Source organism: Eretmochelys imbricata, chromosome 4 (genome assembly GCF_965152235.1).
Source record: "Eretmochelys imbricata isolate rEreImb1 chromosome 4, rEreImb1.hap1, whole genome shotgun sequence".
Classification (NCBI taxonomy): Eukaryota; Metazoa; Chordata; order Testudines; family Cheloniidae; genus Eretmochelys; species Eretmochelys imbricata.
The window spans coordinates 77,611,882-77,683,970 of NC_135575.1; the positions used below are offsets into that span (position 1 = coordinate 77,611,882).

At 42.6% G+C, this 72,089-nt stretch overlaps 1 protein-coding gene across 2 annotated transcripts; it reads right to left on the reverse strand.

Moving 5' to 3' along the window:
• Nucleotides 1–213: 213 nt before the first annotated feature.
• ASB5 (ankyrin repeat and SOCS box containing 5) lies at nt 214–49,758 on the reverse strand. 2 transcript variants are annotated; one of them, XM_077814518.1, is made up of 7 exons: nt 49,563–49,758; nt 8,081–8,160; nt 6,118–6,225; nt 4,650–4,800; nt 4,381–4,515; nt 2,458–2,649; nt 214–341 (listed from the first exon to the last, which is right to left on the reverse strand). In XM_077814518.1, exons 1-7 carry the CDS (start codon nt 49,756–49,758, stop codon nt 214–216), a joined length of 990 nt encoding a protein of 329 aa, XP_077670644.1. The 2 variants fall into 2 exon arrangements, with proteins under 2 accessions (XP_077670644.1, XP_077670645.1); XM_077814519.1 differs by lacking the exon at nt 49,563–49,758 and adding an exon at nt 15,180–15,237.
• Between the last annotated feature and the right edge of the window lie 22,331 nt (nt 49,759–72,089).

The window sequence follows — 72,089 nt, forward strand, 5'->3', positions numbered from 1 at the left end:
AATCATTTCCCAGAGTATTATCACACTTCATTTTACTCAGTTGTATTAGCATGTTGGCACCGAGTCGTTCAAGGGCTCCCAAATATTGTTACATCATGACTCCTGGTGTCAAAGACTTAGTATGGTAATATGTAAAAGACTATTTCCCCAGAAGTTCTTCCTGTGGAACATTCGGTATACAGACAAAACAGTACTTGTTCAAGTTTCTAAATTTTATCTATACTGTAAAAAATCCTTCAATATTGTTGGCAACTGAAGTTGGGGGATAAGATGCAGTCTTGCTCTTCCGATGCAATTTCGGATACATAGTCGGCAGAGCTGGCAAAGAGAGCATGGAGTAGCTACAAACAGATAAGAGATTTAATTAAGTAAATGTTGAGTATCCTTAGGAGTTTACAACATGGGATATATTTAATATTATTATGGAGTACCTAAATAAACGTTAATTTTAAAAATTCTATATATCAGTTGATCTTATACAGTATAGTCTCTCAAAGATATATAACAATAAAAATTATGCTACTCAAATTTTATTAATGATCAAAGAAACAGAAAGGGCAAGGAAACTTATATTTAAACTAAATATCCAGAAGAATACATAGTAATTAACTCATGTTGTTGTGTTTATATAGCTAATAATTTTTAATTTTAAAAAATTGTGTTCATGAAAGATCCTCTGCTGACAACTCCAGAGATTGAAGTTCTTTTTATTTATAGTATAGCTACAATATATGCTACACAAATGCAAGTTTCACCATCAATATATTTCAGTCCTTCCCTGTAGGGACCACTTTCAGGAGTTAAAGGGAAGTTCACCTTTCATGCCCATTCAGTTTTGGCCTCTTTGCTGAGGTTTCCGGAAATGCTGCTGGCTGTGATTAGTGTGTGTTAAGGACATCTGACTACTAAAAACTAGACCAACAGCCTTCAGATGGTGATACTGGATTGAATTAGTGCCAGGGACGCACAGCTCCCTCAATGGTCACCATTAAAAATGTATCAGTTTTCGCTTATAGAGCTAGCTACTCCTTTAGGGTACTGTGTTATGAAAAAAAGGTTGCGGGGTTGATTTGCTCACAGTCTAAGTACCTGCATGGGGAACAAATAGTTGGTAATGGGCTCTTCAGTCCAGCAGAGAAAGAAATAACAAGATCCAATGGCTGGAAGTTGAAGCTAAACAAATCCAGACTGGAAGAAAGGCTTTTTTGTTTCGTTTTGTTTTGTTTTACAGTGAGGGTAATTAACCAATGGCACAATTTACTAAGGGTTACGGTGGATTCCTCATCACTAATAAATTTTTAAATCAAGATTAGATTTTTTTTAAAATAAGATATGCTCCAGTTCAAAAGAATTATTTTGGGGAAGTTCTATTGCCTGTCAGACTAGATGATCAATGGTTCCTTCTGGAGTTGGAATCTATGTATCTATGACAGAGCATAAGGGGAGCAACCCTATGTGCAAGGATAGGAATTCTACCTGGCCATCACACAGGCTACGTGGGGAGGAAAGGTGAGGCTACTTCTACCCTCTTTTCCACTGTTCTCCACATATAAAGGCCAGGTAGAATCTGGCTCTGAGACATTATTATTATTATGATGTGTCAGAGCTGGAGGCTCATGTTAGATTATCACTGATGTCTTCCCTCAGTTTTGTGGTTCCAAAGCAGACCTTTAACATCTATTTAAAGTAGTATTTTTGGCGATTATGTTTTACTTAACAGATTAAATAAAGACAAGGTTGTATATATCAACTCTTCTTTCTCAGGCAGTTAAATTCAACTATAAATATTTATTCCATAAAGAAAGTTAGAGTACAAGACTTTAATCTAAAAAATATTTCCCACAGGACAGTTTTGAAGAAAAAAATATAGGGCCTGATTCCAGAAAGTCTCTCTCAGATGCATAATCTTTAAGAGTAATAATTTGGTGGTTTTAAAGCTACATAACAATTTATTAAAGTAATATATTTGTGCCTGTATGACTCAAAAATTATTCTGATTTTAAAAAAAAATCTAACTCAGTACTGCTTACTCAGTAATAGAGTTGTTCCTCCCCCATTCTCTAAACAATTAAATGCGACACATCTTTCCATTTCCATGAACTATTTTTTAAAAAGGAAATTTAAAAAATCCAAGTTTTTCTTTAAAATAAGCTGCATGTTAGCCATACGTTGAAGCTACTAGTTTTTGTTGGTTTGTGTTATCACCTGTTAAACCGAGGAGGCCACATCTTCAGCTGATATAAATTCAATAGTGCTCTGTCCACCTATGTCACCATCTGAAAAACTGTCCTATTTAAAAATCTTTTCGATACTTTACAAAGCTGCAGGTAGAATTTTTAACTGAGTGTAAACAATCATTTTTAAACCCATTATCAGACAGCTTTTACTGATTCAAGTTTGTCCAAAAACAAAAACTATGTATAAAATGATGAACAAAAGTATATTTGTCCCACTTACCTTCATGCAGAAGCAACATTCTCTCCACCAAACTGCTTGGGGCAGCTAAATCTATGGGCCGTTCAAAATCTGTATTCTTGGCATTAATGTCTGCCCCAAATTCAAGAAGCAAATTTACTATCTCTGTACTGGGTTGCTGAGCCGCTGCATGTAGTGGAGTGTCCAAATACTTTCCTTTCTGTACATTAGCTCCTATATACATATATTGGAGAGACAGAGACAAATAGATGAATTAATGTTGTCAGTGATAAAAGGTAATGCTTTAAAATCTGGAACAAGGTTTTTAAAAATAAGCGTCTGAAGTTACATTCCTAAATTTATAAATATATATCTAAACAAATGGTCAGAATTTCAAAAGTTCTAAGCACTCAGTGGTCAACGTGAGCTGCTGGGTTGGGTCCAGCCTGGGTCACACAACCCCTTATATTTAACTGGTTTAAAAAACATTCTATGGCTTTTAGAATCAAATTCCTTTTAACTCTCCTCTTCCCTCTCGAGCTCAGCCTCTGTGCTTTGTAAGCAGATATACTGGTATAGAGAAGGGGCTTTAAGGATAAAAAGAGAGGCAGACAAACTGCTGAAAAACATTGCTGAAAGGGCAATGGCATCTTATGGCTCTATACCCACTTTAAACTCTCACTTTCATAGAATCATAAGACATGTAGAGCCCAAAGGGACATTGAGAGATCATCTAGTCCAGCTCCCTAATCTGAGGCAGGACTTAGACTTAGACTATCCCTGATAGGTGTTTGTCTAACCTGTTCTTTGAAACCTCCAGTGGCGGGGATTACTTTTATCCAAGCTAATTTGGGAGCTATTTAACTTTACTAACTTTATTTTTACTATTGAGTGAAAAGAAGAAAGTGGCTAGTGGTGCTGAAAATGCTTGATATCAGACCACTCAAGGTGGATGTTTTCTTTCTTCCACCCCACATACTGTAAATCAACAACCAAAAGGTTTCCCCTAACAAAAAATATGTCTGAGCATAAAGTTGAAATTAGAGTCCTGTAACAAGAAGCTGTAATAAATGAAGGGGGAAGAGGGTAGTTCCCTTTTAAGGACACCCAGCCAGCCAGTTAGCTATAAAATCCCTCTTAATAGCTGCTCTTTACTTGCTTTACCTGTAAAGGGTTAAAAAGTCTCACTGCTATGAGACAGAAAGGGAGCAGTTACGCTGTGAAAACCTTGGGCCAGGTATGAAAATTTATCAGTATCATACCTAGAAACTGTCCTCATCTAAAACTCCAGATATTAAGTAGATCAGGAAATGTCTAGGAAGACGCAATTAGGTTTATTCCTTTTATTTCTTTATGGCTTGTGGACTCCTTTGTGCTAACCCCAGGTGTTTTTGTTTTGCTCGTAACCTTTAAGCTGGACCTCAAGAAGACTATTTTTGATGCTTGTAGTTGTTGTTTTTTAAATCTAGCAAAAGTCTAAGTCCCAGATGTATTTTCTTCTTTTTTTATTAAAAAAATTGATCTTTTTTAAGAACAGAATTGGATTTTTGTGTCCTAAGAGGTTTATGCACATGTTATTTATTTAGCTGGTGGCAACAGCTGATTTCCTTTGTTTTTCTTCTGAGCTCTTCCCCAGAGGGCAGGGTAAAAGGGCTTGAGGGTACCCTATAGGAAGGAATACCCAAGCGTGCCTTCCTGGGTTCTCAAAGGGGTTTTGCACTTGGGTGGTGACAGCATCTAACAATCCAAGGTCAGAGAAAAGCTGTAACCTTGGAAGTTTAATACAAGCCTGGAGTGGCCAGTATTAACTTTTAGAATCCTTGCAGGTCCTCACCTTCTGCACTCGAAGTGCCACGGTTGGGAATTAGCCTTGACAAAAGCCTAGTTTTGTTTAGCTGAGTACATCTTATTGTAAAAGTGGGTAGTATAAGAATATATTAATATTTTAAGTAAATAAACTTGTACCTGCATAAAGGAGTTTTCGAATGCAATGGATCTGCTGTGAAACACAAGCTACATATAGAGATGTTCCCAGATGAGGAATGTCTTGGTCAACATCTATGCCCCAGGAGATCAGCACTTCCAGACATTCGCTGTGACCTGCCAATGGAGTATGAAATAGTTTGCTTGCCTCTTCAGTTAGACGTTCCATTTACGAAACCTGATACATTTCTTAACACTATGTAATGTAATTTGTCAACTGTTCTATGTATGCTCAGAAGCTAGTTTTTTACCTCTACTGGCTGCTTCGTGAGTCGGTGAAGGGAGACATGACTCCCACTGAGCTTTGGCACCATACTCCAACAAAAGCTCTGCACAAGACGCACTACCTCTTGAACATGCATTAAATAACGGGGTCACTCCATCAATTGTTGTAGCATTTACCTAGAATAGAAAAGATATGTCTAAGATGTCAATGAAGTAAGGGATGCATTCTTAACTGATGGTGTTTTAGAATAAGGTATAGTTGAAATATGCTTGATGCATCAACAAATTTACACTATTTACCATAACATTGCTTTATTGCACTCAACTTCTGTACAGGTCTTATCTTCCAGCCCCACCCCTTGTTATTTGTTGAAATAAGCGTACCATTATACATGCTAAACTATATCCTAGAAAACATAACTGACCATAATACTAAATCTAAATAAGTGGCCTGATTTTCAAAAGTGCTGAGTACTCAGCAGTTCTCATTGACTTCTAAGTTCTAAAGTTTTCTTTTCATTATGGAAATTTCCATTAGCACTCCCCAATCTCTATGATCATATGATTCTTTCTTGGCGCTCCACAAGCTCTAAAATTAGCCTATAACCATGAAGAACTATCGTTCTACTCCACTCCCAAAAAACTCAATTTAAAAAAATTAAATTGATAAGTATTTTTTAAAATGTTTAGGTATAGTGGACTCTCTTTAAAATGTTCCTCATGTGCTAGTCCCCATTTTAAGGAGAGGGAATTTCTCTGGAAGCTTTACTACTGTATAGTTGTGTGTGTGTGTAGAGATAGCATGGTACTGTTGAGAAATGCAGAAGCATACCTAAATACTGTAATTGCATATGCTTTTATTTGTAAATCTTGTGCTCCCTTTTCCCTGTTCCCCTCACTGTTTGTTTGTTTGTTGCTCTCCCTTGTGTCTTGTCTCATAATTAGAATATAAGATCTCTGGCACTGGAAACATGTCTTTTTCTCAATTTTTGGAGAAACATGTATGGGTTCTGTAGAAACAATAAATTTGAGGGTTCTATAGAAATAATAAATATACATTCAATTTATAATGCTTACGTTGGCCACAGTTCCTCAATTTTATGTCCAATTTCACTCTTGCTTTCTCCCCTGTTTTTCTCCTTTTTCTCATCTATTTTCTGTTCTCTCTTCTGCCCATCTTCTGTGTGGTGTCTAATCCTACCCACACATTTTATGTGATCTTTTCTCTCTTCCCTCTACTTCTGCTGTCTTCTCTCTCCTCTATTATGCAACGATCCCATCAGTCTCCTTTGCTGTCAGTCAGCAAAGACTTTTAAAATAATCAACTGTTACTTAAAAAAAACATAAAAGGCAAACCTACTGTTGTTAACAAAGGAAACCAACATAGTGCAGAGCAGGGAGAATGTGGAGAGCTTTGGATGAAAAATCAAGGAATAAATCCCTTTCAATTAGACAAGGTTACTGCAGTACTTTACATATGAAAAAGATACTTACATTTGCCCCTGCTTCAAGAAGGATTCTTGCACACCCTACATGATCTCCCAGGCAGGCTTCATGCAGTGGAGTGACTTGGTCAATTGTCAGAGTATCCACATTGTAACCCTAAACAGGATAGGAACAACACACAAAGGTAAGACAAAAGCTATTCAAAGATGTTAAGTCTTCATCATTGTTAGTTGTAAGCACCACAGTTTATTCGAGCTGGGTGAATAATGGATTTTTTCAGTTCACTGGCAATTTTAAAAAAAATGTTTAGCTTCAGGTTGAACCAAAAATGACATTTTTAAAATTTTTCAGTGAATCAAAAAGTAATTTAGTTTTGACTCAAAAATGTTTCATTTCAGTAATGTTGAAACAAAATGTTTTGTTTTGTTTCACCCTGAAAATTTTTGTTTCAATTTTCAGGCATTTTGATAAAAGCAAAAGAAAGGAGAACTATTTACAAAACGGGGAGAGGAGAAGGTGCTAGTGTCCTTTAGCTTAAATTATTCGCCCGCCTGATACGTTTATAGAAAGCAATTATATTGCCTCATAGCCTTCTTTTTGCTAGGCTTAGCAAACCAAGCTCTTCCAGTCTCCTGACATAAAATAGGCCCCCTAGTCCCTTGATCATCCTAGTAGTTCTTCTCTGCACCTGTTACAGTGTGAATTTATCTTTCTTGAATATGGGTGACCAGAATTGCACTGTAAGATCTCATTGTACCTTGTACAATAGCATTAAAACTTCTCTGTTTCTACTAGAAATGCCTCATCTGATACATCCGAGGATTGCATTTGTCTTTTTCATAGCTGCATCACTTTGGTGGCTCATAGTCATCCTGTGGTCGACTCCCACACCCAGGTCTCTCTCCTGCATTACTTCCAAATCATAAGCCCCCAAATTAGAGGCAGAAATTCTTATGATTAGATCTTAGGTGCATGATCTTGCACTTTGTACTATTGAATTGCATCCCATTTCTTTTACTCCAGTCTTCAAAGTCATTCGGATCTTCCTGTATAATATTCCGATCCACTCTTGTGTTGACAATGCTACACTGAGGCCAGCTTTGCATCATCAGCAAATTATTACATTGGCTTACACAATATACTTTCTGTAATACCGTTTACCAGTGTTCCAGAAAGGGCTCTTATTTGATACCATATTATAGTACTTAACTGCCAAATAGCAGGTTTGCTGTTACACTAACAGTAAAACTCCTGATTTTACTTTATCCCTCTGCTGTTACAAAATAATATTCAGTGTGTCTTTTTTTTTTTTTTTTTTTTTTAAATTGCTGCTGTGCACTGGGCTGTTTTCAATAAATTTTTCTGAAGAACTCCCAAGTCCTTCTCCTGATCAGTAGACAGGATGATTTCTTTGTTTAGAATATACTAATCCTTTCTCCCACAGAAGGGCTAGATATTCAGCTGGTGTAAATTGGCACAGCTGTATTGAAGTCAATGGATCAACATCAGTTTATATGAGCTGAGGAGGGAAGTCAGTGCAACTATGCTGATTTACACGAGCTGAGGATAAGGGTTACGTGCCTGTAGGCACAGCAGAGAGTAAAGGCTGGTGTATAAATTGTGCCACATAAGGAGTAACCCCAGGATGCAATGTGCCTCTAAGGCACTATTCTTCCTTAATTCTCCGAAACAAGTGCTTTACTGCTTTTTTTTACAAAAACAAATAAATAGCAACCATAAACAAGCAACATTTGCAAGGAAACAGTTTTCATAGGTTTAATCTACCAAGGCTTCACAACAAATATATTTTAGAAAATGCTTTTAAAACCAGTGGGAAAATATCTTGAAATGTCTTTAAATTTTACAGCATCAAAAGCTCCCAAATGAAAATACTTCTGCATTATTCACATGGAGAGGGTAACAGAATAATCATGTTAAATTTACCTTTTCTTGGGTTGTCATTAAATAAGATAAAAAAGGAAAATTGTTTTAAGAACCACTTGGGTATTACCTGTGACAGTAAAGTTTTTAGAGAAAGGAGACGTCCTTGACTAGCTGCCTCATGCAGTGGTGAACGATCTGCCCAAGAACCTACAGAATAATAATATTTATTGAAAAAATTACAGGAATTAGACTGATCTTAGAATGCACAGAACAAAGCAGAAGTGGTTATGCTGAAAATAAAGTCAAAGGTTCTATGAAATGAATTATTCTCTTTTTGGATGAAGTGTCTTAAATACATGTATTCTTTCCTGGACACTAAAAAGAGCAAACATGCTACATTGCTAATTGTAAACATCTAGGCTGAGTAATTCTGCAGTATGAAAGAGAAAGCGTTCTACGTGGTATTTTTTATTAATGCATTTTAACAATTTCAGCAATATTCATGGTATTTGTCTACCAGAGCCTTTTATATTTTCTACAAAATGTTGTATAGGCATATCAAAATCTACCAGCTTCAACAGGAAACATAGACATATTGGATTGAATATTTGAAGTTAAAATGGGGACCACACACACCTTCTGAAACATTCCTAAAAAGAAGGAAACGCTGTTTTAAAACAAAAATTAACATTAAAATGTCTATGGTTGATAAGACCAATCTGAAGCATCTAACCCCCACTTCCCACGTGAAATCTACATGTAAGTCCCTTACAGAGAATTCCCATGGTAGAAATAGATTTTTAGGGCTAAATCCTTCCCCATGGAACAAATCCAAGCAGATGTGCTTCTTGATGCAAGGATATTTTACGGGGCTTGGAAAGAAAATCCTAGCTTCCGCTCCAGGACACAGAACCGCTTTGTTTCTTCTACTGAAGCCCAGAGTGTGCCCAGTGCTGCTGTGACCCTGTTCTACAGGGTTCAACTCTACTGCATGGGCTCTCCAGTATACAGGCAATGAGAATCCCTTCTCAAAACTACTCATTTTCCTCATCCAGCACAAGTAAACCAGTTCCACTGTATCTTATGCCTTTTGTGGCTGAAGAGAAAGAGGTGGCATTTGCCTCTTGGTTTCTAAATGGGAAGGAGTAATTGAGAACTCACTTTACCTTTTTTATGTATAACTTGGAGATGATGCACAGTTTGAGGGTTCTGTGAAAATGGTGCTCATATTCTTATTGAAGAAAGGCAGACCACTGATTTAGGGGTAAATCCAGCCCTCACTTCCACAGCCACAGAGGGCCCTAGCAGCAGAACTGGTTCACTTCTGTTTCTTTGTGTAGGGCAGGGGTGGCCAACCTGTGGCTCCGGAGCCACATGCAGCTCTTCAGAAGTTAATATGCGGCTCCTTGTATAGTGTTGGATCATATTAAAGAAGTTCTGTATTAAAATCACAAATGAATTTGATTCCCCATAGTTTAAATTCCAGGGTATTACTAATTAAGAGATCTCTTGGTTTTTGGTACTGTTTCTCTCCCTCTATGTGTGAAACTTGCAAGCTGCTAATTGTGTTAGTACATTCTAAGACAGAGTCTGTTCTCAAAGCAACAACTACTCACACAGAGAGAGACTCAAAGCAATACTCTGTAACAACAGAAAAAGCACCCAGAGACTCCCTGCCCTTTTGTTGTGTTCATCTCGCTTTGTTAACAATTGTGATTAAAATAGAGATAGAGGATGTATGTGGATGGATGCTTGGTGTGGATAATAACTGAATGATCAGGGAGGTGCCAGCCTAAGAATCCCGTGTCCATCGGCTGAAGAAGGCGTCAAGTGGAAACAACCAGAGGACCCCCCCTCCCCCCGGAGGGCAGACTGGAATCCACCCAACAGTCTCAAGGATGGGAGAACCAAAGAACAAGATAACATCTGGCAGCACGGAGCTGTCAGGAATGTGCCATCTGCTGATTGATTCAGCAACAGCATGATGAAGCAATTCCCATAGACTGGCATAGGAAGAAATTCCAAATAAAAGTGGACTCTAGAAAGTGAGAACTTTGGGGTCTGATTCTGCAAACCAACTTCCAGGAGCATCAGATGAGGATCTGACAAGGCCCTGCTCCCTCCTCATGTCCAGGCCACCTGGCCAGTGGCTTGGCATGAGCAACTCTAAGGCTGGTAACTATGATAACAACCTTGCAGAACCTGTGTGTGTGTGTGTGTATATATGAATGAATGTGTGAATAAATATGAGATTGAATGGAATGTTATAGCTATAACTAACTGCTTACTAGGATTCTTTCCGTATTCACAATAAATGTGGCATTTTGCCTTTTCCCCTTTAATGAGATCCTGCTGGTTTTTATTTTATTGGTACAACAATAGACACCGACTCCGGGGCTGGAGCTACAGGCGCAACTTTCCAATGTGCCGGGGGGTGCTCACTGCTCAACCCCCGGCTCTGCCACAGGCCCTGCCCCCACTCCACCCCTTCCCGCCCCCTCCCCTGAGCCTGCCGTGCCCTCGCTCCTCCTCTTCTCCCCTCTCCCCCTCGCCTCCTGCATGCCATGAAACAGCTGATCGGAGGTGCGGGGAGGGAGGGGGAGGTGCTGATAGGTGGGGCTGCCGGTGGGCGGGAGGCACTGGGAGCGGGGAGGGGGAGCTGATGGGGGGCTACTGACATATTACTGTGGCTCTTTGGCAATGTACATTAGTAAATTCTGGCTCCTCCTCAGGCTTAGGTTGGCCACCCCAATGTAGGGAGTCAAGATTTGAGGGGCTCTGTAGAAATCCTCCTACGCCTTTTTGTGGATCCTCTGCAGCTCACTTCTGTGAGAGTTTCAGAATAGCAGCCATGTTAGTCTGTATCCGCAAAAAGGACAGGAGTACTTGTGGCACCTTAGAGACTAACAAATTTATTTTGAGCTAAAAACTTATGGTCAAATAAATTTGTTAGTCTCTAAGGTGCCACAAGTACTCCTGTTCTTTCTATGAGAGTGCCTCAGCTTAGGAGAGCCGCAGAATGCTCATGGTCCTACTGGCCTGCAGCAACACTGCAGACACTTACAACATGGGGAGTTGTAAGTGTCTGCCTAATTGTCTGGGGTGGGTGCAGGATTTAGGATTTGGTCATAATTTGCAACATTTTGCAGGAAATTTAGGTTTGATTCTCAGTCCCATTTTCTTACTGCCTAGACTCACTGATGCAGGAATACCACAAAAGCAGTATGTTCAGCACATGGGGTCAGATAGACCACCATGTCTTTGTCATTTAATAACAATCCCTTGATTGATTGATTTTTATTGAGTAGATGCTGTGACTACCCAGAGAGTATTGCAATCTGTGAATTGCAATGGAACTTCAGTTCAACCTGTTGAACTATGCTATTGATTTGTTTGGTGGTTGTTGTTATACTGTGTTGAAACCATAGAAAGTTTACAGCCTGTAGAAAAAGTTTACAGCCTCTCCCCCAAAACACTTTTTTTCCTCTTTTATTCTCCCTTTGATCATCTTGTTTCTGAGTGGCAAACTTGTTATTGGAATTAATTGTATGAGAAAGGAGAACAAGAAGTTCTAGACACAAGGTTTTGTAATATTATTGTACAGCATCAGATATATTCCAGACATACTTTTCATCAAGCTGAATAGTTAATGTTGTCTGTCTTAAAATGGGAAGCTTCTACAAATTATCTGCCCATTTTTACTTTTTATGTAACTACTTAACAGTTGCAAAGGAATATGTTCCCTTACCAGTCTGTTAGGATTCTTTGAATGTGTCAATAACGTAGTGGATAAAAGTGAAGCTGTTGACATAATGTATTTAGGCTTTCAAATGACCTTTGACAAGGTCCCTCAAAGGAGGTTATTAAGAAACAGTGTAGTCATGGGGTAAGAGGAAATGCATTACTGTGGATCAAGAACTGGCTAAGAGAGAGGAAAAAAAAAAGTAGAAATAAATTGTCAACTTTCAACATGGCAAAAGGTTAACAGCAGGGGTGTCTCAAGATTCTGTTCTAGGATTGGTGTTTAATATATACATTAATGATCTGTAAAAAGGCATGAGCAGAGATCTGGAAAAATTTCCATTAACAAAATTACTTTGGGCTTGTCTACACTTAAAATGCTACAGTAGCACAGCTGTGCCACTGTACCGCTTCAGTGTAGACACTACCTATGCTAACACAAGGGATTCTTCTGTCAGCATAGGTAATCCACCTCCCTGAGAGGCAATAGCTAGGTCAACAAACAAATTCTTCTGTTAACCTATCACTGTCTACACAGGGACTTAACTACACCGCTCAGAGGTGTGGATTTTTCAGACTTCTGATGGATGTAGTTAAACTGAACTAATTTTCTAGTGTAGATCAAGCTTTAACAAAGTCAAGTCCAGAAAGGACTTTGAGAAATTTCAGAGGGCTTTACCCAAGCTTAGTGAATTGGCAACATGATAACATATGAAATTGAATGTTGATAATATGCAAAGTAATACCCATTAGAGGAAAAAATACAAGCTGCTGATATATCTTACTGGGTTCTAAGTTAACTGTATCAACTCAGGAAAACACTTGGGTATTAGTGTGGACTGCTCAATTAAGACCGGGCTTTGTCTACACTAGCACTTTTGTTGGCAAAACTTTCGTCAGTCAGGGATGTGACACCTCCCCCTCCCCCGACCAACATGAGTTTGGACAGTGCTGTGTCAGTGGAAGATGCTGACATAGCTACCGCCGCTCGTTGGGAGTGGTTTAATTATGCCGGTGGGAGAGCTCTCTCCCACTGTCATAGAGTGGCTATACGGGAGACCTTACAGCAGCACAACTGCAGCAGTACAGCTATGTTGCTGTAAGGTCCATAGTGTAGACATATGTGCAGTTGTAGTGGGGGGAAAAGCCAACAAAGTATGAGGATACATCAGGAATGGGAATGGAGAATAATATGAAAAATATGATGCTATTATATAAATCAGTGGTGTGCAATACTTGGAAACACCTCATCTCAAAAGGATATTGCAGCTTAGAGGGAGTTTAGTGATGTGTGATGAGAATGATTACAGCCCTGGAAAAGCTCCTATGAAGAGAGATTGAAAAGACTGAGATTGCTTATTTTAGAAAGAAGGTAAATAAGAGGAGACATGACAGAATCATATGAAATGAGTGGTATAGAGAAGGCAGATCCGGAGTTGCTGTTTTCCTCTCATAACATAAGGGCAAGGGAACATCCAATGAAACTGAAGGGTGGATAATTCACAACTGATAAAAGGAAATATTTTTTCATCCAACATGTGATTAGACTGTGGAACTCTCTGACGAATGATATCACTGAGACCAAGAATTCAGCAAGATTCAAAAAGAAATTGAATTTTTAAATGGATAGCAAGAATATTGAGTTATATTAATAAATACTAAAAAACAAAGTTTTACAAGTGATATAAAACCTCATGCTTCAGGTCTTAAACCTATCTTGAACTCACAGGAATTAGGAGGGGACTCCCCTATCCAACATCAACATACTATGAAGCTTCTTGCACCTTCTTTTGGAGTATGTGGTGCTAGCCACTGCCTGAGACAGGATGTTGGATCAGATGGACCACAGGTCTGAGCCACTATGGCAGTTCCTATTTTCCTATTAAGACAGCCATACTCTGTTATTCATTTTGGATGATTTGCTATAATTGCATATAATTGCATATAATTGCATATCCTTTCTCTGTATAATTTAATTGAAGGTTAAACACATTTTGCAATTCTTATTTTTAGTGACAATAGCCAAGAGTTAAAAAAGATGACTAGTGATTTTAGATGCTTTAACGTTTCAGTAACCAACTGGAGACATCTTGAAGAGTTCTGATTTTCAGAAAGTGCTCACTGTTCACCCCCTCAAACTCAAGCTCTTATAAGGTATTTAAAACAGGGTACACAAAATTACCATCACTTTTGAAAATCTTTGGCCAATATTTATCTTTTGTAGAATAAATAACTAACACTAAAGTGAGTCAAGATCTCAAACAACGGTTACACCCACAAATGAGGTAGTAAGTAAAAGTTCTCTTCTTGTGGCTGCAAATGATTGTGCAAGAAAAATCAGAAGCGCGCATTTAGAGGCTGCTTTCAAAAGTCTGGGCTTATATTTTCATTTAAGAAAATTCTCTGCTCTCTTTGGGTGGCCTATTCCATTGCCAATATAAGATGAAAGAATGAAGTAAGAAGTACTGCAGTACTGTAGAAAAAAATCAGACAAAACTGTACGTTGCCCAAAACATAGAAACAGATTAAAAATCTTCTAAGAGATTTCAGATTGACTGTTGGTGCTATGGATATTTTATATTTACAGCTGGACAAAAAGCAGAATATGGATATGCAGGCAGAATCTCTTTCTGCAATCCATGTTTACCCCATCTTTGTTTCCCTCACCTCCCTCCTTCACATATGCCCTCTTGGATTGCTCAGCAGAATGCCTGCTAACGTCATTACTTCAGTGACATGTGAGAATCAAATGATACTAGATTGCATTCCAAGTTCTATTTTGCACCTAGACCTTCCCTCAGTTGCTGCCCACAAGAACAGTGAAATCCAGCAGCTGATGGCTTCTGCTAAACCCATTAAATATAGAGTGCTTAGTTATGTGATTGCTTGCATTATAAACAGTGTACAGATATTAAAATTACTGCAGAAATATTCTGTGCAAATTAAGTTTAGAAAAATTCTTCCACTTTTCAAGAATTTGCTTCTGCTTCCATTGAAGTCAATAGGAGTTGTGTCTTTAAGTACAATGGGGACAGAATCAGCCTCCAAATCACTATCAGCCCAGTAAAATTGGGCCTTCCAAATAAAATATAAAAAGATGTCTTTAAAAAGCAACATTCTAACTTATTTAACTCATTGCTTTCTGCTGATTTCCAGTTTTGCAATTGCTGTTATCTCGAAAGTGTTAAGAACACGAATAAATGTACTACTTCATAATGCCGTCTAAGAGCAATATTAGCAAATAGATCCTATTCAAAACCTGTTGATCTATCAGGTCTCTACTGTTGTGGTCTTTTTTTGATGCTAAACACAAGCTACCTCTCTCTATATTTAGAAACAGCACTAGTTCCAAGCCATCTGGTATATAATTTACAGGGAACAGCAGCCTACACTGTTCTGTAAACATGAGAGAGAAATAGAGTAAAAAAGAATTCATATTATTAACAGACAAGAACAAAGAATTATTTAAAAATTTCATACAGTACCTAAATCTCCATCTCCCCATGGCACTTCCAGCCAGTTGCAATTATAAATTCTACTCATTTCTTTCAGTGTGAAAATAAAAATCCGTCCCCCCCTAGCTCGGGCCTATTCTTAATACACGTCAGCCATGTTTGCAAGGAGATCAGCAGCTCCTTGTAATATGAACTTTCACCTCTAAAACCTATGGGGTAAACACAGTTCTGAAGGCATCAGCTTATGCGGCCACCAACTTTTTTTCTTACTAAAAAGCAGCAACTGCCATTTAATATAACTATATAAAAATGTTAACATATTGGGAATATTAATTGTTTCTATTGGCCCTGATCCTGCAACCTCTACACCAGTGAAACTCCGAATGAAATCAGTGGAAACTTTGCCTGAATAAGGACTGTAGGATCAAGCCTTAATTACCCATCTTTTACCTTGTGGAATGAGATGAATTTATGAATAATAAATTATTTTACAGATATCCACTCAAATCATTATAAATATATAGCCTAGTGAGTGAAGATAAAGGCAGTGATCACACAGGCTACTTTGTTATATTGAATTAATACTTTTAAAAGCAAATAAGAAAATTGCTGCTAGTTTGTGAGCTAGCACAAGCAAATGTTGTTCTCATCAGTAAGAAAAACAGGATTTTGTCTCTCCCCCCTCATGTCCCTCTTTCTGGCTATCTTCTTGCAGCTCACTACTGACTGGTAGAGGTTCTTAATTATTAGATTGTTAAATTGAATGTAGAGCTACATTTAGTATTTTTTTTCCAACTTTGAATGAACAAAGCAGGTTGACTTTTTAAGGAAACTGATTTGAACCTTTTCTTTTTCACATACCAAAGCTTGAAAAATATTCAGGTTACCCAGTGTGGCATTTTTCAAAAATTATCATTATGATTATCAGCAATCAGGTGGTACCTACAATGTGCGAGGCACTGTCCAGACACACCAGAAGACACATTTTTGCCAAGGAGCATTTATAATCTAATAATGAATGTAAGGAGAAACAAATGTATTTTTTCAGTGGATTCTGCTGTAGCAAGCAATCTTGGTCTAAAATGTTAGTGAACAAAAGGTAGTTAGAGGAAAAATGGGATTTGGTTTTATGAAAAAAGTGGCAGTTCTGAAGCCATTCGAAAGCTAATGGCAGAAGCACTGTGAAATAAATCATCACAACTTACTCTAATGTAAGGCCTGATCCAAAGCCCACTGAAATCAATGGAAGCCTTTCAGTTGACTTCAACAGGCTTTGTGTCAGGCTCTCACTTCCAGTCATTGCAGTTAAATATATTCTATTATTCTGTTTTATGGTTTATTAAAATGTGATATCTAAAATTTTCATATTTGGCTTATGGGTTCCCGTATGCAGGGTTCTCATGTTAAACAGGATGCTGCTTTAATGCACATGGCAAAATTTTAGCATGAGACCAGGAAAGTCACCACCTATGTTTTTCTTCAAAATATTTGTTGGATTCCTCATAAAAATATTTGCATGGTAGGGCTAGACACATGGTTTTAAACCTTTTTTCATTTGTGGACCCCTAAAAAATTCAAATGGAAGTGCAGACCCCTTTGGAAATCTTAGACATAGTCTGCGGAACCCCAAGGTTCCACAGATCACAGGTTGAAAATCGCTGTTCTATGGTAATGACAACCTTTGCAGACCTCTTAGACAGAGCCATCCGTAGCCCACAGGTTGAAAACCATTGGGCTAGATCATGAATTTACCACAATCCCTGGGTAAGAGGCAGCAAGGTTCTTTCCACTCCCCATGTCTGCCTGCCCACATGAATGGGAGGGGGAGTAGTCTCATCACTGATGCTTTGCTCCTCCCTGTGGTGTGAGCAGCCCAGATAGGACATAAGGCGGCACCAATCCCAGGCCATGATTTGGCCCTTAGTGCCATCTATTAGAGTATCTCAGTCATTTACAAGCATGGACCACAAAACTCACAATAAACCTGCATTATTATACACATTTTTAAACAACAGTTAAAGAGATAGGCATAGAGACATTAACCAGTTTGTCTAAAATCAAACCAGAGGACTGTGTCAAAGCCAAAAATAGAATATAGATCTCCTGACCTCCAACTCTGCGCCTAAACCACCAAGACTACCCTTTCTTCCCCACCAGTACCTGCTGGTCCTTCCTAGTACTGGCAATACAATGGATTACTCTTAATCCTGATGTAGACTATCCACAAACTCCAGATAAAATTTCCTCATCCAAACCAAACCATGTTTCTGTGTTTTGCCCTTAAGAGATTAAGACTGGATAGACAGCCTGCAACTTTCTCTGCTTCTTGCCCATTCCTCAAAGGCCACACCTAACCTGGAGAATGCAATATTCCATCACAGAGATGGGTTGAAGTATCAAAATCTGTGTCTGAACTTCCCCAGACTTAAGGGATGTTGGTGTACAGGGTTTTGATTTGGTTGATTTCAAAGTTTGCTGTCTGTGATCAGAGCTCATAAGATATGAAATGTCTTTGGGGCTCATGTCTGCTGGACTCCATTAGCTGAGCATTGTGGGGCAATCAGGGGATTTGTTGGGGGAAGGGCAGAATGGATTGAGAAAGTACAGGGGGAAACAGAGGTTCAAAGGAAAGTCACAGGGACATCTTCCAAGTAAAACACTTTGCTTTACCATTATTATAATTTGTAGTGATGTCATTACTAAAGGATCAGGTCGCAGCCCCATGGTGCTAGGTTCAGTACAAATATAGTAAACAGCAATCTCTGCTCCAGAGAGCTTACAGTCTAAAAAGTAGTCCGTCTTAGCCATAGCCATAGTGTTTAAGGCCAGAAGGGACCAGCAGATCATCTGGTCTGACCTCCTGTATATCACAGGCCACCAAGACCACCCAGCACCCAAACACTAAGGATTCCTTCACAATCCTTATCTAAAGATGGGCCAAAGAAGTAGTATTTCGCTCTCAGTTAGTTTGAGCTAATGTTTGGGGTTCAGGATGAAGACCAAATTAGGGCTGTTTCAAGTATGGATCTGACTGTGCTGTTCATACAAGATGTTGGCACTGAATGGTGGAAATCTCACAAGATCAGATAATCTAGAATGGTGGAATTCTCATGAGATTAGTTATTCTTGTAAGACTTCTGCTATTTTAGTATGAAATCTCCCTAGAACTACTGTTTTTTCAAGACACCACGCCTATCCAAACTGAACAAGAGAAAAAAGCCCTTCCGCTTTTGGATCCAAACTGTTAGGCCAATGCTTACAACCAAAAGTTAGAAAATGTCAGTGCATTTCTTAATGCGGTTCTACTGTGCATGTGCATTGAGATACAGTCTTTAATTGCATCATCACATACTGTACTATTTTTTCCACAAGAACCCTGCTTCATTCAGTGAAGAGGTAGTTGTTTTTTTCAATCCTCCACATTCCGTCTGTGGCCCAGGTTTTATTTAATACACACCTTCACTGAATACAGAAATATTTATTTTCCCCCTGGTGTTTCTATGGTGCTCTCTCCATAATATCCAAATCCTTCGCAATCATTAACAAATTTAATAACCCTGAGAGAATCGATGGTATTATTTTCCCTATTTTACAGGTGGGGAAGTGAGGCAGAGAGAGATTAAGGCCAAAATTGCCAAAAGTGTCCACTAATTTTAAGAGCCCCACCTGAGATACCTATGGTCTGATTTTTTTCAGAGTACTTAGTATTATATTGCACTTTATATATTCATCACACAGCTCAAACCAGTTTCAATAGCACTTTGGCAAATCTGGACCCAGGTATAGCTTATTGGGCACCCAGAAAATGAGGAACACACAGTTAGTGGCCAGCTGTGAAAATACTGCTTTAAGTGACTTGCCTAGGATTACTGTGGCAGAGGCAGGGATAGAATCCAATTCGGCAGGATGGCATTCATAGAAACATAGAATCATAGAATATCAGGGTTGGAAGGGACCCCTGAAGGTCATCTAGTCCAACCCCCTGCTCGAAGCAGGACCAATTCCCAGTTAAATCATCCCAGCCAGGGCTTTGTCAAGCCTGACCTTAAAAACTTCCAAGGAAGGAGATTCCACCACCTCCCTAGGCAACGCATTCCAGTGTTTCACCACCCTCTTAGTGAAAAAGTTTTTCCTAATATCCAATCTAAACCTCCCCCACTGCAACTTGAGGCCATTACTCCTCGTTCTGTCATCTGCTACCATTGAGAACAGTCTAGAGCCATCCTCTTTGGAACCCCCTTTCAGGTAGTTGAAAGCAGCTATCAAATCCCCCCTCATTCTTCTCTTCTGCAGGCTAAACAATCCCAGCTCCCTCAGCCTCTCCTCATAAGTCATGTGTTCTAGACCCCTAATCATTTTTGTTGCCCTTCGCTGGACTCTCTCCAATTTATCCACATCCTTCTTGTAGTGTGGGGCCCAGAACTGGACACAGTACTCCAGATGAGGCCTCACCAATGTCGAATAGAGGGGGACGATCACGTCCCTCGATCTGCTCGCTATGCCCCTACTTATACATCCCAAAATGCCATTGGCCTTCTTGGCAACAAGGGCACACTGCTGACTCATATCCAGCTTCTCGTCCACTGTCACCCCTAGGTCCTTTTCCGCAGAACTGCTGCCTAGCCATTCGGTCCCTAGTCTGTAGCGGTGCATTGGATTCTTCCGTCCTAAGTGCAGGACCCTGCACTTATCCTTATTGAACCTCATCAGATTTCTTTTGGCCCAATCCTCCAATTTGTCTAGGTCCTTCTGTATCCTATCCCTCCCCTCCAGCGTATCTACCACTCCTCCCAGTTTAGTATCGTCCGCAAATTTGCTGAGAGTGCAATCCACACCATCCTCCAGATCATTTATGAAGATATTGAACAAAACCGGCCCCAGGACTGACCCCTGGGGCACTCCACTTGACACCGGCTGCCAACTAGACATGGAGCCATTGATCACTACCCGTTGAGCCCGACAATCTAGCCAGCTTTCTACCCACCCTATAGTGCATTCATCCAGCCCATACTTCCTTAACTTGCTGACAAGAATACTGTGGGAGACCGTGTCAAAAGCTTTGCTAAAGTCAAGAAACAATACATCCACTGCTTTCCCTTCATCCACAGAACCAGTAATCTCATGATAAAAGGCGATTAGATTAGTCAGGCATGACCTTCCCTTGGTGAATCCATGCTGGCTGTTCCTGATCACTTTCCTCTCATGCAAGTACTTCAAGATTGATTCTTTGAGGACCTGCTCCATGATTTTTCCAGGGACTGAGGTGAGGCTGACTGGCCTGTAGTTCCCAGGATCCTCCTTCTTCCCTTTTTTAAAGATTGGCACTACATTAGCCTTTTTCCAGTCATCCGGGACTTCCCCGGTTCGCCACGAGTTTTCAAAGATAATGGCCAATGGCTCTGCAATCACAGCCGCCAATTCCTTCAGCACTCTCGGATGCAACTCGTCCGGCCCCATGGACTTGTGCACGTCCAGCTTTTCTAAATAGTCCCTAACCACCTCTATCTCCACAGAGGGCTGGCCATCTCTTCCCCATTTTGTGATGCCCAGCGTAGCAGTCTGGGAGCTGACCTTGTTAGTGAAAACAGAGGCAAAAAAAGCATTGAGTACATTAGCTTTTTCCACATCCTCTGTCACTAGGTTGCCTCCCTCATTCAGTAAGCGGCCCACACTTTCCTTGGCTTTCTTCTTGTTGCCAACATACCTGAAGAAACCCTTCTTGTTACTCTTGACATCTCTCGCTAGCTGCAGCTCCAGGTGTGATTTGGCCCTCCTGATTTCATTCCTACATGCCCGAGCAATATTTTTATACTCTTCCCTGGTCATATGTCCAAGCTTCCACTTCTTGTAAGCTTCTTTTTTATGTTTAAGATCCGCTAGGATTTCACCGTTAAGCCAAGCTGGTCGCCTGCCATATTTACTATTCTTTCGACTCATTGGGATGGTTTGTCCCTGTAACCTCAACAGGGATTCCTTGAAATACAGCCAACATCCTTAACCATCCTTTCACTTCCTACAAAGCCCTTTTTCATTCTTTATGAACGTTCCAAATTCTTCAACAAATGAGGCAAGACTACAGACTACAGCCTCTTTTACTACACTGTCCTGATTTGTTCCTAGAGCACCATCCATCCTATGCACTGAATGAGGTAGGCATCCTGTGGGGAAAATATGTGATCATGCAATTAAACACTGTGTTAGAGTGTACATGCACAAAGGGGTCAAATTAATGTTATACAGTCAACCTTAGTACTGGCATTCCTAACTTTTGAGTGCTTGGCTTTGCAACCTTAACATATTTTTAACAGTAGATTTTTTTAATGTCATCTATTTTTAAAAACCTGGAAAATAAAGAAATTCCATCTTCTGGAAGCATACTGACCCCCAACTTGCGTCATCAGTAGGATTGGGACCTTTAGATCCACAGTACAGACCTTAAGCTAATGGAATCACTGCTAGCAATATGGTAGTAGTAGTAGGCTGTTATCTTCTATGCAGACCAGTCATTGGAGGGGGAAGAGAAACACACTTTGCCTGTGAGTTTCAAAGCTATTTGCTGATAGCAGAGGCAAGTTGAGACTGAAGACTCCTAGGTTCAATTTCAGGTTCTGGAAGGGAGTGTGTACTCATGGTTATAGACCCTTCGGCCCCAGCCACCTATCTGTCTCTGTCTCCCTCTCCTCCTATCCACTCTCCCATTGTGGTTTCTGCCCCCTTGCCACTTTGCTCTTATCCAATCCCCACTCTGGCTCCCTCCCCTTCTGTTCCTATATACTCCACATCTCCTGGATCCTGGCCATCTCCCCCACTGCAACTATATACTACCCAGCCCCCAACCCCCTGGTCTCTGCTCCTATCCAAACAACTCCACTGGGTCCTGCACCCTCCTCCTCTGCTTCCACCCAACCTCTGGCTCTTGCAAACTCTCCTTCTTCCCAGTTCCTCACCCCTATGAATTCCACTGTGCTTGCATCTTCCTTCTTTTCCCTCACTACCTGGGCACCAGCAAAAGAGTAACAAAGGGCAGTGGTCCTGCTCTCAGTTCCAGTGTCCATTCTACAGTGGCCTGGAGAAGCAATTGTTGGGAAAGTCATGATCGGTCCCTGTAACCCTAGGCTGGAGCATTCACTCTATGGGGATGGCACATGCACAGTCCCTCATATAAACTGTGAGGGTATGGATCATGCTCAGTGTAAACGAAATCTTCAGAATATTTAGCTGCCAAACTATAACTAGTGTCTACTGGCTATGTGCAAACTGCAATTTTTCAAAGCCATAACTTGGCCAAGTTTGGGTGAATTTTCACAGTGATTGCAAAAGATACATCCTCCCCTCCTTGCAAAATTTTAAGTCCCCGCTCCAAACCATGTGGGTAACTAAATTGTTGCAAAAAATTTTTATAAAATATATTTTTGCTAACCTCACTCTTAATCTGCTGAACCATTTTTGTTGAAATTTTCATAAATAAGACACCTTGAGGCAGATGCCCAACATGGGAAATTTCAGCCCAAATGGTTAAAGTTTGGCAAAGTTATGAGCAACTGAAACAGGGTTTCATAATGGCAAGTGTCAGACAACCTTATGTAAAAGCAGCCTTACCAGTTCCTCCTATAATCATCTACTTGGTGGGAGATAAATCTGTGTATAATCTGTTGCAGCATTATCAGATGTAATAAATAAATAGATGCTTTTTCTGATGTGTTTGTGACAGGTATGGAAATATCCTGGACAAATCTTATTGAATTAAGTTAAAGATGTCACGCTGTCTGGAGTGGCTCATAACTGTGAGTGCCTATCTCAGGGCAGACTGTCAGAAAACAAGAGCAGCTACCCCAAACTGATGGTAAATTCTAATATTAGATTTCACTAAGCCAGTAACAAATGTGAACACCTGGATCCCTATACCAGTCTTACCATGGAGTCACAGACAGTCCCTATAGCCTCTCCAGCGTATCTTGCCACCCAGACAAACTGAACTTAGTGATAATGGTCACATAAACCAAAAAATCACGCAGATCAGGTTTCTCCCAGTCTCAAGACACCAGTAACTTACCCCGATCAACTGATACTCCAGATCTTACACCAGTGTCAATGCTGGCAGCCAATTCTATAGTAAATTTATAGTATAAGTTTATTAGCTAAGAAAAAAGAATGAGAGTTATTGAGAGATTAAAGAAGGTAAAATATAATAACAGGTGAGTCAAAGTTTGTAAGTCCAAAATGATAGCAGAGATGTAGTAATTTGCAAGTTTCCCAAAAGTCTTCTCAGGGCTACCAAGAATAACTGGGGATCTCAGTTTTCTTGTTCAGTTATTCTACCCATTAGAATCCAAACAGTCCAGAGATAAATGATCTCTCTTTGAATCAGTACTTGTAGCTTCTTTTCATAGACAACAATCTGACAAGTGTCTGTACCGACACAATGGCCAATTGCTTTGAATTTAGCACTCTTCTTTATTTGCATTCGATGAGTTATTTAGTCACAGGGATATACATAATGTAAATGTCTGCCATTATAATAGGAATAGATAAGTAAAAACAATACAATTAACATCTCCTTTGATCTCTATTAACACACAAGTGAATTCGCCTGAACATATACTAATACATTTAACTTCTTTGATATTCACACACAAGTGAATTGGCCTATGGCTCTGGCCTGAGCTGGTCTGTCAGCATCATAAAACTCTTAGGACATCATTGTATTAAAATGCAAGTGTTTAAATATTATCATGGGATAATTCAATGCTATGTAATGGCAGATAGCTAAAAAGTGACAAGTTTTTAAAGTGCTTATATACCAATGCTAGAAGTCTAAATAATAAGATGGATGAAGTAGAGTTCCTCATATTAAATGAGAATATTGATAAAGTAGGCATCACAGAAACTTGGTGCAATGAGGATAATCAATGGGACACAGTAATACCAGGGTACAAAATATATTGGAAGGACAGAACAGGTCATGCTGGTGGGGGCACTATATGTGAAAAAAAACATAGAATCAAATGAAGTAAAAATCTTAAATTAACCAAAGGGTGATATAGCTGGACCGCTTGGTAATAGTGACTATAATATAATTAAATTTAACATCCCTATGGTGGGGAAAACACCACAGCAGCCCAACACTGTAGCAATTAATTTCAGAAAGGGGAACTACACAAAAATGGGGTTACTTTTAAACAGAAATTAAAAGGTACTGCACCAAAAGTGAAATCCCTGCAAGCTGCATGGAAACTTTTTAAAGACACCATAATAGAGGCTCAATTTAAATGTATACCCCAAATAAAAAAACATAGTAAGAGAACCCAGAAAGTGCCACCGTGGCTAAACAACAAAGTAAAAGAAGCCATGAGACACAGAAAGACATCCTTTAAAAAGTGGAAGTTAAATCCTAGTGTGGAAAATAGAGAGGAGCATAAACTCTGGCAAATGAAGTGTAAAAATATAATTAGGAAGGCCAAGAAAGAATTTGAAGAACAGCGAGCCAAAGATTCAAAAAGTAATAGCAAAAAAATTTTTTAAGTACATCAGAAGCAGGAAGCCTGCTAAACAACGAGTGAGGCCACTGGATGATCAAGATGCTAAAGGAACACTCAAGGACGATAAGGCCATTGCGGAGAAACTAAATGAATTCTTAGCATCGGTCTTCATGACTGAGGATGTGAGGGAGATTCCCAAACCTGAGACATTCTTTTTAGGTGACAAATCTGAGGAACTGTCCCAGATTGAGGTGTCATTAGAGGAGGTTTTGGAACAAATTGATAAACTAAACAGTAATAAGTCACCAGGCTCAGATGGCATTCACCCAAGACTTCTGAAGAAACTCAAATGTGAAATTGCGGAACAATTAACTGTAGTCTCTAACCTATCATTTAAATCCGCTTCTGTACCAAATGACTGGAGGATAGGTAATGTGACGCCAATTTTTAAAAAGGGTTCCAGAAGTGATCCTGGCAATTACAGTCCGGTAAGCCTGACTTCAGTACCGGGCAAAGTGGTTGAAACTATTATAAAGAACACAACTGTCAGACACATAGATGAAGGTAATTTGTTGGGGAAGAGTCAACTTGGTTTTTGTAAAGGGAAGTCATGCCTCACCAATCTACTAGAATTCTTTGAGGGGGTCAACAAGCATGTAGACAAGGGGGATCCAGTGGACATAGTGTACTTAGATTTTCAGAAAGCCTTTGACAAGGTCCCTCACCAAAGGCTCTTACGCAAAGTAAACTGTCATGGGATAAGAGGAAGATCCTCTCATGGATTGGTAACTGGTTAAAAGATATGAAACAAAAGGTAGGAATAAATGGTCAGTTTTCAGAATGGAGAGAGGTAAACAGTGGTGTCCCCCAGGGATCTGTACTGGGACCAGTCCTATTCAACATATTCATCAATGATCTGGAAAAAGGGGTAAACAGGTGGCAAAATTTGCAGATGATACAGAACTACTCAAGATAGCTAAGTCTCAGGCAGACTGCGAAGAGCTACAAAAGGATCTCTCAAAACTGGGTGACTGGGCAACAAAATGGCAGATGAAATTCAATGTAGATAAATTCAATGTAAATGCAAAGTAATACACATTGGAAAACATAATCCCAACTATACGTATAAAATGATGGGGTCTGAATTAGCTGTTACCACTCAAGAAAAAGATGTTGGAGTCATTGTGGATAGTTCTCTGAAAACATCCACTCAGTGTGCAGTGGCAGTCAAAAAAGTGAACAGAATGTTGGGAATCATTAAGAAAGGGATAGATAATAAACAGAAAATATCATATTGCCTCTATGAAAATCCATGGTATGCCCCCATCTTGAATACTGCGTGCAGATGTGGTCGCCCCATCTGAAAAAAAATACATTGGAATTGGAAAGGGTTCAGAAAAGGGCAACAAAAATTATTAGGGGTATGGAACGGCTTCTGTATGAAGAGAGATTAATAAAACTGGGACTTTTCAGCTTTGAAAACAGACAACTAAGTGGGGATATGAAAGAGGTCTATAAAATCATGACTGGTGTGGAGAAAGTAAATAAGGAAGTGTGGTTTTTTTACATTTTCTCATAACACAAGAACTAGGGGTCACCAAATGAAATTAATAGGCAGCAGGTTTAAAACAAACAAAGTAAGTATTTCTTCACACAACGCACAGTCAACCTGTGGAACTCTTTGCCAGAGGATGTTGTGAAGGCCAAAAAGAACTAGATGATAAATTAATGGAGGATAGTACCATCAATGGCTATTAGCCAGGATGGGGCAGAGATGGTGTCCCTAATCTCTGTTTGCCAGAAACTGAAATTGGGAGACAGGGAATGAATCACTTGATGATTTCTTGTTCTGTTCATTAGGTCTGGGGCACCTGGCATAGGCCACTGTCGAGAGACAAGATACTGAGCTAGACCTTTGGTCTGACCCAGTATGGCTGTTCTTATGTTATGTTCTTACGATGGTATGTAACTTCTTTCAAGGGAGAGACAGGACAAATGTAAACACTAGGAAGTATTATGTGCTTCAAAGGACTCTTTAAAATAGTGGAGCAGAGAAGACGGAACTTTCAGTTGAGTGGGGTTCCTAAGAAATACTTCGGAAGAAGGGAATGGAAATTACTCACTTCCGGAGCCATCCTTTTGAAGCTGCTCCTTGAAGAGAAACCTAATGGTCTGGCTGATTACCTATTCATGATCTCTCAAAGGCGCAAACCTGATAAAGGAGGGATACAGTAACTCATGGGGGAGCTAGTCCTGAGAGAAAGCTGTTATGAACTGGGGACCACAAGAAAAATCCCTAATCACCAACCAGAGCCCTTCTTGGAGTTAGGGGCTGGTCTCTGGTTAGGTTATTCACATATGAGTAGGTTCTTTTATTGTTTTTACTGTTTTCTGTCTAATTCTTTTACCTTTAAGAATAAAAGTGTTCACTTAGGAAGACTGTGTGGTAACTTATAACTGTTGGGAATTATACATTATTAGTCTCTGAAGAGAAAGCATAATGCAGATGCAGGCAGCGTGCCTTGCTGGAGGATGTCATGATATAGTCAGAGGCCAGTGCAACCTGAAAACACTGGTCAGGAGGCAGAGAGACGCAGATCTCTGACTCTACTCCAGAGAGGTGATGGCCTAGGAGACTAGAGTGGGTGCCCTTGTTGAACCACAGAGGGGGAATACAGGTATATTTGCCCTGAACTGCCCTGACAGTGTTTATATACCTTAGTCCAAAATATCTATCAGGAGCATTGAATTCCCTTTTCCAGGTTTCTACATATGTACCACCAATGGGTATATTATTAGTAAATGCTTATTATTAATCATTATTATTTATTTTATTTATTTATTAGTATACTGTTGCCCTTAAATAAATTAGAAAGCTTTCTTTAGGATTTAGGGAAAGTATAGTAGCTGCTACTTGTATTCTTGAATATATCTTAATTCTCAATATTGACAGTAGTGAAAGTTATCACCATAACGCTATTTTAAGTATTCTTCTTACCTTTTGCTCCACTTCACAACTGTGTTATAGATATATATATATGTGTTATATATATATAATGCCAAATGTAGTTGACATCCCCTTCAAGGTGTAAATTAACTATCAATACTTTCCATTTTCCCTTTATGTCTTTTTTCTCTGTTTTTTTAACATATTTTGTTCTATCAAACACTTGCTGATTTTTTTTTCTAAAATCAACGCTGCTAAATTTTGATGTCCTTAGTCTCCTTTTTTCCCTCACTTTGATCCTAATTAGAGTATTATTAGTATTTTTAAAAAATACTCTACCATGTTTATGCCTCCAATCATATATGTTAGTTCAGGCTCTGATAAGTGTTTTATTTTTCTAATTTCTGCTTTAACTATCATGTAACAAAGCAGTTCGATAATATTCCCATCATGCCCTCAAGCTTATTGATTAAAATATCCTTTCTCAAAATGTCCCAATGTATGGCCAGGTAATTTTAAGTGCCTCTGCATTCTATTTTTTTCTTTTCACAATTTTTCTTTTAATTTTAGTATTCAGCATCTTGTTACGTTTGAACAGACAATCTGTGGCAAATTCCTAAAATTAACATACTCTCTTCGGTATCTTTAATCTCCAAAATTTCCTATCTTTTAGTTACTCCAAGCCTCTCTTTACATGTAGTTACTTATCCCTTTCCATTATCTGATCTCTTGTAAACAGTCAGCCCTCAGTATTTAGTTACATTGACTTTTGCTTCCCCGCAACAATTTGCATTAAGCCTTGAACACTTGCGCCACAACTAAGGCATATAAACAAGAAAACGTACAGTGGATGAGTTTACAACATTACAAAATGTACAGTCAAAAATTATAGCTGCATTATCTCTGTAGAAACTCATGCAAGTGTAATACACTACTAGTAATTAATATAAGCATGCCTTTACATTACAAATCTGATTACTAAAAAAATTCAGTTTAAAGTTAGTACACTGCAAAACTGGGTCAACTTGGTATATTCTAATGCACTGTCAGCTTGTGAAATGGCTGCTATACTAACCTTGGCTGGTCAGAATACCCCAGCAAGCTTTTCGTTTTGCAGGACACTCCCCTATACTTTCTAGGCTTCTTTTTAGGAGATTCTGGTTAGTGCAGCTCCTCTGAATAGCAGTACTTGTGATCATAATTTGTTATTTTTTTCTCCTGCAAAGTCTGTGTATCATTAGTGCAGATGCTCTAGTCAGAGGAACATCCACGGATGGATTTGTAGCTACTTTTTTTCCCCCTTCAGATTTTCACAGAGGATCTTGTTGTACTTACTGTAGAAGGCTACAGCACTGAAATCCACAGTGAGTGCACAGTGGGGGAAGGGAAGGAAAGCTCTAGCATTTTCTATTTTTAAAATGGAAAAAGAATCAGCTTAGCTACAGCATGAACCTTAACTATTTACATGATTTAAATGGAAAGGTGGTGTTTTTTTTATTAGACCAGAAAAGCAACTGATTCTTAAAACACAACACAGTTCATGCTTTAATATGAGGTTTGCATACTAAGCAGCTCAAATTAGAAAAAAATTATGAGTATGTTAATAAAAGAATTATGGTTCTGATAAATGACAGCCTTAAACAGTGAACCCACCCCCCGCAGTAATAAATACTGCCTCATGACTGGCTTCTGTCACCTACAGCTCTGCAGTTGGTAAAGAATTTACTTAGAACTTGGGAATTATCCAACAAATGCAACACTAATTGTGTATGTAGAGCACAGTATTGTACAGCCATAAACTAGAAAACACTTCCTGAATAAACAAATGCTTTCATATGACAACAGAAACGATGTAATTGATTACTTTGCAGGTTGTATCCAGATATGAAAGTAAGGTTGTAATCATTTCAAGGAGTCCTGAGTCACTAGTTTTTGACAACAGGATAAATAGTAACAAGGACAACAAACTTGGATAAAGACTTCTTTATGCGTACTGGCTTGTAATGCTGGAAACAAATCTGCATGGACAAGGAAAAGGACGCAACTGATCCCTGATAAAATAACAGTGTGGATTAACCAGAGCAGTGATCTTATTACAGTAGTAATATGTTGACATGCTGTTTAAAAAAACCCAACTTTTCTCACGGTCTTGTTTTATTAATGTACAGACTAGCCCATTCATCAACACTTTTAAAATAACACTACTACTTTGCATTAATATTCTGTCTTTTATTTGTGATTCTCAAGGTACTTTACAAATATTAATCAATTAAGCCTCAAAACACTGCTGAGATGTTGGAATTATACCCAGTTCACACATAAATTCACAGAAATAAAAATAAGCAAGTTAGCACATCAGAGTTCTATATCAAATGTAGAAACATAAGATGTGTGCAAATTAAAGTATATGCGACTGTCCCACCACTCAATGAGCTGTTCTTATCTGTCTTGAAATTAAATTGAGTTTAGAAATCAAATTTAATTTTTGCCTCTTTTCCCTATATTCACCTCAAACAGAACTTCTAAAAAAAATAAAAATTAAGGGCTAGATTAAAGGTAGCTGGTACAAGAGAGTAAGGGCTAGATATGGCAGAGGGCACAAGGGATAGATCCACAAAGGGGACTGAGGAGTGGGTCAGTTTGGACCGCTGTGCGGAGCCCCGGACCCTCCACCTGATTTGGGCACCCAGCCCCTACCCAGGCTTACTCCTACACTGTTGCTGGTGGCAGCACTGCCTTCAGAGCTGGGCTGCTAGTGAGCAGCGGCTGCTATGGGAGAGCTAAGGAAAATTTTGGGGTGGCCCCCGCAAGCCTCCCCCTAGCACTGCCCTGGCTGCCTCAGTCACCCAACAGGAAATTGGATTGCTAACCGTTCAGGACTCCCAGAATTAAAGATTAACCTTTAATTTAAAATTATGTCATGTGATGAATACATCCAACCAAAATTGGCAACCCTAATAGGAAATGCAAAGGGGGGGAGCCAAAGTCCTACCTCCCAAAAGGAGTTACGCATGTACTAGAGATGCCTCCCTCTGTTTGGGATTCAAAGCTGTGAACCTTCTCCTGGTCTAAGGTGCCTAAGCCAGATCAGCCCTTTTCACAATAGACCAAGGTGGGGGTAATCCTCTCCGCCCATAGCCCTGTGGTTACAGCCCTGACCTACAATATGGGAGGTGTGGGTTTAAATCTCTCTTTTGCCTGATGAGGAGCGGGGATTTGAACCCAGGTCTCTCACCTCCTAGGAAAATGTCCTAATCATGGGATTATAGAACATTCTGTGGTAGGTGTCTCTCTTTCTCTCCCCCCCCCCCCATGAAGTTGTTCTGTTTTGTATAAAATATTTAAATAGTCATTGGCCCAGAGAGCGTGGAATAAGACTAACTATAGTCTGGTGGTTAGGGCACTCACTAAGGAGGGGAGATACCAAGGTTTAATGCCCTGCTCCTCATCAAGCAGAGGAGGGATTTGAGTGCACGTCTCCCACATCATCCTGGGTGACTGCTCTAACCACTGGACTATTCGGTAAAAAAGGGGCAGCACTATCATTATTTTGTATGAGGCCCAATCCAGCAGGTGGCCTCTGAGCACACCCATCCCACTGGCAAGGTACAGGGGGAATGTTTAGTTTGTGGATCCAACCAGGGGTTAGCTGTGGGTTAGAGATCAGGCACCAGTACTCAGGCAGCTTCACGCATGTCTATGAGTAGATATTTAGGCATCTAAGGGATTGTACTTACAGAAACATAGGCACTTGGAGAATTTATGCACCAGCCAAGCAGAGATTTTGAGGACCTACATTTTTGAATTAGGTCCCTGCAGTGAGTAAATGCCTAAATCCCTTAATGGATCTACCCAAGGGGCCATGCACATTTGCACTAGAGGTATGCGCAATCTTGAGCCTCGCATTCTTAGTACACAAGGACCCCAAAGGAACTGGAAGTGAGAGGGACTATTCCTCCCATGCTAGCCAGCAGAACAAAGGTAGTGCAGAGGAGTGTAGGTGCTTCATTCTCTCAAAGATGTTGCAGCCTCTGCACAGGTGTTTTCCCCTAAAGGTGCTCTGACTGAATGAGCCAGAGTGCCTAAGGGACCGCACACAAAGAAGGACATACCTCCACATCCCACAGACCAGGGCTTTGACTATAAAAGCCAGAACAAAGCCCTACACTTGATGGAGGGTGGGTGCATTATAAATTTAATTTTAATATTCATAAAGTTTCTTGTTAAATTGTCAATATTCTTCAACAACTAACTGAATTATACACGAGAAAGAGAAAGTCAATAATTTCCCCATATTTCATGACTTGGGGGCTTTTCTCGCTTTCACAATCACTTTTGACAGGTGCTTTTGGGAGGAAGAGGGGACCTGCAGGTGAATTTGTCATCTGGGATGGGAGGCTGTTGTTGAGGGGGGCTGTTGGTTAGGAAGGAAGTCCTGTCTTATATGCTTTTGGGGAAGTATTGAGTGCATTTATCAGCTGAGAATGAGGTTGGCTAGCTTCTCAGGGTGGTTGAGCAAGTAGATTTGTTAGCTTAGAAGGAATTCAAGTTCGCTTGTTTTCCATAGATGTTCTAACCCTCTGCTATGTTATCTATGTCATCAGCAGCAGAGGGTGTGGCTAGCAGTAGCAGCGGCAAGGAAGTCCACAGACACTGTCTACAGATAGAACATGGCAGGCAGCTGCTGCTGCTTCAGAGGAGTTGACTTAGGGGAAGTCAGAGAAGCACCTGCTCTCTCTCCCAAAGAATTTGGGCAAAGGAGCAGGAAGAAATTATGTGGGAAGGGAGGCAGGATGGCTCAAAAAGCAGGGATGCTGAGAGGGATATCTCCTTTCCCATAGATAATTGATTAGTTAATTGATACGACTGTCATTATTTTCTACCAACTTTATCCACATATTTTAGATCCTCTGGAGGACATAAGAATATAACACACAAAGAGATGCAAATATTCTCCTTATTGCTTTATAGGATACAGAGTTCATCTCACACAGTATCCTTGACGAAACTTGACACAAGACCAAATGGGTTAGCATATAACTGTTTTGCTTATGGGCAACAGCCATATTGAAGTTCTGAAATGGATCTTTAGAGACTGGCATCAAACTCTTTTCAAAAATAAAATTAAAAAAGGGGAAATGACTAGTAGTCTAAAGTTTTCAGTTGGAAACATAAAAGAAAAGCACACAGGTGGTACATGTATAAAGGAGAGATGAACTTGTGGTTAATCACTGGGACTCAGGCCACCTGGGTTTCATTTCCAACTCTGCACACACTTCTTGTGTGATCTTGTGTAATCCCTTCTCCGTTTTTCTATCTTTAAAACAAGAATAATATTTCCCTTTCTCATAGGGCAGTTGTGAAGATTAATTCATTAATGTTTGTGAGGTGCTTATATACTACTGTGAAGAGTGCCATATAAAAGACCCTTAAACATGAAATCCTTTAACAAAAGTATTTAATTAAAAATCCATTTATGAGTACTATATATTCAGCTGTTGTGATGGACAAGCAAATAACTAATTATTTTTATGGCAGGGTTGTCTATGACAGTGATGCTGTAACCATCAGAGCAAAAGAATCTAGGGGAAGGGGCAGAGACTGAAACATGTCAGTATGGAAATTGACTAGAGGATGTTATTCATAGGTGTGGAATTTTGACAGTATTGATTTTCCTTATCTAACTTGTAAACATGATATAATTCCCTGGCTCATATTCCTCTCAAAATGTTGGCTTCATTTCATTTTCTTAACGCAAACGTGAAACTATTAGAAAAAAATGAAGGCTTCTTATATCAAGCTTTTTTTTTTTTTCTAGATTGTTATGGAAAAGAAATGCCAGTGCCAGTTTAAACATTTCCATGGAAGCAGAAAACTCATATGTTTATTTTATGGATGCAGCTGTGTTCCTGTCAACAGCTGTAAAGTTGTAAAGAAATTATTTCCCATCCATTTCAGTTGGGAAAGCATTCCAGTTTGAAAGAAGTATTTAAGACAAGCTTCAACAAGTGTTTAAAAACTGAAATTTTGTTTGGGTATAACTTTCTAGGAAAATGGGATTTTTTACTGTTTTTAATAAAAATAACAAAGGATGAATTCTGTAAAGTTTTGTGCCTTGGTACATGCTGGAAAAAAGTAAGTTTCTAGCATGCTAATTGTTGCCTTATTCTAACTCCAAATGAACAAATAACATTGAAATAAAGTGAGCTTTCTAAATAGAATCCTTTAGACAAGCTATTAAGATCAATGCACATATAATTTAAAATATTTTGAACATTTATGGTATACTCCTTGCAAAATCTGAGTGCTTTATAGATATTCAAGAATTATGCCTCATAGCATCCATGCAAGGTAAGTATTAACCCAATTTTAGTAGAAAAACTGAGGCAAGGAGACACTGAGTCTTGCCTGTGGTCACACAGAAAATTTGAGGCACAGTTGGGAATGGAACCTAGATTTCTCAACTCCCAAAAGATCATTCTTCCTTCTTAATAGCAATGACGCAATTTACATACCACCAGCATTGTGCCTAGCGAAGGAGTGAGATCCCCTGATCCTGGGGTCATTGGGCACTGGCCCACGTGGCTAGTACATGACAGACAGCCTTCAGGCTTTTGGGGATCTATTGGACATAGGGTGTACCGGCTATGCCCTCTTTTCCCAAACTTATTTATCTAGGTATTTATATGGCCTTCATGACCATTGTGTCTGAGTATCTTGTGGGCTGACCCCTGAGGGAATCAAGCACCCAGTCTACCTGTGGCAGGCTCTGCTAAGGAGAATGAGCCAATTCAGATCCACCTATAGCTGAGCGATACTTCATGCAGTAAGGAGCACCTTCAGTCAGGAAGCCCCAGAACAGAGGAAGCTCCTGAGGAGAGAGAGGAAGTTACTCCCATTGGTGTCTCCCTGGAGAAGAGAGGCTCATAGGGGGAAGGAATGGGCCCAGAGAGAAAGCGTTCCCAGGCAAGGGACCAGAGCAGCTCAGGAGAACTGAGCATGGGACCTCCTGGGGATGTATGACGGACTGGCAGAGCAAAGAGGAATGCACTGTCAAGGGAAGAGTGGCATACAACCAAATGCCCCACAGAGGCCCAAGCTCCAGGCAGGGAATTCAGCCTGACGGTGCTTCAGGGCAAGTCCTAAGATTGATTAATCCAGGGCAGAGAATTTGCGATGGAGTGGCTTACTGAAGATTTTATTTGTTTTCATATTATACTTTTCTGACAAATAAATGAGACCCTCCAAAGAGGGCGCTCTTTAATAGTAGAAAAGCTTGCTTGGACTCATTTACACCATGGGTGAGGGGAAACTGAGCCAGTTGCTCACCTGCAGTGCCATGCCTGACCACTCGTGCTGTGCTGGGGTGACCTCAATGGCATTACACTAAGCATAGGTATATTAGTGATTTTATCCTCACAACATCCTGGTGAGGTAGGGAAGTATTGTTATTTCTGCTTTGCATATGGATAACCAAGGCACAAAGAAAGTAAGTGATATTTCCAGGGCAACAAAGGAAGTCTATGGGAAGGAAGTCTAGAAATTAAACTTAGATCTCCAAGTACCTTAACTACAAGACTGTCCAGGAAAGGGATAACATAGAAGCCAAAGATCTCTCTAGTCGAAACAGGGGAAAGCTCAAGTGTTCAGATCAGTTAGTTTAGGGCCCCTTTGTGATACTGGATGAGGACAAAGTGACTAGGGCCTCAGTCTGCTGCTTAGAGGGAAGAATTTCATTAAAGCCCAAAAATTAAAATGCTGATTATAAATATTTTATAAAAATTTCTGACACCCCATCTGCCTAGAAAATTAGCAAAAATAGATTTTGTAAAAACTACACCATATATTTAAATAAACACACAACATGAGCTTTTCCTAGTGAAATCAATGGTAAAGAATTTTTTTTCTCTTTTGCTTTCTGTAACTCCTTTCATAATGACAAATACATGGTTGTTTCTGTAGAACAAGTGGGTTTTTCCAGTATATAACTGGAATGTTTTATTTTAACAGGCCTTTGTCATTGTTGGTAAAGCAAGAGTGTGGGTTCTGTAATTTAGAAAATTTCTGAAATTTTCTTTTAAGCATGTAGTAATACATGAGATTTAAAGTTTGGACAATTGGCATACATTTAAACTTTTTATTGTATGGGAGAAAATTAAAATCCCAATACATGAATGCATCACAGTTTGACGCAAATGCTGTCAGGCTGGGTTGTATGTTATAGAAATAACCCAGTGATCAAATCTGTCAATGAATTACTGAATTACTTCCAAATTGTAGTAAAACAAGAAACTAACTAACTATGCATTTTACATTAAAAATCGTAACCTGCAAGGAGCAGGGTTTTCAGAGAAAAAAAAAAGCTTTGCTTTGACTGTTACACATTTAAACATATATGGTATACGATGGCTTATTTGAAAATATCATTCCTAAATTCCTAGTACCATACAGATTGCATTTACTGTTCTCTCCCAGTACTGGATCAAATGAGTAAGAATCGGAAAAGACAAGACAAATCTGTGAGTGTTTGATAAAGTTTAATTTTAAAAAATCTTATTTAGCACTAGATTATTTACATGGATGTCGGATGCTAAAAGTGGCTAAATAAGGTAGCAGTAGCTTCTCAGGACAAACTGAAAATTCCTATAAATAAAAATGTTCTGCTGTCAGAAAAGTGATATTCTTTCTTTAAGTATCATATTCAGATTAAAAGGGGTAAAATCAGAAATCCTTTCAACTGTACAGTAAATCCTGGACATATGGGCCTCAATCACAAGGCTTCTAAATATATGCAACAACTGTTTAAAAATCTCATCTTCACAGTAACGTGCTACCAATGTTTTATCAAGGTGGTCTCTCAGAAACTTTCTCCCTTACACCCAGATCCAGCAAAGCACTTAAGCATGCAAGTAAACCATTTGAAATAATGGGGTTATTCATGTGCTCCCATAGGAGCTGCTGCATACATTGATTTTAATTGTCCATATAAGGCCAGGTCTACACTACGGAGTTAGGTCGATGTAAGGCAGCTTACGTCAACCTAACTCTGTAAGTGTCGACACTATATTGCTCCCACCGCTGTAATTCCCCCACTACACCAACCTAATAACTCCACCCCCACGAGAGGTGTAGCACCTAGGTCAATGTAGGTAGGGTGACACAGTGTCTGTATAGACACAGCACTATTTACATTGCCTGTCAGCTCTGCGCCCTGCCTGGCGCTGAGAGCCTTGGCTCTCATCTTGGCACAGAGCTCCCACCTGCCTGGTTCTGAGCACCCGGGCTCTCAGCTCCTCATGGAGCTCCCAGCTGGGAGCCTGGCTGCCAGGCACTGAAAGCTCTCAGCAAACTCTCCTGGTGAGGACATGCACTTAGGGTTGCCAACTTTCTAATTGCACTAAATGAACATCACTGCCCCACTCCTGTCCCAAGGCCCCACACCTTCCCACCCCTTCTCTGAGGCCCCACCCCTGCCTTGTCCATCCCCACCGTCATCTGGGTTGAGGCCAGAAATTAGGGGTTTAGGGTGCAGGAGGGGGCTCCAGGCTGGGGCAGGAGGTTGGGGTGCAGACTCTGGGGCAGGTCTGGGGATGAGGGTTTTGGGGTGTTGGAGGGGGCTTCGGAAAGGTGGGATAGAGCCAAGGGGTTTGAAGTGTGGGAGGGGGCTCTGGGCTGAGGCAGAGGGTTGGGGATACAGGGGAGGTGTGGTCTGTGGGCTCTGGGAGGAAGTTTGGGTGCTGGAGGGGGCTCCAGGCTGGGGCAAGGGGTTGGGGTGCGGGCTGCAGGAGGAGCCTCAGGACTGGGGCAGGGAGTTGGGGTGCAGGGTGGGGGAGAGGGCTCAGAGCTGGGGCAAGGTGGCAGTGCTGGAGGGGGTGCGGGCATCAGGAGGGAGTTTGGGTGTGGGAGGGGGATCCGGGCTCGGGCAGAGGGTTGGAATGCGGGAGAGGGTGCTGGAAGCGGGCTCTGGGCAGCACTTACCTCAGGAGGCTCCCCGGAAGCGACGACATGTCCCTCAGCTCCTAGGCAGAGGGACCAGGCAGCGCTGCACAGTGCATACTGCCTCCACAGCTCCCACTGGCCGCAGTTCCCAGCCATTGGGAGTTGCAGAGCTGGTGCTCATAGTGGGGACAGCGCGTGGAGCCCCCCTGGCTGTCCCTCCACCTAGGAGCTGAGGGACATATCGCTGCTTCCAGGAGCCATGCAGAGGCAGGTAGGGAGCCTGCCAGCCCCGCCAACTGGATTTTTAATGACCTGGTCAGCCATGCTGACTGGAGCCGCTAGGGTCCCTTTTCAACCCAGCTTTCCAGTTGAAAACCAGACACCTGACAACCCTACATGCATTACTGACAGAAGGAAGGCAGTGTGGACATGAAAAACTGCGGTATCTGTAAGTCGACCTAACATAGGTCAACTCAGTAGTGTAGTGAAGATAAGACCTAAATCCATAGAAAGGTTTGTACTTTGTTCTCATTATATAAAGAGAATATTGATCATATAGCAGAGTGTTGAACTTATATACTTTGAAATGGATTGTGGTGTGGGAAGCCCTTTTAGGGTGGTCTGGAGTATCTTCCCCAGGAAAGTTTTGTTTTGTTAAATGTTTGATACTTGGCGCAATCTGGTTCACTCCAGAACCAGATTGCTCTCTTAAGAAGTGTTTTTGAGTGCCAGTCTTCTCTGGCAGGAGTGATTTAGCAGTGTCCAGAGAGGGCGATGAACTCCATTTTGAAATATCTCTATTTCAATGTTTTACTCAATCTGGTATCAGATTTGTAAAAGGGAGCAGCCCCTAAGAGCCTCATTGTTCAGCAAATTACCGATTCCTAATCTACATTAAATACTTTGACACTACTAACTATATATAATCTATGAAAAACAAAATGCCAAATGTTGGTGCCTTACACTGAGCAGTGTGATAAATAGGTATTCCATACAACATTCCTTTCATTACCAAATGACTATTGTATCTAGGAAGCTAGTAAAGGTGTTATATGGCTTTTATTAATAGAATTATGATCTGTGTGGAATGTGAGTTGAGAAGATGCCTTGTGCTTATTTTTCTCCCCTACCATCTGTTGCTAAATGATGTTATCAGTTGCAAATTGTTAGAATAGGGTAGTAGGAAAACATTACTCTGTTTAATCATTCACTATGGTTTAAAAGCAGTCAACTTTTCCAGACAGTGCATCTCCAAAAATGAACAACAACATTATTTCTGATTTATGACCATAGGGGAAGGAAAGGTGCGAACATACCTTAAAACTACTTTTGCATTCTTATGATCCTGAGAAGAGCTGGGGGGGCGGCTCCCAGTTTAAATCAGAGCAGTCTCAAGGATGGTCTAACTTTGCCTCCTTGGCACTTAGGTTTACGAAGAAAACCTTAAAAATGTGAACTGAGTGTAAACTGATTCAGCCTAGTCTACCTGATTATGCAGAGCCTGATGCAATCGCTCTGAAAAGTATGAATAAACTCCATTCATCTCAGTAGAATGTCAACTTTTAAATTTTCATTGTTAGGTTTCTGTTATGCAGAGAGGTACTGGTGAGTGCTTGGATCACAAATCTCTTGGAGATTACATGTGAACAGCACCCTTCAATTAATCCGCTTTCACAAGATAGTCATACATTGTCAACCCAAAATTCTGCAGTGCATTAACATTTTAGGGGCACCTAGTTTAATGTAAAAACTAACCTGCAAAGAACTCCAAAAGAGAAACCAAAGAACCCACAGCCAGAAAAAATATAGCGTGAACTGAAAAATAACTGTGGAAATCTCCTACTTTAACTTAAAAAGAACACAAGTACTTGTGGCACCTTAGAGATGAAGTGGGTTTTAGCCCACGAAAGCTTATGCTCAAATAAATTTATTAGTCTCTAAGGTGCCACAAGTACTCCTGTTCTTTTTGTGGATACAGACTAACATGGCTGCTACTCTGAAACCTACTATAACTTATATCTGCAACTGCAGCTCTGACCTTTCTGCCCCAGTATGTGTCATGAGTACAGATGGTAGGAGATTTTTCATCAAAGCGGTTTTGCCTCAGAAAATGCTATTTTGAATCAATACAGTTTTTTCACAAAACTCATCAATTTTGGCAAAAATTTCTGATGAGACAAAAAAATAACTTTTAATTTAGGAAAATTTCATTTCAGAAAAATTTCAAAATCTTGTTTCAAAATAAAATTTCATTTTGAAATTTATTTAAACTTGTATTTAGTCTTATTATCTTTACATTATTCCATGTCATCAGTAGTAGTACATGTCATATCATGACATTATGAAATGATGTCAGGTCATAATATACACTACTAATGGCATGTTGTGAAATGTAAAAAATAAAATACAATAATTTTCAAAATATTTCTGAAATGAAGTTTTCCTAACCTAGCATTTTTGGAATTTCCATTTTGTTAGTAACTTGAAAATATTATGGTTTTGTTCAGATCTGGGATGAAAACAAATTTTGATATTTTGAAATTTCCCATGAAACAGAAATTCCAAGTTCAATCAGCTGTAATCATGAGCCTATTTCCTGATGCAATCATTATAAAAGTAGAAGCCTCTCCCCGTCCCACCACACAGTTCACAGCTGCTGAATTTATATTCACTGGTGAGTTTTCAAACATTTACAGCTATTAATATTGCTTATATATTCTAATTAAGTGACCTCTTCTGTAGTAGTCTAAGGAAATAGTAAAAATACGGCTTCAGTTTTCCCTCAACAGATAGCTATGCTGCTTCTAACTTCAGCTATAGTTATCAAACCCAACCTTAACCAAAAAATTGGGGGGGAAATGTTTTGGGTTGACCCAGAATGGATTTTGTTTATTTGTTTGTTTTTCTTGGCAACATGAAAAACACAAATAAAATGAAACATTTTGTTTAACCTAAAATGAAATATGGTGTTTTTTATCCCTTTAAAAATCATTAAATCTAGCTACATTTCAAAATTTTAGAATTTCTTTTGATTTTTCAGCTGAAACTATTTTCCAAATTCAACTATTTGCAAATATTTTGTCAACCCGAATTTGCATTTTTTGCAAACTGTTTGTCCAAAAATTATGCTCAGCTCTACATCAATCGCATAATTTATTTCTCTTTCCCCAATTGTCATTTCTTGCTTTATTCTTAGCTTATGAGCTCTTAAAGGAAGGACATTCTGTTACTTTATATCCAGACAGTTCCTAGCACTGCACTGTAGGCACTTGTTAAGGAAAAGTTAGCACATGTGACTCCATTTTGGTTTGGGGCCCACCATTGTCTAAAAGCAAGCACATCATGCACCAGGAGGAGTGTTCCTTAGATACTGCATTCCTGTGAAAATCCTCCTCCTTGTCTCCAGCCTGCCTTGACTCCCGGTATCTGTTCTTTGTCTGTCCCTAACTCCCTGTCTCCTGGCCTTTGATGTGAGGCCTCCCATCCTTATAATAAAAGTTACTGATGCATCGCTTTAGGACCATGCTGTGTAATTAACATACTAGTTTAGCACGAGGAATGCACCAAGCAGGGATAGGTGGTAGATAAGGGAAGGGTTTGTCTATTGGCTAAGGCTTCCGATGCACGAGGGCAACATGCTTTGCTAAAAGGTATATAACCTTTGTATAATCTGTATTCGGGGTCCCCTCCTGGCTAGCAGCAGGGCACCAGGATCGATCGTCATAAACTTAGTATCTTTGGGAACTCTGCAGTTGTGGACTTTGTTTATGTGCCTCAGCCTAGATTCAAACTGTGCGTGACCTATCAGGTATAATTCGTAGCATTTGTGTGCGTGTCCTACCAGGTGTAATTCATAGCATTTGTGTGTGTGTTCTACCAGGTGTAATTCGCAGCAGTTGTGTGCGTGTCCTATCAGGTATAATTCGCAGCAGTTGTGTGCGTGTCCTATCAGGTATAATTCGTAACACGCTACAATAATAGAAATAACTGTTAGCTAAATTTTCATAGGTACTGAGCACCTGAGCTCTTATGTACTTCAGTGAAGTCAACAGGGATCTACAAGAATGCAACAATGTGCCCTCAGACAGTCACTTTCAGGATTGGGGTTTAATACTTTTTTTTTTTGTAGATGACCAGGCTAGTCAGCATTCAGCAAACTTTAGTTCATTTGCATGCTGCCATAAATTGTTTTGTTTTTCTGGTTACATCTTTAAAATGTAGTCTAAATGATTGTGATGCAAAGCCTTATCATTTTATTTGCTAACGAGCAGTGGGATATTTAACAATTAAATTGACAAAGTACTTTGTCAACATCTTATATAACTGATGAAGGAATCATAAGAAAACACAAACTATTAAAATGTTTTTGAGTACAGAAAAATAAAGAATGTATATTCTGGGATAATTTCAAGAACAATATTAGCAAATAGTTAAATGAAAACATAGTGTAATGCAGGAAGGTGCTAATGGCTGCCATTGAGCAGGTCTTTGATCTACAAATCACAGACCTGGTTAAAGTCAGTGGGTGTGCTAGCTACCCTTTGTTCTGGCTAAATAAAGGAACAGTTGAGCCCCTTTAACTAATGACACAGCTGAAAACAATAGAAGCCACTGCCTAAGGTAATGGTCCACATGTCAAAATCTGATGAGAAGTTCAGTTGTCTAGGATCAGGGGTTCCCTTGTTGCAGCAAAACTGTGTAAGAGACTTTCTGGATAGGAATCAGGAGTTGTTCTCCCTATCCAGCAGAGTTATAGGGTGTACTGCACTGGTCCAGCGTAAGACTGCTGCTTCGGGAAACGAGCCCATTAAACAGCCACCTCATTGTTAACCAATTGCAAAAAGGGAAAGGGCTTTACCAGCCACTGTAGAAATTTATCAGGAAGGCATAATTGACCCTTCAACTAGTCCTTGGGCCTTACCCATAGTTCTGGTTAAGAAAGAGATGGCAGCACTAGATTCTGTATGGACTATAGAAAACTAAATGAAGTATTCTTTATCCATTACAGTGAATGGATGATACCTTGGATGCTGTAGTAGGTTCAGTCCGGTTTTCCACACTGGATCTTAAAAGTGATACTAGTAAGTGGAAGTGGATCCAAAGCACAGGGAAAATACTGCTTTCGCACAAGGACAAGGCCTGTGACCACTTAAAATTATGGCTTTTGACTTGTGTCATGCAGCAGACACATTTGAGAGGCTTTTGGCTAAGGTATTGCATTGCATATTATTATACTTAGCCAAGGGCGCCGGACCCTTCATAAACGGGGGAGGGGCATGAGGCCCAGCCCCTCTGTGACCCCACCCCAGCTCCCCCTGCCCCCTAGCCAGGCAAGAAGCCAGAGCCTGGCTGGAGTAACACACACCCAGCCTGCTGTGGGGAGCCTCAGACCCTCCACCTGCCCTGGGTGGGAGGCCCAAGAGCAGCCCCTGACCCATGTCCCCGCCCAATGTAGGTGAAGGGTCCGGGGCAGCTCTCACCTCAGCCTAGCTCCGGCGGTGGCAGGGACTCAGGGGGCTGAAGAGCAGCAGCTGGGCCGAGGTAAGAGCTGCCCAGGGGGCCTGGGCCACTTACACCTGTCCTGGGCAGCGCACCCCAGTGGGCAGGAACACAAGCCAGGGGTTGCTCTTGGACCCCCCACCCCCTGCCCAGATGGGCTGGAAGGTCTAGAGCTCCGCACAGCTGCCCAGGCTCCCCAGGCGGCTCTTACCTTGGCCTGGCTCCAGCTTTCAGCTTGGGTGGAAGAGGAGGGGAAAGGGGCTGGCGCCTGCCCTGAAATGTGGACAGGCCAGGCTCTATAACTTTCAAAAGTGGGAGGTCCATGGCCCCAACTGGCCCTCCTGTTCCAGCGCCCTGTACCTAGATCAGCAGTTCTCAAACTTTAGCGACCTGAGGACCCCCATTTTGATTAAAAAAAAATTGGGGACTCCCAACCCCCAGCCTCAGCCCTTGGCCCACCCCCTTCCCCGAGGCCATGTCCCTGCTCACTCCATTCCCCCTCCCTCCGTCGCTCCCTCTCCCGCACCCTCACTTTCACCAGGCTGGGACAGGGGGTTGGGGTGCGGGCGGGGGTGAGGGAGGCTGTGCTTACCTTGGGCAGCTCCCAAAAGTGACGGGCACATCCCTCTGGCACTGGCTCCTGGGCAGGGGGGCCAAGGGGTCTCCGCGCGCTGCCCCTGCCCACAGGCACCGCCCCTGCAGCTCCCATTGGTTGCAGTTCCCGGCCAATGGGAGCTGCGGAGTCGGCACTCAGGAGGGGGGCAGCACACGGAGACCCCCTTCCCACCCCATCCCCCCACAGGGCCGTAGGGACGTGGTGATCGCTTCCGGGAGCGGCATGGACCCAGGGTCTCCGCGCCTCCCCCTCCCTCCCAGTGCCTCCTTTACCCTGGGGAACAGCTGTTCCTTAGCGTGAAGGAGGCGCTGGGAGGGAGGGGGAAGAGTTGATCAGCAGCGCCCGCGGACCCCAGTTTGAGAAACGCTGACCTATATAATATCGTGGTGCATGCTAAAACCTTTGAACAGGAATGGATACATTTACAAACGATCTGTGATAAGGCTAAGATTTTGTCACAGATATTTTTAGTAAAAGTCACGGACAGGTCACAGGCAATAAAGAAAAATTCACTGACGCCTGTAACCTGTCTGTGACTTTTACTAAAAATACCCATGAGAAAATGGGAGCACAGCCAGGCAGTTGTGGGGACCCGCTCGGAGCTCCAAGGTTCCCCTCCCACCTGTGAGCTCCAGGGTACCCCCACCAGGCAGCTAGGGTACCCCGCAGCTCCTGGCCAAGGCAGGCTGAAGTCACGGATTCTATGATTTCCATGACCTCAGAGTAAAAATCATAGTCTTAGTGATAAGTTTAAGACTGCCAATCTAAAACAGAACCCAAAGAAATGTGATGTGTTCCAAAAAGAAGGAACCTATCTTGGACACACAATCTAAATTCCCACCACTAGCAAGAAAACTGGCTGGCTGTCCACCAGGATCTGCAGAGGGACTCTACTGCCTGCTTCTGTTCCTGCAGTTCAACCAGACACCTCAACATGTCTTCTTGGTCCCTCATAATCCTAAGCATCTTATCCTGTGCCACATGCTTTTGCTCATTGGAAGCTTTCCTGCTCTCCATGTCCATGTCTAACTTCTTGGACAGTGAAATCCTCCATGCTCTCAGCTCTGTGTCAGCTATCCCGGAGACATTCATTAGCTTGGTGAACATGTCCTCCCGCTTTCTTTTTCTCCTCCTTCTAATCAGCGAAAGTCTGCTTTCAGGTGTTGATGACATGCCGAAGGACACATTTCCAGCTGTCAGTCATGGGAAAAAATAAAGGTGCCATTGTACATGAATAAAATGTTTCCATAGCAAGGCCATTTTCATAAAAAAAAATCCCTTATTACTCTAGGTGCAAGCCATAACATAATCAGAGTCCATAACTGTTCACTGTGCCGTTTTGCTGCTCCAGCCCTGGTGAATAAGCCCCCCCGGGTCCTGGGTGAGCACACTTTTAATGAAGTTTACGGCAGGCTCATGTCGGGAGTAGAGGTAGCTAGTCAAACAATGGCCCTTCCCCACAGCACCACGGGAAGTTGTTTATGAACAGGGCTGGGGGGAACGTTTTCACTCCCAAATTGTGGAATCTGTCATGTGGGGCCCCAGTTCCCTATCATCCATTTTAAACTACTTGCCAACCCATGCAGAGCACAGTAAAGGCACATAAGTAGCCGCGTGGTTTGGTGATCCGGAATGTGCGGATGTGGGGTGGGTCTACATGTCCTTTTTTTCTTTTAAGAGGACTTTTAATGAGAACTTCCCTTATTTCCCCTTGGCGACCTTATGTGATATCAGTCTCCTGAGGGTAACAGAGGCGGAAAGGAAGGAAATGCTGCAAGTGTCTGGGTATAGACACTTACGATGCTATGCTGTGTACCGCAAGAATGCCAGCAGAATTAATTCAGGAGTTGCGTGGGAAAGTGTCCTACCATGGTGGAAGAAATAAGACTGCCCTGCCCAGAAACCATCTGCAAAGGATTGCAGAGTATCTCTATGAAAGTTTCCTAGAGATAGCCATGGAGGATTCCTGGGCTATCCCAGTCCACAAAAACAGTCTTTTCCAGGGGCCACCCTCTGCATAGCTGGAGCAGCCTCTTGTAAGCAAAGAACCACAGCACCTCGCTTTTTCTGCAGTAAACATGCAATACCACCGAATGTGTGTGCCTGCTAAAGTTTAACTGGACTTTGATTGTAACTGTTTTCTCACCAGAGGTGCCTTCCCCAGCATCACGGTCGGCCACCATGATGTCCTGTGACCCACAGGGCTCCAGGGTTAAAAATATTTCCTGTCTCTCGGGGAGAATGGATCCATCGCTCACCCGTCTCCGATTCTCCTCCTCATCCACCATAATGTCCTCCTTGTTGTCCCTAGACTGAAACACCTGTGAGGTGTCCACTTTGCTTCTGGGGGTTGCTGGTAGGGTCATCCTCAAGAATTGCATGCAGCTCATTGTAGAACCAGCATGTGGGGGGTTCAGTCACCAGAATGACTGTTCGCCTCCCTTGCCTTCTGGTACGCTTGGCAAAGTTCTTTTATTTTCACACGGCACTGCTGTTTGTCCCTCGTGTAGCCCTTCTCCTCCATTCCACGAGCAATCTTTACATAGATGTCAGCGTTTCTTCTGCGGGATCAGAGCTCTATCCGCACACAGTGATGAGATCCACCACCTCCTGTGCAGACCAGGCTGGAGCGAGTTTGGGGCATGTAGTCTCCAGGATCAGCTGTGCTCAAACTGGTGTTAGGATATAGATATGCAGGCCTGCCTGTATAGGCCTATACTTTAAGAACTGTTTCCTGTGTACCTGGCTGCAGTGCAGCAGAGTTGAGAATGACCTCCAGAGCTTTCACAGATGAGCATCATGGGACATCACCTGGAGACCAATTAAGTTGAATTACACAACACTGCATCTGCACTACCTTGCAGTTGACCCATGAAAATCGAATTAAGCACTATGTCTCTTGCAGAGGTGGATTATAGAAGTCTACATTAGAGGCAATTTAGGTCGGTGTAAAAGACCTGGTAGTGTAGACACATACATTAACAGGTCGACATGAGGCGGCTTCCTTCTACCTAACTTTCTAGTGTAGACTAGGCCTAAGTATGGCCCTGAGAAGATGCAGAGAGACAGAACTCCTCAGGGCACAAAACTGACTGGAGAGGCTGACTGCTGTTGCTGCTGTTTGCTTGTACTGTGTTCAGGAAAACAGGACTGTATATATATTCTTTGTAAATAAACAGGATTTCACCAAGAATATACCTGACTTCTATCATCATTTCTGCTCTTAGAAGTAATCCTGCAAGGTCCCAAATACTGGCAACTGCTGAGGCCAAAGGAGCAACAATATCTACACACACGATAACCAAGGTTGCATATTAGTGACACCCATGTCTTTCCTGAAAAAAGTCATGGCAGTCCACTAATGAGCAATACTTTTTCCATGATTATTTTCATACAAAAGTGGCTCAATTATGTCAATTTGGTGGAATATGAGATTTTAAAATGGGATAAAACTTTGTGTGCTATGACTTTTCGTTTTCTTTTGTAACTAGAATCATGACTTTACACATTTTTGCCCTGAAAAATAACCAACCTTGGGTACACTTCACCATGAAGAAGGGGGAAACTAGGCATAATCATCTAAACTTATAGGCCTTGGCCCTGCAAACACTTAACTAGTTAGTGCTACATACCTGAGCAGTCCCATTGAATTCAATGGGACAACTATGAGAACAAAGTAAGCATGTGAATGTTTGGAAGATCAGGGCCAAAGTTAAAGAATAATCCAGTTAATGGGAACTTTATAATAGACCTGATCCTTCTCTCATTGAAGCCATTTTTTGAAATGAGAGTTTTACCATTGACTTCACTGGGAACAGAACTTAAATCTTATTTTAGGACATTAACTTTGCTATTTGAAATGGATGACTCAGAAAAGAAAAAGTATTTTTAATTTCTTATTCACATTTGACTTCTAGAAATAGAAATTTGTTCAGTCTGTGACTACTGTAATTTATACATGCATGTTTATTTTTTTGAAACTCTGATGCTGAGCACTCAGATGAAGCTCAGAAGTCCCAAAGCAACATATGTTACACATTTGTTATTTTTAACTCTGAGACTACCTTCCATTTTTTTAACAAGAGACCTGCTCTGTTTACCACAGCCCCTCACTATCTATCTCCTTTCATTAAAACAAATCCACTTTCACCAAATTTAACATCACTAAACTTAAATTACAGAATTCAGTCACATTCTCCCCCACTAACCTCCTGGGAATAATTATTTTTTTAACTTAACCCAAAATCACTGTTAAAGTTGTGTTGCAGACAAGAGCTAAGAAATCCAAAGTTAAGGACAACATATTGTTCTGAACAAAAAACAATGTTATATAAAATAACTGCTCAGTGCAACAATGTGAATTAAGGACATCATTATCCTTCACCTTAAATATACATGTTCTCTGAGGCCTTTTTTTGGGTCCATCAACTAGTGACATATAAAAAAATAAACTGAAAAATAGAAAGTCCATCACGTGGAACCATACTGACACCCCCCCACACCCCGCCCAATGGGTCACTTGCAGAATTGGGACCTTTAGATCAGCACAGACCTCTTTGCCATTTGAGCTAACAGTCACTTTCAGCAATAGTAAATCATTATCCTACATGGACCAGCCATATAGGAAGATGCAACCCGTATTTTGGCAGTGGATTTTACAGATGTTTGCTGATAGCAAAGGAACAATAAGACTCAGGACTTTTGAGTTCAATTCCAGATTCTGTAGGGGAGTCTGCTATGACAGTTAACTATTCTTATCCTATTCCTCCAAGCCTGATTCCTTCTACCCCTATTCACTCCAGCCTGACCCAGTCCTCCTCTCTCACCCAGCTTCTGTTTCAGTCCCTCACAAGCTCCTCACCCCACTGCATTCAATTCAGCATACTTCCTTTCCCTCCATGCTACATGAGTGCTTGGAGTGACCCCAGACAGATATAGGAGCAATTGCAGGGACACATCATCTCTGAAGTCCTGAGCTGAGCAGGAGCATGGTCATTCACTCTGTGGGGATGCTGCAGATGCAGTCTGGTGGGCACATAGACTGTGGAGATAGAACCTGCTTAGTACAGATGGACTCTTTGGAGAATAATGCTGCCAAACTAACAAATGTTTGCTTGAGCACATGCACACTGCAATTTTCAGAGGCTTACAACTTGGCCAAATGTGGGTGGATTTCTATGAGGATGCCAAAAAGCCCATCTCTGACACCTGGGTGACCTTCCTGCCAAATTTCAAGTCCCTATTCTAAAGCATGAAGATTCTAGAGTGTCTCAAAGAAATGGTTGTAATAATTTTAACATGGGCAAAGCAACATATTTTTGTTCTCAGAAATGTATGAACTGATTTTGTTGAATTGTTCTAAAAAACTTCCTGGGTCAGATACCTGGCATAGGAAATTTCAGTTCAATAGTTAAAGTTTAGGAGTATGTATGCAACTGAAAGTAGGGTCTTGTAATGGGAAGTGTTAGGCAACCTTAACTATAGGAGTCACTAGCAGAGCTGCCTATAATAATTCAGATTTATACAGTACCTCACATTAATCTACAATTTATAAACTATGTTTTCTAATAGATATGTTTCTCTGGAGCTTTCCTTCTTATACATTTTTTGTTATAAACTATATCAAACATATAAAGAGAGCTAACAATTAGATTTTCTGACCATAGTAGAACAGATTCTGCTACCCATACTCATAACGTGTGGAGCTTTTCACAGAGAAAAATTCTAGTTAAGGTAAGGATGGAAGAATATGGCCCAATATAAACAAACTAACACTGTTGTAATACGAGCTATCTTATATTGGGGGGAAAAATCACACACAACTTGGCTTAATGGAAATATTTTTTAAAATCACATGAGCAGTTAAATGATTAACTACAACAAGAATAAACCAATGGCAATAAACTAAGATACAGTAATAAGTACACACATACCTTGCCCTTGAGGAATTCCATAAAATTCATCAGCTATCCTTGCTGCCTCTTTACGGTTCCCTTTTACAATGTAGAAGTGACTGAGGATGGCAAGGCTGATTTTCACAAAAAGTTTAAAACAAAAAAGTGAAAGTATAGTAAAGTAGACATTGGATAGTTGCTGGGCAAAAGGACGACTTTCCTCTATGACAGTCATTGCTGCACCAGAGTGTTTGTCAGTGTTTCGGTACAATTCTCAAATGTGTTGATAAGATCATGTGGCTCCAGTCAGGCACTCCTCAGTGCCAGGAACAGCTGGTCCTGAGGAAAGAAAATATCAGCTGGTCATGATGCTTGCTGCTCAAAATATGAGGATTATTTATACTGTACATAGTATTAAGTTCACTACAGCTCGTGCTGACCTGATGGTATTCAACTGGAGCGGAATATCCACAGAGTTTCTGACAGTGACAGTTTCCAAGATCCTTCCATTTAAAAGGTCTATTTCATTCCAGATTTTGCATTTTTATTTGTCTAGTTTTTTCTATTTTTACTTAAAAAACACTGTCAAAAGCATTATTTTAAGACTCGTTTGTTACTCAGTGTTGCCAACAAAAGCTCTTTGTAACCTTGAATATGAAATCAATTTTCCTCCAGATATGTTCTCTCTGTTCCTCATGTACATTTATTTGTTATTGTTAGGTTTCTAGGATATAGGACTGCTGCCATAAGTTTTTCTAATATCCTATCAGTAAAGCATTTTTTCTGAAATATATGGGCTTTGCAAACAGATAAGAAAATGAAAAGTAGAATAAATTTGGGCAATACCAGTTTAGTGTCTCTTTAATTCAGGAATGTCAGGAATAGTGACATGCTGCTCCAAAGTACCTGCTATGCATCTAGTATGTATGGTTTACATAATTTAACTGAAATAATAAACAGCTGACAGGAGAAACAAATTCTATATTGCTTTTACGGTTAGATCTGTTGCACAGAATATTTAAAAATTCACAGGAAAAAAACCCAGTAAATATACTATAGGGAATGATCTTGCACTGGCAAAGAGAGAAACTAGATGAGTTAATAAGTCTTTTCTATCTCTGATGTCTATGATACACATTTTTATTATGCTGTGCCATGTTATTTTATATCTGTGACGTGGCAGACTTACATCTTGACCTATTTTGAACACATTCCTTACATTCTTCAAAGATAACTGATTTGCTCATATACTGTAAACCCATTACTCACACTGATCAGCAGTTCCATTACTGTGAGTAACTGCTCACGAGGAAGCAATGACTTCACAATGTGAGACAAACTGAAGATCAGCAGGATAGCTCAAGATTCTTCTATAAGAGACACAATGCAAAAATAACATACGAGGACAGAATAGCTGAGGATCTCACCCTACTTTCTCTTTGTAAATTTTTGAATAAAAAAATGAATTAATATCTTTAAATGTGGTATAAAATTATCAACCCAAATATATACTGTAACTTCCTACTCTTTCAGAAATTTTAACAGAGGCCTTTTGTTAAATATATCAGGTCAGGTTACTCCTTTAATTTACTCTAATTTGATGCACATAATACGGAGAGACTAATACCACTGACTGGAATCTGTCACACTGTAGTACGTGTGAACTTCCCCATATGATCTGCCAAGCTATATTAATCTTAAAACTGAAACACCTTTCTATTCCATTCCTGGCTCTTTTGCACAACAATTAAAAATCATACAGAATTCTATATGAATTTTAGAATGGTGGCAAATGTGGAGGAGAGACTAATGGCGTGATCCAAAGCCCACTCAATTCAATGTAAAGATGCCCACTGACTTCAGTGACCTTTGGATCAGGCCCTTAGGCAGAACCACCAAACACATTTTCAGATGAAACTCAAAATAGAATGTCAATGCATATTTCCAGAGGAAAAATGGCAAAATAATGTATCTACTATACCACCTAGCTCCCGGACTAAGTTGTTAAAGTGAAAAGTGCAATGGCTTCTGAAAAAGGGTTGCCAACTTTCTAATGGCAGAAAACCAAATGCATTTGCCCAACCCCTTCCCCAAGGCCCTGCCCATGTCCTGCTCCTTCTCTGAGGCCCCGCCCATGCTCACTCCATCACCCTCCCCACCATTGCTCGCTCTCCCCCACCCTCGCTCACTTGCTCATTTTCACTGGGGCTGGGGCAGGGTGTTGGGGTGTGGGAGGAAGTGAGGGCTCCATTTGGGGGTGCGGGCTCTGGGGTGGGGTCAGGGATGAGGAGTTTGAGGTGCAGGAGGGGCTGTGGGTTGTGGCCGAGGGGTTCAGAGCCTGGGAGGGGGCTCCAGGCTGGGGCAGGGGTTTGGGGCTTGGAAGGGGGCAAGGGCTTCAGCTGGCGGTGTGGGCTCAGTTGTGGGGCCTGGGATGAGGGGAGTGGGGTGCAGGAGGGGGCTCCAGGTTGAGGCAGGGGGTTGGGGAATGGAAGGGATATGGGCTCTGGGCTGGGGTCCGGACTCTGGGATGGGGCCAGAAATTACGGGTTCAGGGTATGTGAGAGGGGCTCCAGGCTGGGGCCAAGGGATTCAGACTGCGGGGGGGGGCTCAGGCCTGGGGCAGGAGATTAGGGTGTGGGAGGAGGTTCTGAGCTGGGGAAAGGGGTTGGGGCATGGGAGCGGGTGTGGGGTGCAGACTCCGGGAGGGAGTTTGGGTGCGGCAGGGGGCTCAGGGCTGAGGCAGGAGGTTGGGACAAGGGAGGGGTTTCTGGGTGCAGGCTCCAGGCATCACAGACCTCAGGCAGCTCCTGGGAAGTGGCAACATGTCTCTCCGGCTCCTAGGCGGAGGCATGGCCAGGAGGTTCCGTGTGCTGCCCCCAGGCGCCACCGCCCATAGCTCCCATTGGCCACAGTTTAAGCGCCACAGTTCCCAGCCAATGGGATCTATGGAGCCAGCGCTCTGGGTGGGGGCAGCACATGGAGCCCCAGTGGCTGCCCCCAAGCCAGAGGGACATGCCGGCCACTTCCCAGGAGCTGTGCAGAGCCAGGCAGGGAGCCTGCTAGCCGTGCTGTGCCGCTAACCAGACTTTTAATGGCCCGGTCAGCGGTTCTGACCACAGCTGCCAGGGTCCCTTTTTGACCGGGTTTTCTGGTTGAAAACCAGACACCTAGCAACCCTGTTCTGAAATCTAATGTGTGAAGAAACCTCTGTGGGAAGAGGGGCAGGAGGAGAATGTCTGTTTGAGAATAAATGTCAAGCCCTTTCTCTGCGTGGGCTTTTAATTTTATCTTAAAGAGAGCAAAGTTTTATGTTTTTTTCTGAAGAAATTTGAATGTATGCAAAATCACAGGAATAATTAGAGAAAGCAATGTACAAATAATGCATTTTATATAGAAAATTATACTCTGAAAATATACTTCAGTTTCTTCTTAAAGTTTGTTCATAAATATTTCAGCAACCAGCTAGCATAAATATTGCTTTCCTAATAGTATAGTGAGAAGTGTCGGTGAGTATTTGGGAAACTGCCAGATGAAAATCCCTCTTTATATTTGGCATATTGTTATCTGACACTGAATTGAAGTGACATGTTTTCCATAGGGATAAATGTGCACTATGTTCCTAACCACAGCTGCCAATTTCCGCTTCAATCATTAAGAAACAGAAATTATATTTTCCTTAATCATACATCAAGTGTTTGATGTTTCATACTCTCTTCCTCACCTTTTCATGGTGTTATAAAGAATGTATTCCATCAGATAATCAGTACTTATCAGTAAGGCTGCGAGTCTATCATGGAAGTCATGGATTCCGTGACTTTCCATGACCTCCATGACTTCTGCAGTGGCTGGTGCTGGCTCAGCAGCAGCTTGGGTGAGTGGGAGGGGGCTCAGGGCTAGGGGCAAGAGGTTGGGGGGCACTTAACTTGGGGTGGGGGGCTCCCCAGCGCCCACTGGCATGGCCCCCCTGCAGCTCCTAGGCGGTGGAGGGGCCGGGGGGGGTGTCTCCGTGCCGCATGCTGCCTGCATCTGCAGGCCCCGCCCCCACAGCTCCCATTGGCTGTGGTTACTATTTAATGGGAGCTGCGGCAGCCGGCGCTTGTGGCGGGAGCAGCAGAGCCCCAGCCCTGACCCCTGCCTCCGCTGCCTAGGAGCTGTAGGGATGCAAAGCCAGGTAGGAAGCCCCGCCAACCCCGTCAAACACTCCCTCTCCCCCAGCACCAGTGAGGGTCCTGGGTCACCTCCCCCAGCACCCGCGGCACCCCCAGACCCTCCCCCCACCCCACCCCCTGAGCACCTGCGGTCCCCCGCCCAAGTTTTAGTCAGGGAAGGTATTTTTGGTAAAAGTCATGGACAGGTCACGGGCCCATGAATTTTTGTTTACAGCCGTGACCTGTCCATGACTTTTACTAAAAATACCCATGACTAAAACGTAGCCTTACTTATCAGTACTTAAACAGTTCAATGGTCTGAAGCACTTCTGTTTTTCCAATTCTCCACTCAGAACAACGAAGAAGCACAATTTGCTGATGAAGAGGATTGTTTTCCTCCTGGTGGAGCTTTTCAGTTTATACAGTTGCACGCCAGCTGTACTCTCTATCATCCCAGCTTCTCCCTAATTTCAGGCTCTACAAAAAACCAGAGTATTCTGTTAATAAACAAAAATCCAACCACAATAGCTATTAACTATAGATGGAGCTAGTAGTGACATCTATAGTTAAAGTTGCCTAACACTTTCCATTATAACACCCTGTTTACAGGTGTTTGTAACTTTTCCAAATTTAAACTGTTGGCTTGGAATTTTCCATGCTGGAATTTTCCATGCTGCCTCAGACTGAATTTTTTGTGAAAGTCTCAGCAAAAGCAGCTTAGCTCATTGCAAGAATTACAATTGTTTCAGTGAGAAACTCTACCACCTCCTTGCTTTAGAGCAGGGACTTTTTGGCAGAAGATTGCCCTAGTGTCAGAGATGTCCCTTTTGTTCTCCCCATATATATTATGTAAAAATCCAGCCCAATTTATGCTCCTCAGAGTTGCAGTTCACACATGCTCAGTAGAGGTTTGTTATAGGCTGACAGCATTACTTGCTGAAAATTTTGTCTGCACTGAACATGTTCCACCCACCCCACCGCCCAGCTTCTACATACTTGCTGAACTAAACATGCTCCAACGGCATAGAACACCTGAATTTGCTCCAACCCAGAGCTTCTGGGGCTAAGAAGAACTTTCCCTGCAATTGCATCTCTTGGCTACCAGGGTCTGCTGTGGCAGTCAGTACCAGAACTGAGAGGATGGAGACAGACTCTCTTGTGCTTTCAGTGCTCCCTCTCTTGGTCCTCTGGCTATATGGTGGAAGGGATAACAGTCAGACTTGAAAAAAGAGGAGTAGATAGGAGCAGAGAGTGACAGATACTTGGAGGATAGGTGTAGAGAGGGACAGAGACTGGGACAGGAATCAGAGGTTTGGGAGCAACAGCATAGGGAGACAAGAACAGGAACTGCAGAGGAGGAAATGACCAGGAGCTGGGGGAGAGAGATAGGAACAGGGCAGGGATAGGCTCAGGGCAGGAGTGGAAGGATATGTGACCACTAGAGCACCTCCTCTACAGAACTTGGAAGTGAACTAAGGTGATCAGATAGCAAGTGTGAAAAATCGGGATGGGGGTAGGGGGTAATAGGTACCTATATAAGACAAAGCCTCAAATATCAGGACTGTCCCTAAAAAATCAGGACATCTGGTCACCCTAAACTGAACCAGGATTCATTAATCTCAACATTCCTTTTCTGTCTAGCAAATAGCTGTGAATCACTGAGATAGATACCCACTACCAAAATATGTCTCATCTCCCTCTAGTCCACATAAAGGACAACAGCCTACTGCTGCTCCCAGATACCCTGTTAGTTTCTGTGGTAGATCTATGTAGCAGATCCTACTGATGAATCATGGAAGTAAATATGATTCCATTTGACAGAATTATTTTTAGTTTACTTTTCTAAAATTTAGTCTTTTTAAATGTAATTTTCTATGTTAAAATAATATTAAGGTGCAAAGTCAAGTATTCAAAACTTAGGAAATGCTAAAATTAAGGTTGCCTTTACAACCTTAATTTGTCCCCCTTGTGCATATGTACATACAATTTAAGCTTGCATCATAATGATGTATTATATTTTCCACAGGACCTCTGCCTCATTCAGAGTACAGGATGGACTGTGCTCCAGCAATGAATCAGGGTTTTGGAGTTAATGAGTGTGTTGTGTTTCGCCTTATTTGTTGCAAAAGCTGAAAGTGTGCAGGGAGACTACATTAAGAGAAAGTATGGTCTTATAGTTAAGGCAGCTGAATGATACCTTGGAGAATTACACTTCCCTGGTTCTACCAGAGTTTCTATGAGATGCTGGGCAAATCTCTTAAACCGTATTAGCCACTAATTCTGTGTTCCTCATTTTATGAGTGCCCAACTTCTAATATATGGGGCTAGATTTGCAGAAGTGCTAAACACTCACAACATTAACTGATATCAGTGGGAACTCTGCTCTGAACATATGTGCTGTAAAATGCTAAGCACCTTGAAAACCCTAAGTGTCTCCATTTGGACATTCAAGTTTCATGAACATATGGGACAATTTTGACCTTAATCTCTCCGTCTCAGTTCCCCATCTATAAAATGGGGATAATAATATCACCTAATCTCACAGAGGTTGTTCTGGGGATAACTTTATTCATGTCTGTGAAGCACTAAGAACACCATGGAACAGTGGTCACCAACCGGTCCATCATGATTGACTGGTCGATCCTAGAGAATCTCCGGCAGTGCAGCGGGGCTGCTGCTAAGGCAGGCTCCCTGCCTGCCCCAGCCCCACACAGCTCCTGGAAGCAGCCAGTGCAGCCCCGGGGGCGGCGGGGGGGTGGGGAGGGCAGGGATCGCCCTCCACATGCTGCTCCTGCCTCCAAGCATCGCCCCCAAAGCTCCCATTGGCCGGGAACAGGGAACTATGGTCAATGGGAGCTGTGGGGGCAGTGCTTGCAGAGAGGAATGCTGTGCAGAGCCATGTACCTCCCCCACTAGGGGCTGCAGGGGCAAGTTGGCCCCTTCTGGGAGTGCTGTGGAGCCAGGGTAGACAGGGAGTCTGCCTTAGCCTCGCTGCGCTGCCGACTGGGAACTGCCCAAGGTAAGTGCCGCCCGGCGGAAGCCTGCACCCCAACCCCCAGCCCTGAGGCCCCTCCCAGAGCCAGCACTCCATGCCCCCTCTTGCACCCCAAACCTCCTCCTGCACCCCAAGCCCCCATCCCAGCCCTGAGCCCCCTCCCATAACTAGCACCCATTATCCCCTCCTGCACCCTGAATCCCCTCCTTCACCCCAAGCCCCAGCCCTGAGCCCCCTCCCAGAGCCAGCATTCAAAACACCCTCCTGCACCCCAATCCCCTGCGCCAGCCCTGACCCCCCACTCAGAGCCAGCACCACGCACCCCGTCCTGCACCCCAACACTTTGCCCCAGCCTAGAGCCCCATCCTGCACCCAAACTCCTTCCCAGAACTTGCACCTCTCATTCCCTCCTGCACCCCAACCCCTTGCCCCAGGCTCAGCCTGAAACCGCCTCCAACACTGTGAACCCCTCGGCCCCAGCCCAGAGAAACACTCAGGAGGAAATTAATGAATTTGTATTCAGTGTAGGGCGTGGATGATGTGCATTAAATACAGTGTAGGGTTATACACCAGATGTCGAGGATAAAAATAAATTAATTACCTCATCCCTTCCCCCCCCCCCCCACTGACGGTGCAGGGAGCCTATGGGAAAAATAGTATGTGGTCATGAAATTAGACTGTATCATACACAAAATGGGGCTGAATTAAAAAAGTCGCATGGGCAATTGTAATTCTGGCATTTCCTAACCTTTGAGTGCTTGTCTTAACATTCTTTTAACATAGTTTTTGGGGTATGGAATTTATAAAAAGGTTGATCTAATCAGGTCATGTAATATAGCAGTATTGTCATTTGCAACATGAGTGACAGAAGTAATCAGTTTCAAATAGTGATCCTTGCATGTGTACTAATAAAATCATGAGTCAACTCTCGAGGGCCCTGAAATGTATTACTGATGAAGGTATCCTATAGGAGGTTCAGAGTGAATGATAAAACAGTACTTGTGGCACCTTAGAGACTAACAAATTTATTTCTAGTCTCTAAGGTGCCACAAGTACTCCTTTTCTTTTTGCGAATACAGACTAACACGGCTGCTACTCTGAAACCTGATAAAACAGTATTGAACATCTATTCATTACTCCTTATGGACCAGAATATGATGTCTTCAATTCTAGAGAATAGTATCTTACTCCTCGATCAGTCTGATTGACTTCAATGGGCCTGCTCCAGGAATAAAGTACTACTTAACATGATAAGGGTACTTTAGATAAGGGATCAGAATCTGGCCCTTTGTTTACAGATGAGCCTAGAATTAAACTTCCCTGAACTCTGAAAATATTGGGCACTGAGCTAGACTTTATGCTAAAAATCTCTGATTAGATAGTAAAAAGAAAAGGAGGACTTGTGGCACCTTAGAGACTAATAAATTTATTTGAGCATAAGCTTTTGTGTGCTACAGAAGTGAGCTCTAGCTCACGAAAGCTTATGCTCAAATAAATTTGTTAGTCTCCAAGGTGCCACAAGTCCTCCTTTTCTTTTTGAAGAAACTTAGGAGCACAAAAACACCCCGTATAAATATTCATTTATTAAAGAAAAATATTTCTCTGTTCTATGAGCTCTTTCCTCAGTTCTGGAAAGGTTTGTTCAATTGTAATTATACATAACAACAACGGGGGCCCTACTTTGTAATGCAATTACAGCTGCTCTGAGAATGCCAATTTTGCAGAAATGAGGCTCCTCAGACATTTTGCAAGTTCTTTAAAGATGAGCTATAAATGTTGTTTAAATATTTTTGATACATAACTAAAAGGATTGAAAGTCAAAATATCCACAAAAAAAACAATGAGAACCACAAAAGGAGTTCTATACCAGTAATTTTAATTGCAAGCCTTCCTCCTCTTGATAGATTGCCTTGTTTTTTAAAGTCATTGTTTCTTGACAAAGAGTTTGATCCTAGAAGGTGCTAAGGTTCCTCAACTCCCCCTGAATCAGTCAATATCTAGCCTAGTAGGAACTGTTATCTCTGCCTAATGACTTGCTGACTTGTATTTTATTATGTGTATGGGATGTTAATCCCTGATACTTAGCACCTTATCTTACTTATTTAATGCCATAGGAATGTGCTTCTCATTCACATTGATATATTTTCTTGCAGCTATTTCCTCTTTTGCTATATTTTGTTTTTAAGTGTTTCTCTTGAATATTGACAGGTTTCAGAGTAACAGCCGTGTTAGTCTGTATTCGCAAAAAGAAAAGGAGTACTTGTGGCACCTTAGAGACTAACCAATTTATTTGAGCATAAGCTTTCGTGAGCTACAGCTCACTTCATCGCATGCATACTGTGGAAACTGCAGAAGACATTATATACACAGAGACCATGAAACAATACCTCCTCCCACCCCACTCTCCTGCTGGTAATAGCTTATCTAAAGTGACCACTCTCTTTACAATGTGTATGATAATCAAGGTGGGCCATTTCCAGCACAAATCCAGGTTTTCTCACACAATGCCATCCACAGCCTCAGAAACAACTCTGACATCATAATCAAAAAGGCTGACAAAGGAGGTGCTGTTGTCATCATGAATAGGTCGGAATATGAACAAGAGGCTGCTCGGCAGCTCTCCAACACCACTTTCTACAAGCCATTACCCTCTGATCCTACTGAGAGTTACCAAAAGCAACTACAGCATTTGCTCAAGAAACTTCCTGAAAAAGCACAAGATCAAATCCGCACAGACACACCCCTGGAACCCCGACCTGGGATATTCTATCTACTACCCAAGATCCATAAACCTGGAAATCCTGGGCGCCCCATCATCTCAGGCATTGGCACCCTGACAGCAGGATTGTCTGGCTATGTAGACTCCCTCCTCAGGCCCTACGCTACCAGCACTCCCAGCTACCTTCGAGACACCACTGACTTCCTGAGGAAACTACAATCCATCGGTGATCTTTCTGATAACACCATCCTGGCCACTATGGATGTAGAAGCCCTCTACACCAACATTCCACACAAAGATGGACTACAAGCCATCAAGAACACTATCCCCGATAATGTCACGGCTAACCTGGTGGCTGAACTTTGTGACTTTGTCCTCACCCATAACTATTTTACATTTGGGGACAATGTATACCTTCAGAACAGCGGCACTGCTATGGGTACCCGCATGGCCCCACAGTATGCCAACATTTTTATGGCTGACTTAGAACAACGTTTCCTCAGCTCTCGTCCCCTAACACCCCTACTCTACTTGCGCTATATTGATGACATCTTCATCATGTGGACCCATGGAAAAGAAGCACTTGAGGAATTCCACCATGATTTCAACAATTTCCATCCCACCATCAACCTCAGCTTGGTCCAGTCCACACAAGAGATCCACTTCCTGGACACTACAGTGCTAGTAAACAATGGTCACATAAACACCACCCTATACCGGAAACCTACTGACCGCTATTCCTACCTACATGCCTCCAGCTTTCACCCTGACCACACCACACGATCCATCGTCTACAGCCAAGCTCTGCGATACAACCGCATTTGCTCCAACCCCTCAGACAGAGACAAACACCTACAAGATCTCTATCAAGCATTCTTACAACTATAATACCCACCTGCGGAAGTGAAGAAACAGATTGATAGAGCCAGAAGAATTCCCAGAAGTCACCTACTACAGAACAGGCCTAACAAAGAAAATAACAGAACGCCATTAGCCGTCACCTTCAGCCCCCAACTAAAAGCCCTCCAACGCATTATTAAGGATCTACAACCTATCCTGAAGGATGACCCAACACCCTCACAAATCTTGGGAGACAGGCCAGTCCTTGCCTACAGACAGCCCCTCAACCTGAAGCAAATACTCACCAACAACCACATACCACACAACAGAACCACTAACCCAGGAACTATCCTTGCAACAAATCCCGTTGCCAACTGTGCCCACATATCTATTCAGGGGACACCATCACAGGGCCTAATAACATCAGCCACACTATCAGAGGCTCGTTCACCTGCACATCCACCAATGTGATATATGCCATCATGTGCCAGCAATGCCCCTCTGCCATTTACATTGGTCAAACTGGGCAGTCTCTATGTAAAAGAATAAATGGACACAAATCAGGTGTCAAGAATTATAACATTCATAAACCAGTCGAAGAACACTTCAATCTCTCTGGTCACGCAATTACAGACATGAAGGTCACTATCTTACAACAAAAAAACTTCAAATCCAGACTCCAGCGAGAAACTGCTGGATTGGAATTCATTTGCAAATTGGATACTATTAATTTAGGCTTAAATAGAGACTGGGAGTGGCTAAGTCATTATGCAAGGTAGCCTATTTCCCCTTGTTTTTTCCTCCCCCCCTACCCCCCCAGACATTCTGGTTAAACTTGGATTTATGCTGGGAATGGCCCACCTTGATTATCATACACATTGTAAGGAGAGTGGTCAGTTTGGATGAGCTATTACGAGCAGAAGAGTGAGTTTGTGTGTGGGGGGGGGTGAGAAGACCTGGATTGGTGCTGGAAATGACCCACCTTGATTATCGTGCACATTGCGGGGAGATTGGTCGCTTTGGATGGGCTGTTACCAGCAGGAGAGTGAGTTTGTGTGTGTATGGGGGTGGGGGGGTGAGAAAACCTGGATTTGTGCTGGAAATGGCCCACCTTGATTATCATGCACATTGTAGGGAGAGTGGTCACTTTGGATAAGCTATTACCAGCAGGAGAGTGAGTTTGTGTGTGTGTGTTTTTTTGGGGGGGGGGTGAGAAAACCTGGATTTGTGCTGGAAATGGCCCACCTTGATTTTCATACACATAGTAAAGAGAGTGGTCACTTTGGATGAGCTATTAACAGCAGAAGAGTGAGTTTGTGTGTGTGGGGGGGGGGGGTGAGAAGACCTGGATTTGTGCTGGAAATGGCCCAACTTGATTATCATACACATTGTAAGGAGAGTGATCACTTTAGATAAGCTATTACCAGCAGGAGAGTGGGGTGGGAGGAGGTATTGTTTCATGGTCTCTGTGTATATAATGTCTTCTGCAGTTTCCACAGTATGTATGTGATGAAGTGAGCTGTAGCTCACGAAAGCTTATGCTCAAATAAATTGGTTAGTCTCTAAGGTGCCACAAGTACTCCTTTTCTTCTCTTGAATATATTACTTTTAGATACATTCTTTTAAAAATTGCATTTGCACCTATGTATTACAGCTTTGAGAAAATAACTTCCATCATCCTCTATTGCTTTAAAATGTCTTTTTTTTTTCAGTTGATACTAAATTTAAGTGAAGAACAACAACATGAGTTGAATATATTGCCATTTTCCATAATAAGTTTTTTTTTTCTCTCTCTCATAAACAGTCACCTCTTCTTGTTCCTTGGGCCAGACCAGTTGCCAGCTCATGCCAAGGCCTGTCGGCTTCATTGAACACTGACAAATACAGGAGTACCTGTGGCACCTTAGAGACTAACCAATTTATTTGAGCATGAGCTTTCGTGAGCTACAGCTCACTTCAGAGTGCCACAAGTACTCCTGTTCTTTTTGCGAATACAGACGAACACGGCTGTTACTCTGAAACTGACAAATATGTATCTGGAAAGCAGTTTGGTTCACTTATGTGTTAGTATTGTTAAAATAGGTATTAGATTTATAAAAATGTCTGCAGACTTTATGAAATGCTTGTAGGTTGCTGCATGTATTACTCTTATTTATAACATCTGTTCCCTATATTATAAGCTAGTGTTTAAGTGTTTGCTCTGTACCTATAGAAGTGTTTGCTCTAAAACTGTAAACCTCACAATCAGGAGAGAATAGGGTTGCCAGACGTATGGTTTCCGTTCAAAATCCATTTGGCAGCACAGCAGAGGCCTGGGGCTAGGGCAAGCTCCCTGCCTGCCCTGGCTCCACGCAGCTCCCGGAAGCAGCTGCCTGGTCCTTGCGGCCCCAAAGCGCATGGGCGGCCAGGGGGGCTCCGCGCACTGCCCCCACCCTAGTGCCAGCTCCACAGCTCATATTGGCCGGGAACTGCGACCAATGGGAGCTACGGGGGCAGCACCTGCAGGCACAAGGGCAGCGCACGGAGCCTCCCTGGCTGCCCTGAGTCTAGGGGCTTCCAGGACCTGGCGGCCATTTCCTGGAAGTCACAGTAAGCGCTGATGGAACCCCACAAATGCAACCTCCTGTCCCAACCCTGAGCCTCCTCCTACACCCCAAATCCAACATCCCTGGCCCCACCCCAGAGCCCACAGCCCCATCCAGAACCCTCACCCCCCCTGCATCCCAATCCCCTGCCCCAGCCTGGAGTCCCCTCATGCACCCCAAACCCTTCATCCCCACCCCAGAGCCCTCAGCTGGAGCCCTCCCCTCAACCCAACCTCCAGCCCAGAGCCCCCTCCTTCTCCCTAAACCCCTCATCCCAGGCCCCACCCCAGAGCCCACACCCCCATCTGGAGTCTGCACCCCCTCTCGCACTCCGAACCCCTCAGACCCAGCCCAGAGGCCCATCTTGCACTCCAAACTCCTCACTCTGGCCCCACCCCAGAGCCTGCACCCCCAGCAGGAGTACTCACCCCCCACACCCCAACCCTCTGCCCCAGCCCGGAGCCCTCTGACGCACCCTGAACCCCTCATCCCTGACCCCACACTCCCAGTGGAGCTCGCACCCCAACCGCTTGCCCCAGCCCGGTGAAAATGAGTGAGGGTGGGGGAGAGCAAGTGATGGAGGGAGGGGGGATGGAGCAAGCGAGAGCAGGGCCTTGGAGAAGGGGCAGGGCAGGGGCGGGGCCACGGGGCAGGGGTGTTTGATTTTGGGCCATTAGAAAGTTGGCAACCCTAGGAGAGAAGCATTACCAAGTATGAAATACTAGCTTATCACAATTAGTGTCCTCTCCTCTCTAACAAAAGAAGGCCCATAGACACCAGACAAGCCACTGTGGAACATCAGTGAATAAAAGACTTTGTTGATTGCTCTCCCCACTCATGAAGGTCTGGTCTACACTATGGGGTTAAGTCGAATTTAGCTGCGTTAGGTCGATTTAAAAATGACTGAGTCCATGCAACCAACCCCGTTCCGTCGACCTAAAGGGCTCTTAAAATTGACTTCTGTACTCCTCCCCAATGAGGGGAGTAGCGCTAAAATTGACCTTGCTGGGTTGAATTTGGGGTAGTGCGGATGCAAATCAACGAAATTGGCCTCCAAGAGCTATCCCAGAGTGCTCCATTGTGACCGCTCTGGACAGCACTATGAATTCCGATGCACTAGCCAGATACACAGGAAAAGCCCCGGGAACTTTTGAATTTCATTTCCTATTTGGTCAGTGCGGCGAACTCAGCAGCACAGGTGACCATACAGTCCCTCAGAATTGCAAACGAGCTCCAGCATGAACCAAAAGGGAGACACTGGATCTGATTGCTGTATGGGGAGAAGCATCTGTGCAGGCCGAACTCTGATCGAAAAGAAAAAATACAAATATATTTTTCAAAATCTCACAGGGCATGTTGGACAGAAGCTACAACAGGGACACACTGCAGTACCACCTGAAAGTTAAGGAGCTGAGGCAAGCCTACCAAAAGACAAAGGAGGTAAACGGTCGCTCCGGGTCAGAGCCCCATACATGCCACTTCTATGATCAGCTGCATGGCACTCTGGGGGGGACCCACCACTACCCACCACTGTCTATGGACACCTGCAAGGGGGGAGTCTCATGCAACAGGGAGGAGGATTTTGTGGATGAAGAAGAGGAGGGGGAGGAGAATGCTCAGCAGGCAAGCGGTGAATCCATTCTCCCTGACAGCCAGGACCTTTTCGTCACGCTGGAGCCAATACCCTCCTAAGGTGGGATCCCCGACTCTGAAGCTGGAGAAGGCACCTCTGGTGAGTGCACATTTGTAACTATAGTACAAGGTTTAAAAGCAATAGGGTTTAATGTTTGATTTGCCCTGAAGAATTGAGATGCATTCACGGCCAGTACAGCTACTGGAAAATTCTGTTCATATGTCTGGGGATGGAATGGGAATCCTCCAGGGACATCTCCATGAAGCTCTCCTGGCATGTCATAAATACAAAGGGAAGGGTAAACACCTTTAAAATCTCTCCTGGCCAGAGGAAAAATCCTTTCACCTGTAAAGGGTTAAGAAGGTAGGATAACCTCACTGGCACCTGACCAAAATGACCAATGAGGAGACAAGATACTTTCAAAAGCTGGAAGGAGGGAGAAAAACAAAGGGTCTGTGTCTGTCTGTGTGATGCTTTTGCCGGGGACAGAACAGGAATGGAGTCTTAGAATTTAGTAAGTAATCTAGCTAGATATGTGTTAGATTGTGTTTTCTTTAAATGGCTGAGAAAATAAGATGTGCTGAATAGAATGGATATTCCTGTCTGTGTATCTTTTTGTAACTTAAGGTTTTGCCTAGAGGGATTCTCTGTATTTTGAATCTAATTACCCTGTAAGGTATTTACCCTCCTGATTTTACAGAGGTGATTCTTTTTTACTTTTTACTTCTATTAAAATCCTTCTTTTCAGAAACTGAATGCTTTTTCATTGTTCTTACGATCCAAGGGTTTGGGTCTGTGGTCACCTATGCAAATTGGTGAGGATTTTTACCAAACTTTCCCTAGGAAGTGGGGTGCAAGGGTTGGGAGGATTTGGAGGGGAAAGAGGTTTCCAAACAACGCTTTCCTAATAAATAAACCCAGATAAACGTTTGGTGGTGGCAGTGGAAGTCCAAGGGCAAAGGGTAAAATAGTTTGTACCTTGGGGAAGTTTTAACCTAAGTTGGTAAAAGTAAGCTTAGGAGGTTTTCATGTAGGTCCCCACATCTGTACCCTAGAGTTCAGAGTGGAGAAGGAACCTTGATATGGCGGTACTCTGAAAGCCTTTGCAGAAGGTTTCTGGGGAGGGCTGCCTTATTTCATCCTCCACGGTAGGACACTTTACCACGCCAAGCCAGTAGCAAGTATTCTGGAATCATTGCAGCATAAAGCATGGCAGTGAATGGTCCTCAGTTTTGGTCGCATTCAAGCAACATTTGGTCTATATCTTTCTGTGTTAGCCTCAGTAGAGTGATATCATTCATGGTCACCTGGTTGAAATAGGGAAATGTTTGTAAGGGAACAGTGAAAGGACCCCATTCATGCTGGGCTGTTTGCGCTTGGCTAAAAGGGATCATCCCAGAGAATAGCCTAGCGGCGGGGGGAGGGGAGAAGGGATCATCCCAGAGAATAGCCACGCGGTGGGGTGGGGGTAGGTGTGTGCTGCATATCCACCCGAAAACCGCAGCCCCTCCTTTTAAATATGAAACCCAAATGGGTTGGGTTTCACATTTAAAAGGAGGGGCTGCGGTTTTGGGAAAGGTTTTTTGCTTGTTCTGGGAAAGGAGGGTGCTGCAGTTTGAAAACATTCCCACATGTTATGAAGGTGTAAGAAGCCAACCCTATGTACCAAAAGGCTTACCATGGCTGCCTGGAAACCGAATTCTGTTGCCCAGCCATGTGTGATGTGTCACCATAGCGGCAGGCGCTCAATATAAAAGGCAAAATGCGACCTTGTACCTAAAGCACATGTGCTGTGAATTGCTTGATTCACTGTGAAAGAGTCTCCCTTTTGTTCTCAGAAATGTATCATCTTAAATTTTACTCTCCCTTTTTATCTCCCCCCAGGTGCAAATGTTTCTACACTCCCCCTATCATCTCTCTCTCTGAGGTTATCACAGATTAGAAGGCAAAAAAAATGCACTCGCGATGACATGTTTTCCAAGCTCATGCAGTCCTCCCGCACTGATAGAGCACAGCTTCATGCATTCAGTGGCAGAGGCCAGGAATGAATTAAGTGAGTGCAAAGAGTGGAGGAAACATGCGATGCTGAGGCTAATGGGGGAGCAAACAGACATGATAAAGCAGCTATTGTGGGAGCAAACTGACATGATGAAGCATCTGTTGGAGCTGCAGGAAAGCCAACAAGAACACAGACTCCCGCTGCATCCACTGTATAACCGCATGCCCTCCTCCCCAAGTTCCATATCCGCCTCACCCAGACGCCCAAGAACGCGGGGAGGGGAGGCTCTGGGCACCCAGCCACTCCACTCCAGAGGATGGCCCAAGCAACAGAAAACTCCCATTCAAACAGTTTGATTTTTAGTGTGGCTGCAATAAACAATGTGGTCTTGTCCTTCCCTCCTCCCCCACCGCACCCAGACTACCTTGTCCATTCTCTCTTTTTATAAAAAATTAATAAAGAAAAAATGCATTGTTTCAAAACAATAGTTACTTTATTTCGAAGTGGGGAGGGGGTCGGCTTACAGGGAATTAAAATTAAAAAAGAGGGCGGGTTTGCATAAAGGAGAAACACACACAACTATCCCACCAAAGCCTGGCCAGTCATGAAACTGGTTTTCAAAGCCTCTCTGATGCGCAGCGCGCCTTGCTGTGCTCTTCTAATCACCCTGGTGTCTGGCTGCTCAAAATCGGATCCCAAGCAATTTGCCTCAACCTCCCACCCCGCCATAAACGTCTCCTCTTTACTCTCACAGATATTATGGAGCACACAGCAAGCAGCAATAACAATGGGAATGTTGGTTGCGCCGAGCTGTGACCTAGTCAACAAACAGCGCCAGTGAGCTTTTAAATGTCCAAATGCACATTCTACCACCATTCTGCACTTGCTCAGCCTATAGTTGAACTGCTCCTTACTACTGTCCAGGCTGCCTGTGTAAGGCTTCATGAGCCATGGGAGCAAGGGGTAGGCTGGGTGCCCAAGGATAACTATTGGCATTTCAACATCCCCAACGGTAATTTTCTGGTCTGGAAAGTAAGTCCCTTCTTGCAGCTGTTCAAACAGCCCGGAGTTCCTAAATATGCGAGCGTCATGCACCTTTCCCATCCATCCCATGTTGATGTCAGTGAAACATCTCTTGTGATCCACCAGTGCTTGCAGCACCATTGAGAAGTACCCCTTGCGGTTCACGTACTGGTTGGCAAGGTGGTCCGGTGCCAAGATGGGGATATGCGTTCCGTTTATTGCCCCACCACAGTTAGGGAACCCCATTGCAGCAAAGCCATCCAGTATGACCTGCACATTTCCAAGAGTCACTGGCCTTGATAACAGAACGTCAATGACTGCATTGGCTACTTGGATCATAGCAGCCCCCACAGTAGACTTGCCCACTCCAAATTGATTCCCGACTGAGCGGTAGCAGTCAGGTGTTGCAAGCTTCTACAGGGCTATCACCACTCGCTTCTCAACTGTCAGGGTGGCTCTCATCTTGGTATTCCTGTGCTTCAGGGTGGGGGAAAGCAACTCACAGAGTTCCAGGAAAGTGGCCTTAACTCATGAGAAAGTTTCACAGCCACTGGGAATCATCCCATACCTGCAACACAATGCGGTCCCACCAGTCTGTGCTTGTTTGCCTGCCTCTGCTCACTCCATCCCCCCTCCCTCCATCGCTCACTCTCCCCTCACTCCCCGCTCACTCACTCATTTTCACCGGGCTTGGGAGGGGGTTGGGATGTGGAAGGGGGTGTGGATTCCGGGAGGGAGTTCGGGTGCAGGAGTGGGTTCTGAGCTGAGACAGGGGATGGGGGCACAGAAATGGGCTTGGGGTGCAGGCTCTGGGCAGCTCTTGTTGGTGGGTTTGCGGGGGCTCCAGGAGGCACTGATGTCAGGCGGACCCTTAAATAGAAGTCACACCAGCGCTGCCCTGGTATTTTCTGGCCTCAACTGCTGCTCTATCTGCCATGAATCCTGGATACATGGCTGGGCCAGAACACTGAGGACAAAAGTTTTTCCTGTTCTCTGGAATGCAAGGGGTGGGGGAGAGGGAGAGAATTCCACGCAAGTGACACACACACATATGCCCCTGGCTCGCTGCACCCCCAGTATATTTCATATCACAGCAACTCCAGGGAGAGAGCTGCTGCAGACCCCCTTCTACTCCTCCTGCCATTTGTAGTGACCCCCAGCCCCTCTCCTTCGTCCCCCCCAGCCCAGCTGTTGGCTGGGGCCTCCCTCCGACTCTGCTTGGACCCATTCCCGGGGACAGCAGCCCAACTTTAGCCCCATGCTTCTACACAGCCCATTCATCCCCAGGAGGAGACTGACAACCCCACAGCCCCTTACCTGCTGGTCACAAGGTCCCGAGACGAGACAAGCCTGCCCTGGCCCCCTCCTCTGACGCAGGCTGCATGCAGCCTGGGAGGAGCTTGGCCACCCCCTCTTTCTGCTCCCACTGGCCGGGAAGCAGCAGGCCAGACACGGGGGAGGGCTGAAGGCACTTCCTAAAGGCCACAATGCCAGCTCCGCAGGGAGCCCCAGGCCATCAGGGCGGCAGTTGCCCAGGGTTAACCCTGCTGGCCCGAGTCTGCAGCTGAATGCCTTTCCCAGCTCCTCCGCTGGGATCCACCGGGGTTCGCACCGCCCCTGAGCTCCACAGAGAGAGCTGCTGCAGGTCCCCTCTTCATCCCTCCATTGCCAACTGGATGTTTAACAGCCCAGAGCTGCCAGGGTCCCTTTTTGACCAGACGTTCCAGTTGAAAACAGGACACCTGACAACTTAATGCTGGGGACACCCGTGGGCATAGTTTGAGGAAACAGGGAGGATATTGCCCCCCAAACAAAGAGAGGTGAAGTACCACTGCCCTCCCACCCCCATTTGTGTGAACGCAGAGCTGCTCGGATGAGGGAGGGTGCCGCTCAGCTCACTAGCTCTGTAGCTGGCATCCCTTCAGCGGCAGCAGCAGCAGGGACTTCCCCATTAAGCAGGCCTGATGAGAGCCCCCTGCACCTGGACCACCCCGACGAGCTCCCTGCATCCAGACCTCCCACCCCACTAAGACCCAGACAGCTGCACCCAGAACCCCCCAGCTGAGCTCCCCACACCCAAACCTTCTCTGCTGAGCCCCATCCCCCCACACCCAGAGCTCCAACCACTTCATCTTGACCCCCCCTGCAGAGTCCCATTACCTCTGCACCTGGCCCACCCTGATGAGCCCCCACACCCAGACCCTCTCTGCTGAGCCTTATTCCCCCACACCCAGACTCCCCCACTGAGCCCCAACCACTTCACCTGCACCTGGAATCCCCCAAAGAGCCCTGTGCATCCAGATCTCCCACTGAGCTGCCTGCACCCAGACTGCCCCACACAGAACCCTCACACTTGGATCCCCCCTCATTAAGTCCCTCCACTCTTGGATTCTGCTTGGCTGAGCCTGCCTGCCCACCCAAATTTGGTGCACCTGGCACGGAGGAGCAGGAGAGGTGTTTCTGGGGCAGGCCCGCCCTTGCGCTGTGTCAGCGTTAGGTGAGCCTCCCTGCCAAAGTCCCTGTCCCGGTGGGAGCAGGGAAGCAGCAGGGTGATCTCCCATCTCTGTGCAGCCAGTGGCCTGTGCTCCCCACTGCCATGCTGGAACCTCCACATTCATTTATTGACAAATAAAACTTGCAGAATTTTAAAATGTGCTCAGAATTTTTATTTTTTGGTGCAGAATTCCCTCAGTAGTAAGTCTTTGTCCAACCCAGTTTTCATTTGTGAGAAATAATTTGAAATTACCTTTTCACTTACAGATCAAATTGAATTTCAGTCAGTTTAAGTCACTTGACTTTTTATGCAGTTCCTGCTTGTTGTTAAAAATACAGTTGCTAATTTTCTTAGCTTTAAGATGTAGATGCTCATCCCTGAAGATAAAAACAACATAGTTCTGACTTAAATAACTATATTCCCAGACAATAGTGTTACTGTCATAGAGGATTTAGATATCCTACGGCATTTCTAAGAGTTATTAAAATATTCTCTCATTTAATGAACTTTCAAAATAATAAAAATTAACTGAAATACATTTGCAAGCATCAAGTTCTAGATTTCATACTTCTCCAGTTCTTATATACCACTTTACAGTATTTTTAAAGTACCACCACTTCACACTATACGCAATGGATAACTGCCAGTCACATGGTGACAGATTCCATCATAACTGTTTGTCTAATATCAAACAGTCCCTGCTATCAGCAACGTCATCACATGAATGTGTTTGGTCTACTTAACAACTCTATCTACTCATTTACAATAAGATCGTATAACATAGGCACTGAACTTTTATCTGTGCTAGAAAACTGGATTCGTTAAATTGAACTGTTTGTATTTAAACAGGGTAAGCAAATGGTTAAGTGTATCCACACCAACCATTCTCAGTTATGTTAAGAACCTTTGCAGGTATGGCCCAGGCACTCAACTAAACCATCGCTCTCTGGATAGTTATTGCAGCACAACTCCCAAAAGTAATATATTCTAGGAGATTTTTAAAAAGCTACCAGTGTACTGAGATATTAGTGAAAAGACTGGAATGGTTTCAGCTAGTGTGCATCAACACTAGAACTAAAACAAACAGTTCAGACTAAAACAGTACCTAAATCCACTAACGCAGTCTTAGCCAAGTGGTATTAGTACACCTGTTAAATTTTGGAACACGTTGTGTTTGATCACTTGTTTTAGAGGGAGCAAATAGTATTGAATAAAGTACATTTCTCTAGAGTAGATTTAACTTGAGATGAAACCCTTCATGGTCTGATTTTCAAATTGTACATTTTTAAGCCCAAAGTATGCGGATTTTTTTCTGCGGCCCATCCATCAGGACTGTTCTTTTAAACTGTTATAAGGTTAAGTAATTTGTTTCTCACTTGAACCTGTCAATTTGTTTTAAAAAAATGAGTAATATTTGAGTCTCATATATTTGTACTGTATTACCGTACTGCCAAGCGATCCCAATCAAATTTGGGACCCTACTGTGCTGGACACTGTATAAACATAAAATAAATGACATCCTATTTACTTTAAACTCCTCTTCCTACAGGTACTTGTGTTCACTATTTATAGATGGTCTTGGAACAATGTCCACAATAAGGAGCTCCATACAGGGGTATTGTTTTATATTTGAGTACTTGCAATTCCATCTGCAGAGGGACAATTCCTAACCTACCTAGATCTTCAGATCATTCTGAATCTCTAAATATTTTGATACTTGTACACCTATGTCAACTTTTTAAAATGTCTTAATGCTTGCTAATCATCCTGGTGACATTCTATCCTGTCAAGCATTATTTTGAGTGAAGCCATGAATTGTGACAAATTAGGGGTGAATTTGCTTATTTTGGTTATCATGTCCATAAATCTCTGTAAGCTCTCCTTGTTTTGCAGGTCTTTCCGTTTATGCAATTGCCTCCACCTTTCATGGGTCCTTTCAAACTCCTCTGTCACTTAGTCCATCCTTGTGATCTAAATTTATGCAGCTCTATCTGACATTTGTTACTGTTCAATTTAAGGTTATTTTCTTTGTCAAACTACAGAACATTACATATTCTCATTGTGTTCATTATTTTCTTCCCAAAAATCAACAGATTGTCAACTATTACTTCCACCCTTTCCAGATTCTGG

Coding starts and splice junctions, on each gene's coding strand:
- ASB5 (XM_077814518.1), bottom strand. CDS start 49,758: ATGACTGTCATAGAGGAAAGTCGTCCTTTTGCCCAGCAACTATCCAAT. Junction 4,801..6,117: donor TTCTTGAAGCAGGGGCAAAT/GTAAGTATCTTT, acceptor TTTCTATTCTAG/GTAAATGCTACAACAATTGA. Junction 2,650..4,380: donor TCGAAAACTCCTTTATGCAG/GTACAAGTTTAT, acceptor ATATGTATATAG/GAGCTAATGTACAGAAAGGA.